The sequence below is a fragment of the Paroedura picta genome, chromosome 4 (genome assembly GCF_049243985.1).
Source record: "Paroedura picta isolate Pp20150507F chromosome 4, Ppicta_v3.0, whole genome shotgun sequence".
NCBI classification, from domain to species: Eukaryota; Metazoa; Chordata; class Lepidosauria; order Squamata; family Gekkonidae; genus Paroedura; species Paroedura picta.
In genome coordinates this window covers 70481991-70554079 of record NC_135372.1, presented here as the reverse complement: position 1 = coordinate 70554079, position 72089 = coordinate 70481991, and the positions used below count along the sequence as shown (strand labels likewise).

General features: G+C 40.4%; 1 long non-coding RNA gene across 1 annotated transcript; it reads left to right on the top strand.

The window, feature by feature from the left end:
- Positions 1-16345: 16345 nt before the first annotated feature.
- Positions 16346-54022, top strand: LOC143836810 (uncharacterized). Its single transcript, XR_013230757.1, has 3 exons — positions 16346-16403; positions 51133-51195; positions 53367-54022. It is a non-coding gene; the product is annotated as an uncharacterized LOC143836810 (long non-coding RNA).
- The last annotated feature ends 18067 nt before the right edge of the window (positions 54023-72089 follow it).

Below are 72089 nucleotides of genomic sequence, written 5' to 3'. Positions count from 1 at the left end.
GGGAGAAAGATTTCTTTTTACTTCTCCCAGATGATTCAGTCCTGTCAGATTAATAGAAAATATTCACAAAAAGCCAACAGTAAGTATATGTGTGGTGTCCTGAGGCCAGAGCTAAACATCTGGCAAAGGCAACAGGTAATGGGAAGGTAAAACAGAAAGTAATATGAGAGGATAGGTTGTCAATTTAGAATGCAAAAGTAGATGGAAACTCAATGAGGTACCTTTTACATTCATAGAAGCATATCCCAAGTCTTCCTGTTTTATTAATCTTGTGAAAATGAGAATCCAGATTTGATACGTTGTTATTGTTGTTGTTAGTTGCGAAGTCGTGTCCCACCCATCGTGACCCCATGGACAATGATCCTCCAGGCCTTCCTGTCCTCTACCATTCCCTGGAGTCCATTTAAGTTTGCACCTACTGCTTCAGTGACTCCATCCAGCCACCTCATTCTCTGTCATCCCCTTCTTCTTTTGCCCTCGATCGCTCCCAGCATTAGGCTCTTCTCCAGGGAGTCCTTCCTTCTCATGAGGTGGCCAAAGTATTTGAGTTTCATCTTCAGGATCTGGCCTTCTAAGGAGCAGTGAGGGCCGATCTCCTCTAGGACTGACCAGTTTGTTCACCTTGCAGTCCAAGGGGCTCTCAAGAGTCTTCTCCAGCCCCAGAGTTCAAAAGCCTCAATTCTTTGACGCTCGGCCTTCCGCATGGTGCAACTTTCGCAGCCATACATTGCAACTGGGAATACCATAGCCTTGACTAAACGCAATTTTGTTGGCAGGGTGATGTCTCTGCTTTTTAGGATGCTATCTAGATTTGCCATAGCTTTCCTCCCCAGGAGCAAGCATCTTCTAATTTCTTTGCTGCAATCCCCATCTGCAGTGATCTTGGAGCCCAGGAAAATAAAATCTGTCACTATCTCCATTTCTTCCCCATCTATTTGCCAGAAATTGAGAGGGCCGGATGCCATGATCTTCGTTTTCTTGACGTTGAGTTTCAAGCCAACTATTGCACTCTCCTCCTTCACCCGCATCAACAGGCTCTTTAGTTCCTCTTCACTTTCTGCTATTAGAGTGGTATCATCTGCATATCTGAGGTTGTTGATATTTCTCCCTGCAATCTTGATCCCAATTTGTGACTCCTCTAATCCCGTCTTTCTCATGATGTGCTCCGCATACAAGTTAGATAGGCAAGGCGACAGTATACAGCTTTGCCAAACTCCTTTCTCAATTTTGAACCAATCAGTGATTCCATGTTCAATTCTCACTGTTGCTTCTTGACCTGCATATAGGTTTCTCAAGAGACAAATAAGATGCTTTGGTATTCCCATCTCTTTAAGAACTTGCCACAATTTGTTGTGCTCCACACAATCAATAGCATAGTCAATGAAGCAGAAGTAGATGTTCTTCTGGAACTCCCTAGCTTTCTCCATGATCCAGCGTATGTTGGCAATTTGATCTCTAGTTCTTCTGCCTCTTCGAAATCCTGCCTGTACTTCTAGAAGTTCTTGGTCCACATATTGCTGGAGCCTAGCTTGTAAAATTTTGAGCATAACTTTGCTAGCATGAGAAATGAGTGCAATGGGGCGGTAGTTTGAACATTCTTTGGCATTGCCCGTCTTTGGGATAGGAATGTAAACTGAACTTTTCCAATCCTGTGGCCATTGTTGAATTTTCCAAATTTGCTGGCATATTGAGTGTAGCACTTTTACTGCATTGTCTTTTAAGATTTTGAATGGTTCAAATGGAATGCTGTCACCACCACTGGCTTTATTGTTGTTCAGACTTCCAAAGGTCCATTTGACTTCACATTCCAGGACGTCTGGCTCCAGGTCAGTAACTACCTCATTGTGGTTATCAGCTATGTTAAGCTCACTCTTGTATAGTTCTTCTGTATCATTTTGCCACCTTTTTTAAATCTCTTCTGCTTCTGTGAGGTCCCTACCATTTTGGTCCCTTATCATACCCATCTTTGCATGAAACGTTCTCTTCATATCTCCAGTTTTCTTGAAAAGATCACTGGTCCTCCCCATTCTATTGTTTTCTTCTATTTGTTTGCACTGTTCATTTAAGTAGGCATTCTTATCTCTTCTAGCTTTTCTCTGGAATTCTGCATTCAATTGGGTGTATCTTTTTCTTTCTCCCTTGCCTTTCACTTCCCTTCTCTCCTTAGCTATTTGTAAAGCTTCCTCAGACAGCCATTTTGATTTCTTGCATTTCTTTTTCTTTGGGATGGCTTTAGTTGCTACCTCTTGTACAATGTTGCGAACCTCCATCCATAGTTCTTCAGGCACTCTGTCTATCAGATCTAATTCCTTAAATCTATTTGTCACCTCTACTGTATATTTGTAGGGGATGTGATTTAGTTCATACCTGAGTAGCCTAATGCTTTTCCCTACTTTCTTCAATTTAAGCCTAAATTTTGCAACAAGAAGCTGATGATTTGAACCGCAATCAGCTCCTGGTCTTGTTTTTACTGACTGTATAGAACTTCTCCATCTTTGGCTGCAGAGCACATAGTCAATCTGATTTCTGTGTTGACCGTCTGGTGATGTCCATGTGTAGAGTCATCTCTTGGGTTGTTGGAAAAGAGTGTTTGCTATGACCATTGTATTCTCTTGACAAAATTCTACCAGCCTGTGCCCTGCTTCATTTTGTACTCCAAGGCCAAACTTGCCTGTTATCCTGGTTATCTTTTAGCTTCCTACTTTAGCATTCCAATCCCCCATGATGATAAGCACATCATTTCTTAGCGTTGCTTCTAGAAGGTGTTGTAGGGCTTCATAGAACTGGTCAACTTCATCCTCTTCAGCAGCAATGGTTGGGGCATAGACCTGGATTACTGTGATGTTGAATGGTTTGCCTTGGATTCAAACTGAGATTATTCTGTCTTTTTGGGGATTGTATCCCAAGACTGCTTTTCCTACTCTCGTATGAAGGCTACTCCATTTCTTCTGTGAGATTCTTGTCCACAGTAGTATACCTGATGGTCATTAAATTCACCCATTCCTGTCCATTTTAGTTCACTGATTCCCAAAATGTCTATGTTCAGTCTTGTCATCTCTTGTTTAACCACGTCCAGCTTGCCTTGATTCATGGATCTGACTTTCCAGGTTCCTAATGAATAAAAATCTTTACAGCATCGGACTGTCTTTTCGCCACCAGTTAGTTCCACAACTGAGCGTCCTTTTGGCTTTGGCCCAGTCGCTTCATTCATTCTGGCATTACTCGTACTAGCCATCTGATCATCCCCAGTAGCATATTGGACACCTTCCGACCTGAGGGGCTCATTTTCTGGCGTCATATCATTTTGCCTTTTGAACTTGTCCATTGGGTTTTCATGGCAAAGATACTGGAGTAGTTTGCCATTTCCTTCTCCAGTGGATCACCTTTTGTCAGAGCTCTCAGCTATGACCTGTCCGTCTTGGGTGGCCCTGCACGGCATAGCTCACAGCTTCACTGAGCTACGCAAGCCTCCTTGCCACAGCAAGGCAGTGATCCTTGAAGAGGGTGATGCACTGTAGTGACATATCAATACAGTGGCAAAGTAGCTGTGATCATTAAGGAATTAAGACTTTACTTATTACTGATCTAGGTTACATAATGATGTCTTATTTTGATCACTGGGATTTTAACTGTGTCACTGACTTTTTTTAAGAATTCAATTGCCACATTAAAATCCAGAATATTATTTAAGCAGTCCAGTTCTCACAAGCTGGATTTTATTTATCCACAGCAAATATTATACAGCACACTATTCCCACCAGTAAAATTGCTCAAAGCATATATTAAGGAAGCAGTTCTCTTAACCTTCTGTATAAAGCTATGTAACAGCTTTGTTTTTCTGGATACCTCTTGCTCTCAGTTCCCTCCCTTACTAAGGAATACATTGAACCCATGATGCAAATTAGTGTGAGGAGGTGATGTGATTTGCCTCAGCATGTGAAGGGGAGAGACCAATAGGATGGCACTGCTTTGTGATGGAATTGGAGGAGGGGACAAAGGCCATTTAAGGCCCAGCATTGACCCCACAACCCTTTTTTGACCATCTGGTGAGGGGGAGAGAAGATGTCAAGGAGCAGCAGAGCAAGCACACGTATGAATAAATATGGGGAGGGGAATCAACAACAGGTAAAATAATTTTATCTCATTCAGTAGGAGTCTCCACTCCCTCGGGTCACTTTCTTGTGGCTGCATTGCAGTCTGCATATCAACCACTAATCTCTGCTGGCCTTTGCTCTGGAACCCATGCTTCACTCCCAGCCTAAAGGCTGTGAGGAACCAGGTTCCAACTTAGTGGTAGTTGTGTGTCTTTCCTTTCTGCAGTAGTATGTAACTTCTTAACAGTAAAAAGACTTTCCATTCTTCATTTGGATTTGATTGCTAAGGCAATGATTCCACTTTCTTCTATGCACAATACAGCTCTAAGGCAACAGGTTAGTGGGTTCCTGAGTACCCAACATGTAGAAGCTGCAAACCTGAGCTTTTAAAGTGAGCATTAGGAGTAGTTTGAGAAAGTTATACATTTTGGCTAGTTCTTGGGTACCAAAAAAAAAGGTCATTATATGAGGGCACTATTATGATGCATGGTTATATTTTGCTGAACTCTTGATTTTGCTAAAACTGTTTTTTAATTTTCATAGTTACTTGCCTCAAATTCAACTTTAATATTACAGAAAGGCTGCCTGTATGTTTCCTTAAAATCTTACAAAGCATCAACAGTGAAGATGTGTGCATACAGAAGCAGGACTGAGACAGCTGGCATGTATATGATACAATACTGGCTGCTGAGCATTGTGGTGTTTAGAAATAACATTGAATGGAGTGGGTGTGTGGAAGCAACTCATCCAACAGCTACTGACTTTGCTGCCTTTGTTCTGGATTGTCCTCTTCACTCCTGATCCTGGCTGGTGCCGTCATATTTGTGTTGTTGGATTGCCCTTCAGATTGTTATCTACCTTTTCCGTGAACCTTGGAAATGTATTTTGTCACTTGATCCTAGAACTGCTCTACAAACTCTGACACCTTGAACTGCATCTGTGTGCCTGCCCAGAGGATGCTAACCATCAGGATGAAGGGATTCAAGATGGCTTGCATCAATTATTGGATTTCAAGATCTCAAAAGTGGAAATTCACCTACTGCATGTCTTACCTGCACCCTCAGTTCTGGCTTCTTTGATACATACTCTTGTGAAGCAAAGATACATTACAAATATTTCTGACTCCATAATTTGTTTATTCTCCACTATTATGGAAATTATATTAGACATATTTGTGACTGTCCAGATTACTCACATAAATGCATAAAAGAGAAGAAAATTGTTTACGTGGGCAAGAAATGTGCTCTGTTACAGTAGCCTTCATTTCTCCTTCAAGACGAAAGGAAATCTTATAGATGTAGGAGGAAAGAACAGGTTTCGAAGATTTTATATACAGAAAAAGAGAAAGCACATAGGTACAAATCAGAACAGCAAAGACAACCAATGATTTCTGACTAGTGGGGATTTGAATGAATTCTAAACACTCACCTATGTAGTACATCCATATGTTGACATCAGTCCCCTGATTCCCATAACTGCAGAATATTGTTTGAATAAAACAAAATTGAAATTAACTTAAAGACAAATATAGAAGGACTTGAAACCACTCACTTCTGCTCCCTGGAAATATCAGATCCATTACACAGTGCAAATATGCACAGCACAGATACTTTTCAAAATAATTACCTTTGTCATTCCAGCAAGGGGTTTTCCATACAAATCAACAACAGATTCTAGAAGATGCTGCAGAATCTGATTGTTTAAAGTATGGCTTTTTGAAAGGGATCTTTCTTTCCACAGGTTCTCCACTGAGAAAATGACTGCTGAAACTAGCATTGCTTTAGGTTAGAACTTACTTAAGTACCATTTACTTGTTTATTCCTAGACACAGATTTTTTTACAAAAGAACACGTAAGTACTAAAGGGACATTAATGTGAGAGTGGAGGCCTCTTGGAGGCCTCAGAAGGCCTGAGCCTAGAGAGATGAGTTAACAGCACCTTAGGTCTTCATCCTTTCTTTATACTGCTGTCCCCTGTGATCAGCTAGTTAGCAGGAGGGCTGGCTAATCTATCCTCCTAGTCTCTGGCCTTTAAAAATGAAACTTTCTGGGGTATGTTTCACCCTTCCTGCATCCCTGAAGATTGCCCCACCCCAGGTATGGATTAACCAAAGTTATTTCCAATTAGGATGACTAAGCCAAGCTGGCCTCCAGCCTCACCCTCCACGTCCTTTAAATTGTTGCATTACCTCCCTCCTGCCAGATGGTGCTGGTACCTCCCTCCAGCTTGCAGGTCCACTCCATGTGGTATCTGCTCTCCCTTCATAGGATCATAGAATCATAGAGTTGGAAGGGGCCATACAGGCCATCTAGTCCAACCCCCTGCTCAATGTAGGATCAGCCCAAAGTACCCTAAAGCATCCAAGAAAAGTGTGTATCCAACCTTTGCATGAAGACTGCCAGTGAGGGGGAGCTCACCACCTCCTTAGGCAGCCTTACCTGACTGGCTTGGGCATGTCACTGGCTTCTTGGGAAGGCCTGACTTCAATTGGCCTATAATATGCAGGGCAGACTGCCATACTTTGTTGACAAACAAGAGACTGAGGTCTGTTGTATGCAGGCAATGCCAGCCAGGAAGTTCCAGCTGGAGTGCTCTTCTTCAACTCTGGCAAATATGGGGATGCTTAAGTTACCCTAGGGCAATCACACTTGGTTCCCAAATATTCTCCAGCACCTTTTCAGAGGGCACAGCTATACAGGAATGTAGCAAAAGTATGTTCTGTAAACTCGACCTATTAATGGAAAGGGTAGACCTCACCTTTTGCTCCTTGGCTACAACTTCAAGGAGTCAATGAAATCAAATCCAACACAACATAACAGACAGGGCCACAGTTCTGGAAATATTTTTACAAGCACAATAAAAACATTTAAAATGAAATGAGGAAGTAGAGTATCTGATGGAGCTCTTACTCTAAAAGTTTATGCCCCCCAAACCCTGTTGGTTTCCAAGGTGCTACTGGACCAGATTCTAGCTTTTCTATTACAGATCAACATATACCCTCCTGAAAAGATTGAAATAGAAATTTATCCGACTACAATTCCTGCATTCAAATTTTAAAAATGAACATTTGTTTCTCTCTGACATTTACCACAAAGGAGGCACTGTGTTGCACTGCCATCTGATTTTTGGCTCAAGGTAAGTTGCCCTGTCTCTTCCTGTTCCCACGTGGGGGGGGGCATTTGGCTCACTACACCTTGTCTGCCATGGATTTGTGCCCCCACCACCATACAGGACAGCTTATTTGTATGGCTTATTTATAAGAACATGATATTGCATTATCAGGCAATATCATGTTCTTAAATTTGTTTTTTTTAAGTTACAGGCAGCTCTACCATGTTGCATAGTATGGCAGAACTGCCTGGGGCATTTTAATTTTTTTTCACAAGTCATGGTATTTTGGTGAGGGTGGGGAGAAGCCAGGACAGGACAGCCTGATTTTCCCCTACCTGATGGCCTGACACATTCTGATGAGGGCCACAGCAATAAAGGAAGCACAACTTTATCTGTGTTCCCTGTATTAAGTCTGTGAGTTTGGCAATACACAGACTCCAAGTTCTTTGAAAACAATAGCTCTTCATTAAAAATTCCTACTCCAAATACTGAACAGGGAAATAACAGGTACACAGTTAACTTCTATACATTTCAGGCAACCCACGATTGCAGCAGAGGCTGGGCCTGGTCTCTCTGGGGTGGTGTCCAGCTTGTCAGGTGCCCTAGTGCTGCAGTTTCTCGGGGTGGCACTCAGCAGAATTGTTCACGGGTTGTGGCAATTTCCAGGCTTTCTTTCCCCACGGCTTCAAACCAACTTGAATCTATTTTCTGGCCGTTATTATGATTCATTTTATGTCACCTCTGGACTAGACTTCTGTAACTCACTCTACACTGGCCTGCCCTTATCCTTGACCTGTAAATTGCAGCTTACAGGTGAGGGTCCTCACTGGAACATCATGGAGGTTCAATATTCAACTGTGCTGCAGCAGTTACATTAGTTGCCAGTGGTGTTCTGGATCAAGTTCAAGGCATTGGTTTTGATCTTCAAGGTGATTTGCAGTCTGGATCCAGCATACCCAAGGGACCACTTTGCATATCTAAACAGGCTAGTGGTCCATGGCCCAATAGAGATCAGCCTGACCAAAACCAGGACCTTAGTTGCTGGAAGAACTGAGGTCCCTGTCAGAGCTCTCATCATTCTGCAGAGCCTGCAAGATGAAGCTCGTGCACCTGGCATTTGGTTGAGGCTGGGTGTTGGAACATGGATTGGGCTCCCCCCCTCATACTGCCCCACATTTGGTGGTAGCTGGTGTTTCCAGCCATTGCATGGTAAAGGGGAGAGGTTGGTTGGGGTTATTTATTTTTTTCTAGTTTGGTTTTAATTGTATTTTTATTGTTGTGAATCGCCCCAAGTCAGCTGGCTGAGAAGGAAGGCATATAAGTCCAATAATAACAACAATAATAAAAGATTCTTAATGAAAATAATTTTGTTGTATAAAGGAGGAGCCCTGATATGAATAGCCCCAGCCTACCCTGATCTCATCAGATATCAGAAGCTAAGCAAGGCTGGCATGAAGGCAGGCCACCTCCAAATACCTTTTGCCTTGAAAACCCTTATGGGGTTGCCATGTCATCTGGGACTTGATGGGGTAGAAATAGAAGGTGGTGTTTTAAAATTATCTGTCCAAGATTTCAAATAGGCTAGGTATGGCACTGGAACAAATTAGCAGTTTGATTGTTTGAGATATGCAACTTGAAAAGAACTGGCACACTGAGCAAGGTAAGTTTGATTTGAACATCTTATTTGTGAAAATTGAATCATCATTAATTAAAGGTAACACTTGGCTAAAGACTATATTCAGCACTTTTGAAAGAGAAATCTGTGAGTGGTCTCAAAAAGAATCTGGATTTGTGGTAAATTAGAATGAAATTCTATTATAAAGGCCAGATTGCAGTTTATGGGAAATTCAATTAAGAATAACAATATCCATTTTCATGGCTTCTCTAATAGAGTGGATGGTAATGACCCTTCCTCAATAACTTGAAAAACTCTCTTCAGGATATACTTCAGGGAACAAATCTGACTGTCATTAACATAGCATTTCATATTTTAGTAAACCACCATAGTTGGTTCTATATGCTAGAATAAAGTAGAATGGATAATAATTTCTACAGTTGCTTTTATATAGGAGGCAAAATGGCAAGAAAAAGCAAATTAAAATATTTTCATTGCACATGAGGAAGGGGTGCTACAATGTCAGTGAAATTTAGAGGTAGGATTTTATTTTCAGATATGACTTCTTGTCCTGACAGGAGAATACCAGAAATAATCCTTCTGAATTTCAACCAGTGATTTTTTCCTCCTGTTAATTCAACATTCTTAAATGCTTACATTAATGTAAGGACCTATAAATATTTATACATTGTTGTTACACCCATGGTCACACTCTGCTTTTAGTTTTGTGGCATTTGTCTGCTTAAATATGTTATCGTTGTATCTGCTTGTTTTGTTTGTAATAATTAAGAGAGATTATTTTGAATGTAGAAGGTTTGGTCCAAAAAGATTACACAAAACAAGGGCAGATAGATTGGCAAGGGCTAAAAATAGAAGTATCATAATGTATAACCAAAACACTCATCAAAGACATGTCTGATTTTGGAAAGGAAACTTAATTTCTCAAAAGTAATGGAAGTGCAATATTGAACCTAGATCCAAAGGAACTGTGTTTAATTGGTGGGTGGTCTACTTTTTTGTGTTCATAAGGGTTTGTTTCATCATGCTGGTATATAGGTGATATTTTGATTTTTAAAGAGGCAGTGGCTTGAATCCTGAGTGCATGTTTCCACTGATGGAAGGCACTAATTTTAGTGAAGTGGGGAGTGAATTGTGCCTAACCTCCCATTTCCCCATAAAACAGCAAATTTCTGAGCTTTGCACAACCCAGAGGCAAGTATTCTACATAGCTGACATACAGATGAGGGTAGGACATTTTGTATTCTAATAGCAAAGTTGGGATATCTTCAGATCCTTAAATCTGATGACTGGAGCTGTGAATGGGGATGACAGATCTTTTTATAAACTTGAATAGGACTCAAGGTTTGCAGACATTTGGGAGATTTCCAGGGATTTCCCAACCTCAATCTGGCAACTAGAAAGGAGTACTGATCTCTGTAGTTGGGAGATCTGCTGTGATTCCAAGAGATTTCCATCTCACCCAGAGGCTAGCAACTCTAGAAGAAGAGAAGGAAGCGGGGAAAGGAGAGAAACCATGGGGGCTTTCAGGAAAAGGAAAGATGAAATAATGTATGGAGGGAGAGTGAGAAAATGTCCACAAGTCCTCAGTTTTGTTTCACTGATTTCACATACATATTGTATTTTTAATAGCGAAGGAGTTAGGAGAAGTTAATACTTTCTTCACCTCAAACGTACAAAAACACAATTGGGCAAAATGTGAGTACTAGGTAAGAAGAGAAGATCAAATAATCTCTTTGTGTCCTGATTCAGAACTTGACCTTTCTCAGTGTCTGCAGTTTTATGTGAAATCACTAAACACATGGACCATTTCCCCAGGACAAATTGTATTCCCCACCTTCTATTAGCTCCAGTGGGGGTAAAAGACAAGCAACCCCTTCTCTTCATGTATAATTTCCAGGGAGGTGGCAATCCTAATAAAAGCATCGCATTTCTGTAGAAGTTAATAGAAATCCATTTAGAGAATGGGCTGAAGGCCAATGCAGTTTGAATGTAGTAATAGCTGTAATGATCTTGAGAGGTCAAGTACCCAAGTCTAGTGAATAATCCATTTCAGCACTTACCAATGTAAGAAAAAATCTTGAGTATCATTCAAGATTATGAAGCTTCACAACCTGCTATTCTGTCCAGAATATTGCTAAGTATACAGAAAAGCTTACATATAAGCATCATTTTTTCTGTAAATGGGGCTGTTACTATGTGGGCTCAGGTGAACATCTATATACATATCTAGTAATCTCTAGACATGTAGCTCTTTGCCTTGGGATTTGTCTGGCGATCACCCTAACATCTTTATCATAAAGATAAAGATGCTAGAGTGAAGGAATCTGTTTGGAAGACAATAATGGATACTCAAGACCCAATCATGTACAAGGAGTGTGCCATATTTGTTTTCTTCCCTGAAGTGCCAACAATTTGTTTGTTTTCCTCCCTGAAGACAAGATGGACTATACTTGCTATAAGTGTAAATGGATAGGGCTTTTAGAGGAGAAATTAGGGAACTGGAGGAGAGGATTAAAACCCTGCATGAAATCGAAGGAGAGAATTTCATTGATAAGAACTGTGCAAATCTGCATAAGATTGAAGAGACCAATCCAAAGGGAGGGTTGACTTCCTTTTGGAGCCTCCCTTTACTGCTACTTCCTGAGTCCAAAGGCATTGAGCAAGACAGCACTCAAACCCATTGTTGCTCAGGTATAGATTTCAGGCCCTTGTGGAGGAGATAAAAGCAGCAAGAAAGGCAGAGGAGTAATGAAAATGAAATCAAAGACAGAGTGGAGAGGATATGGAGACAAAAGTAAAGGAAACTGTTGGTGATCAGTGACTCTCTACTGAGGGGCATGGGATGACACAGGGCTAGGTCTGACCCCCTAGTCCAAGAGATGTGTTGCTTGCCAGGAGGAAAAATTAAGATATTTCAGATTGGATGCCAAAATTGATCAAACCTATGGATCATTACTTATTTGTGATGGTATACCTGGGAACAAACAACATGTTTATGAACACGATTGCATGTATTACGACTGATTATGAAGTTCTTGGGAGGCAGTTGGAACAAATGGAGACACAAGTGGTTTTCACTTCAATTCTGCCTATAAGGGGAAGCGGAATGGGTCAGGAGCTGAAGATAATGGAGGTGAACTGCTAGATTTATTGGTGCTGGCAGGTGAGATTTGGATTCTGGGACTGCATGATAGTTTTTCTAGAAGGCAGCCTACTAGCATATGATGGACTTCACTTATCACATTTAATAATCAATTGATTCTGAATTTGGTTTTAGAAATCTGTCCTAAATCTTCTAAGAGTGGCTGGTAGCATGGGATTTTTACTGCTTTTTTTAGTTGGTTGTGTTTAATAAACTGATCTGTTGTACAATCGCCACCATTGGTGTTAGTCCCTTTGCTTGTTTTTACTTTCCCCCCACAATAGTTGGGAAGTTAGGAGCTAATCCATGAGAGGAACATCCTGAGCATTAAAGATCCCCTTTCAGTGCTATATAATGTGTTAAATCACATTCAGATTCTTTTCCATGCTATCTTTTCCCTCTTAATAAAACAGTAAGGGGTGTTGGGGTGGGCTCAGTCCATGATGGGGAGGGGCAACAATTGGTCCCATGGCCCTGGACTGACAAGCAGAGGGGCCAATCGGAAGGTGCGAAGTGCCTTGCGATTGGCCCCTTACCAGGGCAGACCAAAATTCCATCCAGCTAGGGGCATTCTGGAGAAATAGCTGCCAGTCTGCTCCTGACCACCAAAGGGAGAGGAGGTCAGTAGGTCTGCCAAGTGGGGGGGGGGAGAACAGAGGCTTGGACAGGCTGTGCCAGCCCTTTTCGCCCCAAGGCTGTCCTAACTGTCATGTCCAACTGCAAATTGCCTCAGAATCCTGACAGAGCTGGCAGGAGGCTGCAGAGTGCACTCCCTCCCCCTCCCACCCTTCATGCCTGCTGTGAAGGAGCCTCTGACACGCCCTGACTGAGGGGAGGGAGGCCTTTCCAAGAGCAATGAAGGGGAGCCTGAGGGCCTTTCTTTTTTGGGGGGGGGACTGTCCCCTTTTGCCAAACAGTTGGCTGACAGGGAAGCCTTCTCACTTAAAATACTGCTTTGCATGGATGTTAGACACAGCCAAGCCACGTGTCTTTCTTCTTTGCAACTCTCTGCAGATTTGAGGTCACTGCACAGCATTATTCTGCAGAAGAAACTGGCTCTTTTGTCTCCTATTTCATCTGCACCACAACCCTGTGCAGTAGACCTCAAAGTCTTTCAATTCAACAACAACCTGTGTGGGAGGCCTTAAATGTTTCTTCTCTACCACAACCCTGTCCAAAGTAGCCCTTTCTGCCTGGGGAGCTGATCTTTATACTCTGCTGGTGAGCTGTAATTCCAGGAGCTCTCCAGGCCCCTCCTGGAGGTTGGCTATCCCTGGGATGGAAATATTCCTGGAGGTTTGGAGGTGGGACTTCAAAATCGTACAACGCCTCAGAGTCCAGCCTTCAAAGGAGCCATTTTTGCCTGCAGTTGGGAAGGAGTGGTGCAGGTGTGTCCCTCCTGGGCTATGGCCAGCCCTTACCAGCAACAGGCAGACCGGCATCAGTCCTGTGAGTCTGGAAAGTGCACGAAGATCTAAATAAATACTTACAGCCTGAAACTGTAAATAGTGAGAGGGAGAGGAAGGGAAGATGATTGAAAAATGCTTTAAGACACCTTAGGCCTGCTGGGTCACTGCGGCCCATTCCCATTTCTCTCAAACCTCTCACAGCCCCGCATACCTCACAGGTTGACTATTGTGGGGAGATGAATGGAAAAGGTGTTTGTAAACTGCTTTGAAGCTCCTTTGGGTAGTAAACAACAGGGTACAAAAATCTGTTCTTCTAAGGAGCAACCATGAAAGAAGCATGTGGGCACAGTGAAAAAATGGAGACAGAAGGAGCAGGGTGGACACCTGTGTACTGTGACTACCCCATGTGTATTAGGGCAGAGGGGCATTTCGGTGTCTGTGGCCTAATTCACACAAGAAGGGAAATGACGCAGAACTGGGGGGAATTGGTTGCCATGTAATTTTCCCCTAAGAAGAGTCTCCAGTCTGATTTTCCCTTCACATATCTGAAGACATGGCTCTGGAAAGCTCATCTGTAACCACTATGCCACAATTCTCAAAGGTCGGCCTTCTCCCACACTCAACGAACATTCCACACCACAGGTTCTTGACTCCCATATCTCTACACCCATGCCCTCATTTGTCACTACGCCACCACAACCTCCCACACAACACACACATTCAACCCCATGCCCTTACAGAATAGGCAACTCCTCCCCTTCCTCTTCCCACTGCCAAGCTCTAGTGCCCGTTGTATTCTTGGATTCAACGGGCTTTGCCCCTAGTTGTTCTATAATTTGAAATGAAATTACCCTTGTCTCTAGTTTTAACTGGGTTGTATTCCAGCATTAGCTTTATGGGAGGAAGCACAAAGCAAAATGACAGAAAACTGTGGCCTTGGTCTAGTACCTGCATACTCAACCAAAATGCTGAATATCATTTTAGACAGTACACAGATGCTATTCTTTGTCTACAATGCCTACAAGCAGCTGATTTAACCTTTCCTTTTCCCTTGAAAAGAAGGAGCAAAAGAACTGTTTTTCAGCCACAAAAGTCAGATTTCAAGAATGACTCAGAAGACCTTCCTTTTAGGAATAGCAACCAACCTTATCCTTGAGTTTGGCTTCAGTGGCTGAACTTCATTTGTCTCTTCATATCTAGACACTTCACAGCAATTGTTGTGCTCCCAGGGGCATTACTCTCAGTGGAGTCTCACTGTGCTTCTTTCTCCTTAAGCTTCAGCTTTCAAGTCATGATGGTGGTAAACCAGACTCTAGTTTCCAACTGTGCATCTCTGGCAGCTGAAATTAATTCTCAGAAGGATGCTCTTTGGATAAAAACAGATGGTACACATACATGTGTTTTACTTTGGATTGTATTGGTTCTGAATAATTTAAAGTTCCAAATCTCTATAAAACTACTCTATTCCCATTTCCAATACAATTCCTCCCCTCCTTTGCTGCAAAAAAAAAATTCCTTCCCTCCGCTCTCTTTTGACATTTGGCTAAACTTCCCTGCTTTTTTTGCTCTGGCTTCATTGTCACATGCCTGCTGCTGTTCTTTGTTACAATTTTAGATAAGTGTGGCTTTAGAAAACTAAGATGCTTTTAGGAACTGTTCTGCTAGTGATTTTGCTCCCACCATTTGCAAAAGCATTTCTGTATACATAAACAGTACATTAGCCAAATGATGTTGTTATCACAGTTTCAGTTGGTCTGCTCTTGGCACTATGCTATAGAATTATCCAAAGAGATTTTGCATTCCACAGGATTTTTCTTCCTGGGGGAAAGAAACCAAAAAACAGCAACAACTGGCTATAGAAGGTGCTTGATTATATGCATGAACTAAGCTATATTTTGTGCCAGTTTGTTTAAGAATCAGTACAGATTTGGGGTTTTAACTACTTTTTTTTTTTACTGGGAACCTCAATCACTACCATAGGTGTTATGCATGCAAATTATGAGACAAGATATTGCCCTCTATTAGGAGTGATTGTGAGCTGTAATTGCCTAGAATATAACATAAGAAAGAAAGCTTAACATGATCTCCAAGAAAAGCTTGATCTGTCATTGCCTGACAGTACAATTTCATTAGATTGTAACTGCACAACAGCCATGAGGAGAGCCTGCTTTAATTCATTTAGAGAGCAGGAGTTTTCTTTTGAGGGTATAATGGGAGTGTGCTTTTAATACTGAATTGGTTTTGACAAGGGCATCAATCCCCCATGTTTCAGTCAAGAAAAACCTCTGCTTTCCCATATAATCTATTTTGTGCAAGCCCCATTTTAAAAACCCAATAGACTCTCCATAATCTGAATGCTGATTCTTCACAACTCCTGGATACTCAAAATGACAGTCTTGTCAGACAAGGATCATTTGGGCAATTTCCCCTCTTATTGCTATCTCATAACCTGGGATGTATAAGCATGGATATGTTTTGCTGCTCATTTTTGTCCATGGTACTGGAGATTATTTGAATCTCACCTTTTGCATATTCCTCGTTACTTCTTTGCTTCTTTATTTTATTTATTTTGATCTTACTATTATGTGATGCACCATTATATTATCCTTATTATGTCAAAAGATAATAAATTTAGTATGGCTTAATAATAATTTAGTATGACTAAATATAGCATGTTTATCATCAAGACAAGTGCCAAAGAACAAGTTGGAACTTAAATAATATATAAAAAATGAAGCTGTTGTCTCAAAAACTTCTAAATATATTGCAATGGCACTCAGTGCCTAGTGAGGTTTATAATGCTTTACTTCCTCGGTACAGGAGGCCTTTTGTCAGAGTCCCATAGAGTCTACATGCCAAGAGATGAGAGATGAAATTTCTTGTCTGCTGCCAAACCTGCTTATATGTGAAATCGGAATGCAATCAGGAAACGACTGGGAATCTAAAGAGCACACTGCACTGAAGGAAGTGGGACACAAGATGTATGTCAGAGGCTGCTACTCATGCAGTTGGTAAGCTCAGTAGAATGTGTATAGAATTTCTTTCTTTTTTCTAGGCCATTCAAATTCAGCCCATGTGTTCTCTGAAAACACTTCTCTAGAATGCAGGAGTCCGAGGAACAGCACAGTCAGGATTTTTTAGTTAAAGGGAAGAATTTTTTTTGGGGGGGGAAGAACCCATTACGGGTGGAGAGCAAGCATTGGATGCCATTTATAATTAAAAACTGCCTGAAATATCTGAATTTTAAAATTACCAGTTACCTTGTTTTATTTGCCAGATCAAGTTCAAAGTCTTGGTGCTGACCTTTAAAGCCATCTGTGGTCAGGGCTTCACATATCTTTCTCCTTATGCTCTTTGCTTTGTTGGTTTGAATCTGCTAGTGGTCCTCTGCCCATGGGACGTGCACCAAGCCTAGACCAGGGCCAGGGCCTCTTTGGTCCTGGCCCTGACCTGGTGAGCTCCCAGAAAAGCTGAGCTATCACTGTTCCTCAAGGCCTGCAAGACAGAGCATTTCCTCCAGGCATTTAGTTGAGGCCAGGCTGTGGAAGATTTTGGGTCCCACCTCAGAATGCCCAGAACATCAAAGGCCAGATGTATGATCCCTTCCCATGTTCTGTAGGCAGCGTGTGTGGAGAGGAAATTTGGGATTGGTAAGATAGGAGGGGAGGGGTAAATTGGGCTTTAGCTGCCAAAGGGTTGTACTGTTGCATTATACATTGTTTTATTGGGGGGGGATTATTTCAAATCACCATGAGCTGGCTGGAGCCAGGACTTAAGGTCAAGAAATCAATCAATAAAGGCACTTGTTGGAAATGTAATGACAAAACTGGTACCTTTTTTCATATGTGGTGGAGTTGCAGTAAAATTGCTAAAATTTGGGCAAAATTTAATGCTTAAATTTCCTTTGAAACCTGAGTATGTGTTGTTAAGCGTCTGTCCAGAGAAGCTACCACATCAAGTAGATATCGTCTTCCATGCTACGACTGCAGCCAGAATGATTCTGGCAAGGAATTGGAAAACGTCAACTTTACCTCCTTCATCAGCTTGGACTGATAAACTTGCAGATCTAACAAAAATGGTCCAGTTGACAAGTCAGGTTAATGGGAGACCAATCCAAGAATTTCAAGAACAATGGCATTACTATCTAGATTTTCTTGGGAAATAAAACTCATGGTGTGATTGGAAAAAATCTAAAGTTTCAAAATCCCGAAGGGGAGGTTCACTGTAACGGTTACTGTATTTGTTATATATTATTTTTCCTTTACTATATTAATAAATAAAAGAATATTAAAAATAAAAAAAAATAAAACAAACAAACAATTACATGTTGAGTTTAATGGTATTTCAGTGGCTTGTTCTCTCCTTGAAAAGGCTTTCATGTTCTCTCCAATTCCTGACAAACAATACGGGGGGTAGATTCAAATGGGTAGCCATGTTGGTCTGAAGTAGTATAATAAAATCAGAGTCCAGTAGCACCTTTAAGGCCAACAAAGATTTATACAGGGTGTGAGCTTTTGTGAACAAGCACTCTTCGTCAGACTATGATCTTCTTACAAGTCAGGGAATATATAGCAAAAATCAATTCTGTTACATCAGTAGACTGTTTCACAACCAAATTCAGCCAATGATAATCCTTTGTCAAAACAGCCAATCAATCCCCTATAATTCAGTGTACTTCACAAAAACACAGGGAGAAACCAAACTGCCTTTTATCAGTGATCAAAAGGTTCTCACCTCCCCATATGTTGCTTTCTTCATCTGTCTCCATACAACTGTGAAAGATCCCTTCCAGGGAATTGCTGGTAACTATCCCAATGCCAGGGAGTCAAACTCAATATTCCATTACACTGCCATATCTTACAGTCACATTATCACAAATAAAATAAATAGTAAGGAATATGGATACACAAGTTGAACAAGGTTAGCATGAATAGTGAGATAAAAAAAACCTTTGTCCTTGTTGAGTCCTGGATATGTCATAGTATTGAGTTTTGTAATAACTTGCATTTCTGCAATCTCCCTTTCTAGCCTGTTCTTGAAGTTCCTTTGCAATAAAAGCGTTACTCTCAGATCTGTTATTGAATGTCCTGGAAGGTTGAAGTGCTCCTCCACAGGTTTTTCAATTTTGTGGTTTTTGATGTCAGACTTGTGCCCATTAATTCTTTGGTGTAGGGTTTGACCTGTTTGCCCTATGTAGAGAACAGGGGGGCATTGTTGGCACTTGATGGCATATACTAAGTTGGAAGATGAGCAGGTGTATAGCTCTTTGATGGTATAGGTGATGTTGTTAGGTCCAATAATTGTGGAACTGGAATGCATATGGCTGCACAGTTGGCATCTGGGTATGTTGCAAGCTCTAGTACCATGTTCACATGAGATGCTGCATTGTTGTGGGTGAGGAGTTGTTTGAGATTGAGGGGCTGTTTGTGTGAAAGAAACGGTTTACCCCCCAGTGCCTGGGAAAGAGAACTGTCAATATCCAGAAGGGGTTGTAAGTCACTGATGATGTGTTGTACTGTCTTGAGCTGAGAGCTATATGTAACCACTAGTGGTGTTCTGTTGTTTTCTCTTTTGGGTCTGTCTTCTAACAGGTTTTCTCTTGGTATCCTTCTGGCTTTGTCAATCTGTTCCTTGACCTCACTGGTTGGGTATTTTAGTTCCAAAAAGGGTTGTTGTAGATCATTTAGATGGGAATCTCCATCCGTGGCATTGGAACAGATGCGATTGCAATTTAGGGTCTGGCTGTATACAATGGATCGTTTTAATATGGGGGGTATATAACATTATTTAATGTGGATTTAAAATAGTTAAATAGATGGTAATATTTGTGAAGAAACCTAACTGACAATGTTACAGATAAACTATACTGAAATACTGAAATTTATAGTTTATAGTGAATAAGAGAAACAACATAGGATAACAGTAAATAAATCAGACCTTGCTTGATTAAAACATAATCAGATTATTATAAATTTGATACAAATAGTTTTCAAGGCACTACCCTGGTCATAAAAATATAATTTGCAATTAAAATTTTCTTTTTGTTTTGCCCATACTATACGTGACTGAAGGAATTATGTACAAATACCATTCTACTTGGTTCTGCTCACACAGGAATGGAATTGCTTCAGTTAGGTTTCTCAGGAAGATCGTGTTAAGAGTCAGTGACTACTTCAAGATCACCCAGATTTCTTCATTCGAATGCCAATATTCTATAATTATTTACACTAACCTTTTTTTGAAATTAGCAAAATACACTTAAGATCCTGGACTGAAGAATGAGCTGTTGCTGACATGCATTTTCCCTGAAAATGAATGGCTTGGTTCCTTTATCCTGAAGGAATATTCCAAAACCAGTACAGATTTAACTTTTCTCAGATGTAATTCAAACAGTGATACTGCAGCCTTAATATATTAGCATAAATTGATTCATTCGCCACCATACTCCAATCCTTCCTTGGAAATGGATTTGTGTTGTGACATTTTCTCTCCTTGCTAGAATCTTTGTCACCAAAATGAGGTACCCAGAATTGCATTGTCTCATTTCCACATTGCTGTGCTGTACTTTGTTGACCTTTTTAATATTCAGTATTTTGAATCGCTGACCATTCCACTCCTCCTCTTAACATTAAAAAAGGAAAGCTTAGCTAACCTGTTGCAAAGGATTGGGCTGACCAGCTAGTTGAAATGAAACATTTTGAAAAGGTCAAAGTTGTGCAGTGGCAAAACATCATATATTTCACAAAATACATTCAACATTCAGATGCATCTCCCCTTTGTCACCTGGACTATATAGGCAGCAAAATTACAACTGGACCAAGGTACAGGATAATACAGAATGCTAGCAAAACTGTTTGAACAAGTAGGCATTAGCATGATTGGTTATCTGTGAGTATTCTTTTTATATCTATAAACAGAGATGCCTAATTTATTCTAATTTGATTGAAGATATAGTCATGGGTGATTATCTGTTATTACTATGTGTTCCTGAATCTCTGTGACTGCACATGCTTTCTATAGCTCAGCGAGGATAAGAAACCAAAACAAGCAAACAAAAATAGACCCTTCCGTTATAAAAAAGAGAGCCCCCCCAGTTCTTCTGTAACCCTGGAAACACATTCAACAGATAATCTCTTTGAAAGTATCATCATTATCAGTGGACATCAGGCTTACAGTGCCACACATATATGTACATGTAGCAGATATAAAATCTGGTTTTAGTATAATGAGAGCATCTGATAGGCTACATTGCAGTGGAAACATAAATGGAGACATCATGCTCACTTGTATCAAATGAGTTTTTTGAAAGCATTGCAGCTTTATTGCAGAGGAAACTCCTGAGGTATAAAGACATTGGTGTGTCTTTTATTCTTGGAAACTGCATCAAGTGCACCCACCTATAGTGATGGGTCAACTCCCCTGACTCAATGTGGTTGTTATTCATCAGCTTTCTCAACAAGTTTTTTAAAAGAGCTTATCAGATTTTCCCCACCATTTCCACATGAAAAATTTGCCCCTGCCCAGCCTCTCATTGTTTATGGATTTAATGCTACTTCCTCATGACATTGGCAGCAACCTGTGGCTCTCCAGGGGTTGGTGCAAGTTTTTGTCCCCGTAGCCCTGCAATAACAGAAAGCAATCTTGGTAGCATTTTGCCCACCCTTGCACCTGCCCTCCCCTCTCCATTTCTGGATCACATTTTTTTAAAAATGGCACAGTCTGCATCACAATGGGAACTCAAATCAACATACTCCTGCATTAGTGGAAATAAAATGTACTGTCATGTTCTCTTCAAAGTGCACCGTAATATATTGGCAATAGCCAGAAATTCTATCTCAAATACATTCATATTTTTGTTTTCTGGTGGTAGGGCATGATTGGGGGGGGGGCATGTTATGAAGCAAACCTCTTCTGATTAGTATGGCATCTGTGTTCTGTATTTTTATTCTGTACTTTTTTATTCTGTGAACATACAATCCTTGGGGTACAATCACCATGGCCAGCATAAGTCTCAGTCCATCAGAAATCTACCAGAACATAAATCGAGACCACCAAGGAGAATGTTCTATTGTTGTGGCAGCTCTCTACAGCAATGCAGAAATTTCCTTTGAAAAAAAAAGTAATTTCAAGACTCACGGGGACATTTGAGTCCCCAAAATGACTGCTGAGAGGGGATAGGTGGCTTACATTGATTCAAAACCTGAGAAGCGGTGGGAAACCTGCAGATTGTGCTTGCTTCTGTTTTTTCCTTTGCCTAATCAGGAAGGGAAAAGCCACAATGAGATGGCGGGATGATGTGGGAGGGGTCTCCTGTCAGGAAGGGGCCAAACACACGGTTTGCAATCATGCTTTTACAAGCAGGAGGTGGCACATGTTGTCCACATTCATGCAGAAATGGTCCCAAAGTTCTTTTTGTTATAAAGTTTGTGCATATTTATTTATATATTAAAACATCACAGAAACTTGGTGGAATGATTCTCATGACTGGAATGTAATGGTGGATGGATATGAACTGTTCAGAAAAAAACAGAATAGATCGAAGAGGTGGAGGAGTGGCACTGTATGTGAGGAAAGGGCTTACCTGTCAGGAAATTCTAGTGAAGGAGAGTATATCTACAGTGGGAAGCATCTGGGTGAAAATAAGTGAGGGGAAAACAAACAGTGTGGTGGTTGGTGTCTGCTACCGACCACCTGACCAACGAGAGGATGTGGATGCTGCACTTTGTGAGCAGCTTGAGAAAATATCCAAGCGGCAGGACCTTGTCATCATGGGTGACTTCAGTTTCCCAGATGTGTGCTGGGAAACAAACTCTGCAAAGCGTCCTCAGTCATGCAACTTTCTGACCTGGCTGGCTGACAATTTCATTTATCAAATGGTAGATGAACCCACAAGAGGTTCAGCCATACTGGACTTAATACTGACCAACAGGCAAGAGTTGGTGGATGAGGTGAAGGAGGTGGGGACCCTAGGGGGAAGTGACCATGTCCTCATAGAATTCCTTTTGAGATGGGGAGCCAAGGAAGCTTGTAGCCAGACGCGGATGTTGGATTTTCGTAGGGCAAACTTTAATAAACTCAGAGACATGATGAGTGTCATACCATGGACGAGAATGCTGGAAGGGAAGGGAGCATGTGAAGGGTGGGCGCTACTCAAACAAGAGCTATTGCATGCTCAAACAATGACTATCCCAGAAAGACGAAAACACTGCAGGAGATCTAAGAAGCATATTTGGATGAACAGAGGAACTAAGAAAGAAAAGGAAAAGGTTCAGGAAATGGAGGGAAGGACAGAGCTCTATAGAAGAGTACCTACAGGTTACTAGGCACTGTAGATCAATCATCAGAAAGGCCAAAGCTGAGAGTGAGCTAAGATTGGCCAGGGAAGCCCACTGTAACAAGAAAAGATTTTTCAGTTATGTGAGGAGCAAACATAAAGTAAAGGAGGCAATGGGCCCACTGATGGGTGCAGATTGACAAACTCTAACGGAGGATGCCGAGAAAGCAGAAAGTCTCAGCGTATATTTTACATCTGTTTTTTCCCACAGGTCAAAGGGTTTAGGCACATCTAGAGATGGCAAAGAGATAGTGTCTGGGTGGCAGGTTGACATGGACAGAGAAGTTGTTGAGAGGCATTTAGCTGCACTGGATGAGTTCAAATCCCCTGGGTCAGATGAAATGCACCCGAGAGTGGTCAAAGAACTTGCACAACCCTTCTCCATCATCTTCAGGACCTCTTTAAGGACTGGAGATGTCCCGGAGGACTGGAAGAGAGCAAACGTTATTCCGATCTTCAAAAAAGGGAGGAAGGATGATCCGGGAAACTACAGATCAGTGAGTCTGACCTCTGTTGTGGGTAAGATAATGGAGCAGATATTAAAGGGAGAAATCTGCAAACATCTGGAGGACAATTTGGTGATCCAAGGAAGTCAGCATGGATTTGTCTCCAACAGGTCCTGTCAGACCAACCCGGTTTCCTTTTTTGACCAAGTGACAGGCTTGCTGGATCGTGGAAATTCGGTTGATGTCGTTTACTTGGATTTTAGTAAATCTTTTGATAAGGTTCCCCATGATGTTCTGATGGATAAGTTGAAGGACTGCAATCTGGATTTTCAGATAGTTGGGTGGATAGGGAATTGGTTAGAGGACCACACTCAAAGAGTTGTTGTCAATGGTGTTTCATCAGACTGGAGAGAGGTGAGTAGCAGGGTAACTCAGGGCTTGGAGCTCGGTCCAGTACTTTTTAACATATTTATTAATGATCTAATTTGCAGATGACACCAAATTGGGAGGACTGGCAAATACTCCAGAAGATAGAGACAGAGTTCAACGAGATCTGAACACAATAGAAAAATGGGCAAATGAGAACAAGATGCAATTTAATAAAGATAAGTGTAAGGTTCTGCATCTGGGTCAGAAAAATGAAAAACATACCTACTGGATGGGGGATACGCTTCTGGGTAACACTGTGTGTGAACAAGACCTTGGGGTACTTCTGGATTGTAAACTAAACATGAGCAGGCAGTGTGATGCAGCGGTAAAAAAGGCAAATGCCATTTTGGGCTGTATCAACAGGGGCATCACATCAAAATCATAAGATGTCATAGTCCCATTGTATACGGCACTGGTCAGATCACACCTGGAGTACTGTGTGCAGTTCTGGAGGCTTCACTTCAAGAAGGACATAGATAAAATTGAAAGGGTACAGAGGAGAGCGACGAGGATGATCTGGGGCCAAGGGACCAAGCCCTATGAAGATAGGTTGAGGGATTTGGGAATATGCAGCCTGGAGAAAAGGAGGTTGAGAGGGGACATGATAGCCCTCTTTAAGTAGTTGAAAGGTTGGAGGAGGGCAGGATGCTGTTCCCATTGGCTGCAGAGGAAAAGACACGCAGTAATAGGTTTAAACTTCAATTACAATGATATAGGCTAGATATCAGGAAAAAGTTTTTCACAGTCAGAGTAGTTCAGCAGTGGAATAGGCTGCCTAAGGAGGTGGTGAGCTCCCCCTCACTGGCAGTCTTCAAACAAAGGTTGGATACACACTTTTCTTGGATGATTTAAGATGCTTTGGGCTGATCCTGTGTTGAGCACGGGGTTGGACTAGATGGCCTGTATGGCCCCTTCCAACTCTATGATTCTATGATTCTATGATTTGCACCCTGTCTTTCATCTTTTCTTATATCTGAGTTTACAGGTATTATACAGTGTATACACAATGAAAGAACAGCACATGTTTGTCTTTCTCACTGAGACTCAACGTGGTTTGCACAGTGCAAATCAATGAAATGAAAAGGATGTGAAATCTAATAATCATTTTAATTGTCACTAAAACATTGATTCCTCATGCTATATACAAATTAACAGGAAAGATCCCTTAGATTAATTGAGCCATTTTCCAATACAGTCCAATTTGATGCTGATATATCGGGGGAGTGGAACAATTGAGGTTTTTATTTAAAGGTAGAACCAGTTTCACATTTTAAATGGTTTGTTGTCTTCCCTTTCTACAGATGTGGCATATTTCAAAAATCTGTTATGATACTGTTATTCTCAGTACAATGACATTTAATACATTTCATTTTGAAAGTTCCTGAAATCAGATTTCTGTATTTTCCACATACCTATCATCTACATACTGAATTGAAAATGTTCATTTTACTAGCCCAGTCATGTTGACACATAGACAACCACCTCACCGTTTTCAGAATGAGAAAAATCTGTTCTCATTAATCCAAGAGCAAAAGCTTAATAAAAATCAAATGTGAGAATATGCATCTCACCAAGTTATTAACCATTTGACTCCCAGTTAATGCTGCTCCTTCAACAGTCTGTGTTTTGAACAGATGAAGCTATCTTGCATCAAGTCAGGAATTGGTTTACCAATTGGTTGACTGGCTCAGGTTCTCCAGTTTCTGACAGAGGTCTTTCCAGGCATCAGACAACAGGTGGTAGTGGTGGCAATGTTGGGACTGCGAGTAATGAGCCAAACCCTACCTTTTAGTTACCATCACATCACAGTTTATTATGAAGTAACAGCACTTGTTTATAAAAACAAGTGACATTTTCTGTTTTGACAGGGTCAAACTAGATAGCACCTATAGCCTGAGTCAGGTTGAGATCCCCTGATTGTTGATATACATGAAATCAGGGAACTCACATTCCCAAATGCACCAAGGGCCAATTCAGCTTGGCGCCGCAGCCTTTCCTCCTCCACAATTTTCCTGAAATAAGATGGCAGCGGGGGTGGGGGGAGGCTGTTTATTGTGGTACTGAATGTGTATCCATTACAGTCCAACAGACTACACTGTGGAGCTCCCAACAGTTATTCTGGCTTGGGAAAACAGCACAGAAAGAAAAGCTGAAGTCTTTCTTTACCAGCATTGTGCTCTCAAGGCAAATCAGACGAATCATGAGGATAGAAGAAGAAAAGTTGGTTTTTATATTCCACTTTTCTCTACCAGAAGTCTCAAAGTGGCTTACAATCACCTTTCCTTTCCTCTCCCCATGACAGTCACCCTGTGAGGTGCGTGAGGCTGAGAGCGTCCTGATATCACTGCTCAGTCAGCCAACTTTTTCAGTGCTGTGGCGAGTCCAAGGTCACCCAGCTGGCTGCATGTAGAGGAGGAGTGAAGAATCAAACCCAGCTCACCAGATTAGAAGCTGCCACTCCTAACCATTACACCACACTGTCATTTATTTTCCAGCATTTTATATGTCTGCAATTGGGTGGTATTGGTATAGACTTGTTTATTTTTAAGGAAGAGTATATGGGTAAGAACAGTTGAAACCTGAACCAACTTGACTCATATCACACATATAGTTTCACCCAAAGCTAAATTCTTAATAGATGATGTCCAGATAACAGATAAAAAAGATTAGCCCTCCCTGCTCATGTTCTCGAAATCATTTCAAATTACATTTTGTAAAATATATGTTGTATGTATTATATTTTGTAATTTTGTGAATTTGTATCACTTACTATTATGCCTCCCCATCATCACTTTTTTTAATAAGATTTTTATTTTTATTTTCCAGGATTAAAGATAATGAAATACAGGCAATCTACATTGTTAGTACAGAAGAAAAAAGGTTATGCTCTTCATTTGATACATTTAGTTCCCCGTTTCAGTCCCCTTTTAAAATATTTAAAGATAATACAATGCAAGTAATCTACCCTATTGATACAGAAAGAAAAGGATTATGCTCTTCGTTTGATACACTTAATACCCCGTTTCAATCCCCTTTTAGGTAAATCAGATAAGGGCCCCATTGTTCTTGAAAACCCTCTTCTCTTCATTTAAGATTATAAGACTCCACATGGCTACAATATTATGGACTTATACCCAAAGCTTATAAACTTTTTCACATTTCCACCACATTTAAAAAGAGAAGTCTAATTTGTTACCATCGTTTCAACATTTGTTTACATAGTTTTTAACAATTTTAACAATCATAAACAATTTATACTTAGCGTGGTCTTAGAGCCATCCACATTTCCACTAGGGAAAAGAAAAAAGGAAAAAATAAAAGCCTACTTATATATATAGGTTGTTAAGGTTGTTAAGTTATATAAGTGTACATTATTGATACCAAAAATGATAAAATAGAGTCTTCATTAGTTCGTAAAATAAAGTCTTCGTTAGTTACATTTACACCTCCTCAGTTAGGTGCCTCCTTTTAGTTATACTTTAAGTTTGAACTGAGAGTCACTACAGAGATATGTTAAATAATTCAAATTCAGCTAACATAGGAAATCTAAGACTCCACACTTACATGGTAGTAGAGCCCATTCCATTAAGTGTCTCCTTTTAATTAAGCTTTAATTTTGGGCTGGTAGACACTACGAAGTTAGATTTGATAATACAAATTCAGCTTACTTAGAAGATCTTAGACCCCAGATTAACTTCTTAACTAGTTATATTGCCTGTATGGCTACGGAAAAAAGGAAGAAGGAGGAAAAGAATTTCAACCACTGTGTCTTATTTCCATTCCCCAAGCTTCTTAAGGGGGTCTCATATCGAGGCTTGTTGCATCTTGTTGTTCCCATTGACTTATGTTCTGTTCAGTTGGCCTTTGACTTAGAAAGTGCAGTTGTAGTCTTTCCCTCGGAGTATACATCGGTGAATCTTGAAGCAGTTGTACCTCCTGGGCTCCAATATCAGTACAGTTTTTTTTCCAAGAAGCTCCTTTCAATCGATTACTTTCACTGCAGATCCATATATCTTTTGATTGGTTCTTGTGTACTGTTGCTTTAGAGTGGCTGTATGTCTTCTTAGGTAGGGTGTCCTTATCTAGGCTGCAAAGCTCTGACATCCCCTTTTCCATCTCCATAGTTTCAAGTTTCTCTTCTGCTGGTAGTTTTCCACCTTGTTTAGAGCTATCATCAGCCACTGTTGTTGATTCATCATTCTTGTTAGAGACTTCTTCCTTGCCACCTTTGAACTCCTTGAGCATGTTTTTAAGCAAGCCATCTGTAAATGCTTTCAGATCTTGGGTTTGTCTCTCTAATAAGTAAGCAATTTTTTTTAGCATAGACATGTTCTAGGCTTGAAATTTTCTTAGTCTTAGGCAATTTAGCAAATAACCAGTAGAGGTCCTACGGAGTCCTAACGAAAAGCAACAGTCTGTTATGATATTGAACTCAGTAAAGCAGCATAGTAAAGCAATGTCTCATACTGGAACAGAATTCTCACGAGATCTTCCCACCCACGGCTCTTATCTCTTATCTCCGAAAACCAAAACAAATGCAGTAAGAGCTATTACTAATTAGTTTGAGTTGATTTAAGTCCTTCTTCTTCTTAGAAAAGAGAATTGGCCTGCCTCATATCGAGGTGGCTTCAAGCAGAGCCAGAAATGGGAGAAACGGAGGAACGAAAAAATACTTGCGTCTCTGTGCATTCTTAATATCTTGGAATTTAGCAGATGTCCTCCCCCCAGTTCACAGCATTCATTTGCAGTAAATCATATTAGAGGAACAAAGTATCTTCACTTACACTCTATCTTGCTTAAATTAAATAAAGTAGCTTTCCATGCCGAGAGTTTGTTCCAGGGGAGAAGGTGTCGGGGGAAACCCCCAATCACTGTTTATAGGCTCGATCTGATGTCTGCCAGTTGTTTTCACTCCGGAGTTATGATGAGTTGAAAATCTTGCAGGGAAGTATTCAATTAGCTTTGCAGATTAAAATAAGAGCTTTGTAGATTGCAGAGTTGAAAGAAAAGAAAAAAGTTTTAAAATGGCGGACGGCACTTACTGGACCCTGTGCACACTGAGCTTGCGTTCCATGGAAAATTAATTTCCCTGCGGAACAGAGAGGCCCCAGAGATTCACAAGGAATTCCTGAGTAGATGGTGGGTGGGTTAGCGTACCCAAAACCCGGTTCTGTCAATCACAGCAGCAATTGACCCTCAGTGGAACAGGAGCTCGAAGTATTCGAGCTATCCAAGTGCCATGTCTCCGCCCCCTCCTGCCCATCATCACCTTTGATAGATCCCAGCTATTGTGACAGTGTGACATAGTCACAAAGCTGGCTACAACTTTGTCCAGAAGTTAGCTTCAGGAGGACTATCTGGAGGATTATCATGTTATGCTAATGACAGTAAAGGGATCAGGAAAAACTTTCATTTTCTAGCATTTTCATGGCAGACTCAATACAGGGTGGTTTGCCAGTGACTTCCCCAGTCATTACCGTTTTACCCCCCAGCAAGCTGGGTACTCATTTTACCGACCTCAGAAGGATGGAAGGTTGAGTCAACCTTGAGCCGGCTGCTGGAATCGAACTCCCAGCCTCATGGGCAGAACTTCAGACTGCATGTCTGCTGCCTTACCACTCTGCGCCACAAGAGGCTCGTACGTGAATTCATAAAGCTTTCTAAATAACTATACACAAGTAGTTGCAAAAAAAGGCCACAATATTATTGAGTACAGTTATTGATTTTTGACTTGACCTCTGGTAGTGGAACTGATATCAGAAAAAACTGCTACCCACCAATGAAAACCTTGTCCCTCAGTGAGCTTGAGGATGGCAGATAGTTGGGATGCATAGGGACATATTCCACTACATGGTCCCCCTGCCATCTGGTATCATGGTGAGTTTAGCAACCCCTAATATGTGCATGTCTACTACAACAGATACCAGATTCCTTCTGGTAGAGAAAAGTGGCATATAAAAACCAATTCTTCTTCTTCAAAGAAACCTTTTCCACTGTTGTTTTCCCACTCAAACTTGCAGCATCTCAAATTCATTTTTGCCTTATTTCAGAATGCCCCCAAAATAAAACAATATACAACTCAATGTCTGAACTATGTAGGACTTAGAAGGGAACAATAATTTGGGAATTATCCATCCATCAGTGGTTCAAGTTTTCAGACAGATTCTAGTCCTCTGTACATATTGATTGGTAATTGTTTTTTATAGTGTTATCACATCAAATGGCTGATTCATAGCATCCTTATCCTTAAAGTCCCAAGGAAAAAGGGTTTGTTCTTTCTTAATGCAACTGACTGTCAAATAATTAACTTCATTGGATATAGGAACAAAAATGGATGGAACTCCCAGGAAATTGGCCTATAAAATAAAAACACCAGGAGAATGTTGGTACTAGATGACATCCAGAAATGTGCATTGGGAGTTTTTATGTTTCAGCAATGTGTTTTTCATCTAGCAAATAGTTATTACACCTAAAAGGCAAATACCCTAAAATAACTCATCTACTTCAAATACAAAAATGCATTTACAAAGGTTAAAAATAACTGACTTGTACCTTAGATAGAGAAATAAACCTAGCATGAGCCCAAGGAATTGGTGCTGTTTTATATAATTCCTGAAGTCAAAATACTCATTTTGATTTGTGGAGGAGATTTATAAACTGCCTGCGTAAGGCAGTGAAAATGCATACCATCCATTTCAGTGCAGTTTTGCATATTATTGTCAGCAGGCACTTGGAGCAATACTGAAAGAAAAGAATAAGAAACTTGATTTAACGCCTAATTGTGAAATGTGACTGAACAATGGTAAAGATTCTCTTTTTCTTAAAGTCACTTTTTCAGGCTGCTACTCACCTCTGTTCAGAGGAAGCGATCTTGACATGTGTAACATAATATTCAGAAATAAAAGCTGGAATTATTGCTTTTGTTAAAGTGCTTTTATATTCTTTGTTGGAAAGGGTAAAGCATAATGGAATTACTTAGGGAGCTCTAGTTAAAGCTCTCTATGTTTTAAGTGCTGTTTTACAAATATTCTTAATCTTGTATATTTTAATTTGCTTTTCTCTGTATCAAAGGATATTATTAAGAAATAGGACTGAAGTTTAAAATGACTCATTTTTCTAGATTTTGGATTTCACCAAGATTCATTGTAAGCTTCTGAAATGTTTTTGTCTTTATTTCTATTTTAACCCTTGGTTTATTTACCTGTCTTTGATACTATTTTATTGTCTTTGTAATTATTGCATTTTTATTGTATTTTGGAAATACAATAAACTGGTTTGTTTATTTTACTGTGGTGATTCTTCAAAACATTTTCTCAGGTCATGATGACACCTATGGAGTCTGTTCCTCTTAAAGAACTTTGACAGAGAAATTTCAGGATTTATGGATTAAATATTGATCCCCCCTTGTTAATTGGCAGTGGATAATCTCTTGATAACATACTTTCCATACTAAAACCAGGAAGGGCTGATTAAATTTACATATCAGGAGACACCACACTTGGTTTGTTTGGTTGTTTGTTTATCCCATAGCCTGGGCTGAAACCAGACTCAAAATAATCTTATTTAGATAAGTTATCAAAGAAAACCTGGAATTGATCTGCTATAACTCAGGGTAGTGGTTAAGAATTGTGGCCTCTATTCTGGAAAACCATGTTTGATTTCCTACTCCTCCCCATGTAACCAGCTGGGTGACCTTGCACCAATCACAGCTCTCTGAGCTCTCTCAATCTCACCTATCTCACATGATGTATATTGTGGGGAGAGGAAGGGTAGGTGATTATAAGCCACTTTGGCCTTTTATGCATGGTGGCAGCTACTGTGTGCTGCCGCCATGCTGCTGCAGTGGGGCAGGATGCCCCACCATTCCCCGTGTATGCACGGGGGTGGGGCATGCGGGGCATGCTGAGCCAAGAGGTAAGCCGGAGCGGCAGGGGGGAGGTTTGGATGGCCCGGGGGGGTGGGGAATCCCAGGTCCTTCTGCATGCCCAGGTGGGGGCAGGGGGTTGCCCCTGCCAGCTCTGGGGCTCCATGGAGCCCGCAGGGGCATGTGGTGTCCTTATTAGCGACTCCATAGGGTCGGGGTTGGGTGAGCCGACAGGCATGGTGCTGGCGATTATGCACAGCACTGGCCTGCCGGAGCCCCAGCTTACCCAGGAAGCTATGGGAGATCCCGTGTTTGCTTAACACAGGCCTTCCGTAGCCCTGGGCTGGGAGGCGCCCATGCTGGCGGCAGCAGTGAGCATTATCGGGGATTTTCCCCAAAGCGCTGCTGCCGCTAATGCAGGGATTATGGCCCGTGCATGAAGGGCCTTTGTGACTCCTCTGGGTAGTAAAAAGTGGGGTACAAAAACCAGCTCTTCTTCTCCTCAGTCACTTGGCCTAGAAATGGCAGATTATGCAGGCACCCAGGCAAATTTTAGTTTTCTTCCCCATAAAATGGAACAATAAACTTGAGTTAAACTATGGTTTGAAATGCCAATTTCTGGACAAATAGACAACAATTTGCCCCTGTGTTTGCATTTGGATGATATAGCTTGTTGATGTTTGAAGATTTCTCAAACCCAAAAGCTTTTAGCAATGTTCCACATGCAAAGGGAAGAGGGAGCACAGGAAACAAGTCATACTCATGCCACTAATTTAAATAGATTTGTCATGACTTTTGAACATTGTCTTAGTAGAAGAATTTAGTCTTTTTTATTTTATTCTGCTAGCCACTTTAACTCTTAATCAAACACTCACATCAGTCTAACTGTCGTGGACAATGCCATTCTGTTATGCTGAGTTGTTGTGACTCTGCTCAGAGAGACTGAAAACATTTCACATCATATAATTGGCACAACATATCTTAACAAAAGATGTTCAAGGCAAATGTAATAACATGTAAACACAATGGAATACATTGTAATGATAAATTTAAGCAGTGGCTACTTTCCTCCTGAATTTTGCCAGGCAAAAGTGGACACCTGCCCATCACCTGACTAGCTCATTATTACAGGCTTATAGTTTCTACATCCTGTCAAGAAATTCTAAATTGATTTCATGATAACTAAAATAGATCTGTTCTTGTAAAACTGTCTAGGGTATAACCACAAAGCAAAAGTCAAATATCAAGGGTCTTCTTCAGTTGTTATTTCATCCACCATTTAAATAAGACTTCTCCACTCCAGCCTCTTCAGTATCTGTAAGCCTAGGAAGCAATCTGCAGACTTGTTTCCTTATTAACAGGAAATTAGATGAGTAGTCCTGTCCCAAAGTCTTAATAAATATTCATTTTTAACTATTATTCTTACTTTATGAAGAAAAACAAATCTATTAATCCCTTTGAGAGTTGTGGTAACATTTTCCATACATTTTCCATAACCACTCAAGGAGTAAAAAGTTTATTAATCCAAGGTATATAGCTACTTTTCTATATATTTCTAAGTGTAGCAAATCTCACAGAAATGTCAGTCTTACTTCCAAGCAAAGGGAAACAAAAGTGTTGCTAACATCAATGTGACCTCCAAACCATATTACCAGTGGCTGGGGTCAAGGGGGCTTGATCTAAAACCTGAAATTAAGACATAGTCAATGCATATTTTAGCTTCAGAGCCTTCCTTGATGGAAAATATAGCCTGCTCCTTCTCACCAGAATACCTCTTAATGACAATAGAATATCTGCAAAAATCTTGTATATGTGTTTTGCAATTACCATTCAAAATTCAGGGACAGTTGCCAGTCTTTGATGTTGCAGCATTTAAGCATTACAATTATTTTTATTTCTGTTTTCCTGCCTTATAAAAATCTCTGACAGGATGTGTGGTGGAACAGTAAGCCAAAGTGGACTCCTTTCAAACATCATAAACTCTGTTAGTGCCATCTTGGTGTAGTGGTAAGATTGGTGGCTTCTAATCTTGAGAGCTAAGTTTATTCCCTACTCCTCCACATGCAGCCAGCTGGATGACCTTGGTCTAGTCACATCCTGCTAGAGTTGTTCTCACTGTACATTTTTGTTGAAGCTCTCTCAGCCCTGCCTACCTCACAGGGTGTCTGATGGCTGGGTGCTTGTAAGTCACTTTGAGACTTCTTGCGGTAGTGACAGTGAGATTATAAGAGCCAATTCTTTTTGCCTCTGGTAGAGTAATATTGGCTTTGTGCAACATGGGGCTCAAGTGCTGGAATTGGAGGCAAACTACATGGGATTGCAGATGGTTTGTAACAAAGGCCACAAGGGCTTGCTGACTGGGGCTGATACATACATATCAGGGAGGTTACAACCCCCCTTTTTTGCTTTCCCCTAGAGTTGTGAAGTAGATGTCAAAATGCCCGTACACTGGCCCATTCCGCACCAATGTTGCCAATTGGTTCCTGAAAGCGGAAATGCTATCTCTGAGTTACGCATGCCTGCCTTTGTAGTGGAATCCAGTAGCGTTTCAATAGTTTTCCACAGGTTTCCGGTCTCGCCAAAAATCGCTAGAAAGGAAGTGATTTTTTCTGTGCTTTGTCCCTGGCCGTCAATCAAACGAACAGCCAATGGGCAGCCGTTATCATGCTCCCGAAAAGCCCCTTTCCCTTTAAGAACAGGTTTAAAAAAAAAAAAGAAAAACACAAGTTGCAACCAATATGCCTTGATTCCTTGATTCCTCCTAATGTAGAGACCCATCTAGCTGGCAGCTGGCATGTGAGCTGGTGAATCATTGTTACCACGCTCCTCCCCCCCCCCATGCACGGGCACGATTTTTGGCCGAAAATGAAGAGAACTTGCAAACGGGGCTGTGTTGTGCTTGGTGACTTAGGGGAGCTTTAAAGCAGCTCTGTGTAGCCAGAGAAGCCTTGCTGGGTGAATGAAGGCTCGCCGGTTCGTTACTTTCTGCTTGCTCTGAGGGAAAAAAATGGTGATTGCTTCACCAGAAGTTCGGAGGAGAGAGCCAGGGGGAGGGACTTGGCTGGAACGGCAACAATGGGAACGCACAGGTCTTTTTCACTACTGTTGCAGATCGTTTGCAAGAGGGTAGTGCTTTTTGGAGGGTGAATCCACTTTTCTGGATTTCCCTTTAAGTGCTACAATGAATTGCTTTTTGCAGGACTGTTTCAGGAGTGTGGCAGATTGTGTGCGACGTCGTGCGTAACTGCAAATTAGTGGCGTTTACAATTTGGAAGCCTTTTGCAACATTGAAATCGTGCGGAATGGACTACTGTCTTTCCTTCTAGTTTTCTGTCTTGTAGCTGCTTTTATTTATTTATTTGTTTCTTTGTTTCTTTGGATTTTTATATCACCCATTTACAGCTTTTTTTTCAAAAGAGATTTGGACAAGTGATGTTCAGCTGGATTATAACATGCTTATGCTCATCCAGACTCGATTACAATTTCTCTGGATTTAGTTTCTCTAAAATAGTATTGGCTCAGAGGCTCAAAAATCTGTGTGGCCAATACAGTTGTTATGGTAAGGCATCACATGCCTGGGTATTCATTCCTGGTGACAGCTGTTGTAGAAACTGTGGTGACCATACATCTCTGAATACAAGTTGGGAGGCAGAGCCATCATAGATGGGAGGATGCAGCTTCTAACTGTTGCAAGATGGGACAGTGTTCCAAGAGAGGTTCAGATTATGGGGTTCTTCACCACTAGAATAACTCTGTGCATCTATTTAGTTTAAGTGCATCACTGGGCTCAGAACTAGAAGTGCAGACCATTAGGCCCTTTACTGCGAGAATATCGTTGGACATCTACTGCAGTTTATAAGTGGCACAGAAGTATTGGATAAGTGGGTGGTGGTGGCACACCTTTGGTGTCTAGCCTTCAAACTCTGTGGGGTTCTTATTGGTAGGTTTTGACGGGTAGGCATTCCCCCCACCCACCAGGAAAAGGCCCCAAATTGAATGCCTGTGCCTTCTGAGCTTCTATTGCTGACTGGGTACACATTTTGACCTGTTTTTCACAGAAATTAGAAGGAATTGGCTTAAATGTGAAAAGCTTTGCGTTACCTGCTGCTCAGCTGTTTGGTTTAAATGGCTCTGAGATATTTAAATCACTGCTTTCTGCTCCCTGTTGCTTTTCATGGGGAGCAGAAAGTAAGGAGTTAAATATTTAAATGCCTCATTAACCATGGTTTGGTTTGTGAACTGGCCTATTGGTCTGTGTTTCAGCCACAAACCATAAAAAAACTGAATTGCCAAAATGAGGTTCATGCCCATCCCGGATACCTTCTCAGACAATGTTCATTCTTACTTTTTTCTTTATTCATATGAATAGACTCCCCTCCCCCTACTTCTACTATGATTTGGTCTTCCTATATAAAAGCACATTATTTTCCTTTTTTTGGTGCTTAGTTTAATTCTCAACCTTTAATAATATTCACCATATTATTACATCCTTCAGGTCCCTGCCCCTAACGCTGATGCTAGTCCTACATTTTACCTACTATACTATACTGAGTTTCTACTTCACTGAGAGGGAAGGGTTAACATGAATGCCTCCCAAATTCTTAATATTAGCATTCACGTGTTAATGATGAATTTATTACCATTGCAGACAAATTTTATTAATACTACAAACATTTTTCTCTACTTTTCTGACATGTACTATTAATCTGACACTGTTAAACTCTGAAGAAACTCTGTGTTGTTGCATTATCCTGAAGAAGCCACATTTAGCCCTCTGACACAATCAGGTATGATTTTTTTTTTAACTATAGGTCTATCTGACCAAATGACCTTGGATGACTCAGAATTGTCTGTGCTGCTATATCAGATCCAAGGAAGACCCAAAAGTGACATATAAAGTGCTAGGAATTATGTGTTTTTGTCAATAGATATACATGTTTTTCTGTATGTGTTTTATTCATCATGATTTCATCTAATAAGTCATGTGGAAAAGAGACTTGTCTTTTGCTTATGTATATATGTAAAGCACCATCTAACTAACATTGATGTTAGCAACACCATCTAACTCTTGATTATATATAAAGAAGGAAAAACAGAAATAATGCACAGTAACAAATATGTAATATGTACTCATAGGTCTCTCTGTTAACTACAATTATTCTTGGATATGTTTTCCCCCTGTTGTGCTATATTAGCTTCACTTGTAGTTTCCTTTGCATCTAGTATGGTAGAAAGCTCTTGTTTTCAGCAAGGACACCCATCACCCTCGCCCCCCCCCCATACACACACCCTCCTTGTTTCTTCATCTTTCCCCTCAGTATGTAACTGGAAATTCAGATAATTATAGGAAAAGTTTTTCAAACATACACATTTTCTAGCTGACACATACTCGGCTCTTGATGTGTTCTATGCCTGTTCTCATTAAATTTTATACACAGCAAACCTGAACAAAAACCTGTGCACTGTTAGGGAACAATGATTCCTTTTTGCTAGTAAAGAGGAGATTTATAGAGAAAATCACTTGAATTTGACAGGCACTGACATCATTTCTTAGTTCATGAAAAGTGAGTGGGACCTGATGAATCCTCCTCCTTTCTCTGGAAAGCTACTGTTTTTCTTGTCTCAAGAAAGGTAGCAAGTGAATTGATGGCTGTGACAATTAAACAATTTTATCTTTTACCCGAGACACTTTTACATTTGTCAGATTTATATATATATATATATATATATATATATATATATATATATATATATATATATATATATATATATATATATATAAAGGTAAAGGTAAAGGTAAAGGTATCCCCTGTGCAAGCACCGAGTCATGTCTGACCCTTGGGGTGACGCCCTCCAGCGTTTTCATGGCAGACTCAATACGGGGTAGTTTGCCAGTGCCTTCCCCAGACATTTCCGTTTACCCCCCAGCAAGCTGGGTACTCATTTTACCGACCTCGGAAGGATGGAAGGCTGAGTCAACCTTGAGCCGGCTGCTGGGATCGAACTCCCAGCCTCATGGGCAAAGCTTTCAGGCGGCTGCCTTACCACTCTGCGCCACAAGAGGCTCTTATATATATATATATATATATATATATATATATATATATATATATTTAAATGTTTAGATTCTGCTTTAATGCAAGATAATCACCTTTGGGAGCCCAAGATACTGTATATTGTTTTTAAAAAAAGGAAACTTAGATATTGCCTTTATTTTTAGGAACATAGAAAACTGGCATACCAAGTCAGACAGTTAGTCTATTAGTATTGTCTCATTTGATTAGCAAAAACTCCTCAGGATCTCTCAAGTTCTCCCCTAGCACCTGTTCTCCCACCCACAGAAGGTGCCAGGAGATCACAGGGTCCTTCTGTGTGCTAAATGTGTGCTTTACCATAAAACTGCAAATCACATGTTGATATAAAAAATGCTGATAAAACAATCCCATATTGGTGTGTTGCATTAAGCCAAGTGAGCCCAAAGTTAAAGCAATACATTTCACAAATTCAAGGTATTTCTATTTTTCAATTGATTAAAAGTATGATTTTCATAGATTTCATATTTTAAAATGTATATTTGGTGACAAAAGTATAATGCAAGAAGTTATTGGATATTATAGTTTTCTCATCTGATGCCTATGACCAATATTTTACCCTACATTTGACAAATCTTTGCAATTCAAAACTGGTTTATTTGCAAACCAATTTGCATATAAGAACCAACCTTCTTCATTATAAACAAGATGTCAGGGAGAAGGAGGGTGTGAGGAGTGGCAGGTTATTTGTCAGAGTCAATACATCATCACTTAAGGGGGGGGGGATGGAGGAGGAAGCCGACTCTAATCCCAAGCTTCCTCATTGGATAACTATGAATTCCCTCCCAAGGAAGGTGGAGAAATAACGTTTTCCAAGGATTCTCAAATCACATGGAAAACAAAGAAAACATTCAAATCTTCTCCTTAAGAGCCTGATTTTTGTGTGAAAGGTTTGTTATTACTCGGTACATTAGGGAAGCCATTACCGCATTTTTCATTGCTGTGGGAAAAGTATGTGACTTGACAGTGTCTTTGACTGAAAGCAGTCTTGACCCTGAATCCTTCTGAAAGCTGCATTGATTACGCTCTTGCAACTAATGGCCTAAGAAAATCATACAGCTCCATATTTGTTCCTGCCCTATCAGTACGTTACTTTCACCATACACTCTTCTTTTTGGACATACTTGTAACCAGCTATTTTCATGTGTTCCTTCAAGGACTGCTCCTGTATATTTTGCAGCTCCATCAAAACCTGCCCACTTTGGAGGGCTGATGTCATGGATTTAATATTTTTCCTCACTTGCTAGACTTGTAAGAATATGTAAGTTTAAACCTTGTGTAGCACTTTTGTATGATCCCCCAATTAAAAAAAGAATTAATAATTTGATAATTACAAGAGTTACATTTACAATTTCTATAAGACCCAACTCCCTTATATTTTGCTCCTGAGTTTATGCATTTAAAGACTCCACCAAGTAGCTGATCCTGAGGAACAGGTGTTTGGTGGAGTCTTTCTCCCCTACATACCCTTCTGAGGCTGCTGAAAGAGAGCTCTCCACAGCTGCAGAAGGTCTTCAGGGAAGCAATTAAAGACCCTGCCAAGCAGCTGGTCCTCAGAATCAGCTGTTTGACAGGCTCTTTTCACATACAGACCCTTCTGTGCAGAATTTGTTCTCTGCAGCTTCAGAGGGGTCTGCATAGATGACATTTAAAGTCCCTGCCAAACAGCTGATTTGGGCTTCTCTGAATCAGTTGATTTAGACTTACATGTGTGATTTTGCTTGGATAAGCCCAAAGTACTCAGATCCGCACTGGAGGCCTTGTATTTGTTCCATCCACTGGCAACTGTATTCCAGTTGAATTCTAGATCAAGTTTAAGTTGTAGGTTCTTACCTTCAAGGTCATTCATAGTTAGGACCCGGCATACCTAAGGGGCCACCTCTCTACCTATGTCCCCAAAGAGCATTACACTCGGTGATTTCTTACAAGCTAGTAGCCTCTGGCCCCAAGGAAGTATGTCTGACCTGAACCCAGGCCAGGACCTTTTCAATCCTGGCCTCTACTTGGCAGCATGAGTTCCCAGAGAAGATCTGGGCCCTGTTGGATGATGATGATGATGATGATATTTTCAATCTTATCCTAGCTGAATTGCTCATCCCTAGTGACTAGCCCAAGGTCATCCAGCTGGCTGCATATGGAGGAATAGAGGATAAAACCCAGTTCTCCAGGTTAGAGGCTGCTGCTCTTTAACCACTATACCACAATGGCTCTAAAATGATGTGCTTTATAGAATAAGACTTTGTACTTCTCTTTTACTAAACAAATAAACAAACACCATTTCCAGATCTATTAGTTTCACTCACTTTGGAGGACAGGGATTTATTTCCAGATCAATCAAGGAGAGCTCAGAACCTGAGTTGACAAGGTTCTGACTGGCAGAATGGCCAGACTGTGGCCTTTTTGTCTTGTACAATTAAAGGAAAACTGGTGGCAGCTGCTATTAAACTGCCCAATATTCCTGGACTTTGAAAGTGTGGTTGATCTTGGACAGAGTATATATGACCTGTGAGAATATACCTCATACAATATAATTGTTGTGCCAGTAATTTTCAGGATCAGGTTCTTTATTCCCTCAGTGACCGTTAGTTTATGAGATTTCTGGAATGCCACAAGGGAAATCTTTTGCCCTTGACATTGACAGAAACCATGATCTCTAAGTAGTTAAAAATGGAAGCCTATTGAGAGTATCATTTTGGGCTCATATCTATGGCTTTGATTGGCAGGCCCATTGTTGCTTTAGGCCAGTTGGCCTCAAACAGTCAGTGAAATGCCACAAGGGAAAATGATGGGGATATGAAGTATATTTGGCAAGTTATATGTGCTGTATTTTTATGCACTCTAAATAGCTATATTTATGCAGTCCATATAGTATACGGTATATATATATTGCTAAACTCTATAAAGCTCAAATATTGTTGTAGTATGAGACTACCTTACATTTAGATAAAATACTTCTATTAATGTTAGGTGGATGAAATGTTTTTATTTTACCATTGAGCTTTTTTAACATCAGCTTTTTAAAACTAATTAAGAAATTATCTACTCAGTGCACATTATTGCTAAGTAATCTGCATCCCTTTTTAAAGCACAAACGTTCCTTATTTGGGGGAAAAAGAAGTCCTGTTTGTTTCTCAGAAGTACTGTGTAGAAATACAATGAACATGAGGGAAGATAAATGGTGAGAGATGAAGATTGCTAGGTATTTGTAGGTATAGAAGGGGCATAGCCTAAGAGTGTGTACATTATTGTCAAACCAACGAATGGGGGCCAAACAGTTCAAATTGCACTTTGTTAATGATGGCAAATCAGCTCAAACCGCATAAAGACAACTCACTCCCTACCTGATTGGACCCCTTGGGGGGATGGGCGGCTCTGCCAATGAGGGCCAATCAGTCCAAACTGCACTCTTCCAATGAGGGCCAATCATGGGGTTTATCTGTCATCTTCTTCCTCTTCCTAATGCTTGCTGGATGGAAGACATGCTGGCTTCTCTGAAAGGCACTGCTGCTGGTAAATTGCTCCAACTGCAACCTCTTCTCACCCTCCATGTCCTTCAGGCAAGGGAGGGAAGCTGACTGCTTCCTTTGCTTCCTTTGCTTCCTGTGTTCCTTCTCAGGTTTTAGCTCTCTACTGGAAGGAAGCACAGATGAGCTTTCATGGAGGCAGAGAACAGTCTTAATAACATGGTGTGATGCCTTTTAGACTGGAGGTCTCTTTCAGCACATTGCTTAATTGGCTCAGGTGAACTAGGTGCGCTGACAAGACAGAGAGCTGAAGCTGGAGGCAGGGCAGAGGAATGAGGAGCTCCTGCAACAACATTTGAATTTAAGCTCTGGTTTTTCTGAAGCTCCATCTCTGCCTGTTGAACATCTGGCTGGGCAAAGCTATCATCCAGATGAGGCTCAGGTGAAGTTGGGAGCTCCTGGCAAGGCTTTTCGTCCAAGGAGTCCTCCCTTACAGAACATAAAACCTCCCAGTGGCCCTGCAGCTTGCCATGGGGACACAAAAACAGTGGAGCATGCTGCTCTAGAGCTACTGGTATGGAATCAGCCTAAGAGAATTAGGGGTATAGGGGAGGAAGCAAAGGTGGGAGGAATGGAATAGCCATGGCCATAAGTTTCTTGTGGGTCCCCATATTTGATAATCTATTTAAAAAAACTGTGACATCTTTTCTCATCTATACCTAGGGTAAGAAAAGGTTAAGTCATGTTTCATTTGGCTGATGGTTTTCCAATATTTGTAAAATATTTTTAGTTGAAGCATTTCTTAACATGATAGAATTAGTACTTATTAGCTTACCTCAGCACTATAAATGTAAAGGCAATATCTCTGTTAAGTGCCCCTTTTCTCTGAGATTAGCAAATTTAATTTCAGATTCTCTGTTCAGAAGCAGTGCACTGGCTGAAGGCAAGCTGTTGAACCAACGACAAAGGTTATTACGTTTTTGAAATTATATTTTAAGAATGTTTAATAACTGTGAAGGAAAAATTTTATGACCATGGAAGCTGGCAGAGATTAAACAATGAGAGACGTTATATTAAAAAACACACACACATAGCTGAAGCTACTTTTCTCATCATCTCTAGTTGGTCCAACATAGAATTCTTAAAGCTGACTGAAGCATCGGTTCTCAAAGCGTGAGGCAGGCTTCTGTAAGGAAGTGATGTCAGTTACTATGGAAAAGAACTCATTTGTGACCCGTCATCTCACTGACAGAATGCAATTTGCAAAAAGAATTTTGGGATACAAATTGTCTGTAAATAAGGCCCCGAGAGTCAAATGGAGCCACATTTGTAGGCCTGTGAGGACAGAGAAGAGAGTGATATGGATGATCAGTCATTTATGCTCAGTCATGCAGGATTACTCAAGCCCTGGCAGCAGCAGAGGTGCTGCAAATGCTGCAACATTTTCACCCAGCCTGGTATGTGCATGGGTGGGGTTTGGATGGGTGGGCTGTGGGGACTAAGTCTTCCCTCTAGTCTGCTGGCTGGACTAAAAAGTGCCTTACTGCACCACTGGGCTCAATCAGACTTGTCGCTTTCTCTACCCATCCTTACCTTATTTGAGGTTGTTGTGTTTCTGTTTGGTGTTGTTTGCTAGGCAATGTTCCATTATTCCTTCTTTTCTGCTGCAATGGCTTTCTGGTGGTATCAGCATGAGGGAACTGCCCGTGTGCCTGTTTCCCTTATCCTTGGGGATTCCCTTAAGGAATTTTGATGTGAGACAGGGGTCATGGCCAGCTCAGGGGGTTATCAGGGCATCTTTCTTCTCAAGTGAAGGGCAAATCATACAGTGGTTTATCATACGTGGAATCCAAATCCTGACATCAATATCAATAAAAGTTGTGGCCATTTTATTTCATGGATGTTTACTCACCTGTGTCCACTGGAAATTTCCACAGATGTAAGGAATATCTGTCTAAGAAACATCATGTTCCTTCTTCCCCATAAGTTGAAATCCTTCTTCTAAGGGGCAGGAAATTCCCAGGAATAGAATGAAGGGAGAGTTAAATTTCTGCCACATGAGGGAGATATCAGTTAAAATCCCTGTTCTCCTTCTATCCATGGAAATTCTACTTTGGATCCAATTCACTTATTGGTTGTTTAGGTGCTGGTTGGACTGAAGGGGAAAGACTATGCAACTGATGGTCATGAGGGTAATAGGTTTTATATTTTCCCTATACTATAAATAAGAATCCTCTTGAAAATTGTTTGGAAACGTAATTGGTTTCAATATCAGTAGCACAAGTACTAACTGATAGCATTTTGTAGTTCAGTGGTCCCCAACCTTTTTAACACTGGGGACCGGTCAACGCTTGACAATTTTACTGAGGCCTGGGGGGGGGGAATAGTCTTTTTGCCAAGGGATGTTGCCACCACCACCTGAGCCCCTGCTCCACTTGCTTTCCCGCTGGCACCCCTAACTTCCCACCATCTGCTGAGGGGTGCTGCTACGAGCAGCTTTGCAGTGCCACAACGAGGCGGAGCCCCAGCCATGGCAGCCACTGGAAAGCACCAAAGTTGAGCTGGCGGCAGAGTAGCAGGGCAGCCCCCAAGGCTGTGGAGGAGGATGAGGCGGAGCCGCGGCCCGGTACGACTGATCCACAGACTGATACTGGTCCACAGACCGGGGGTTGGGGACCACTGGTATAGTGAATATATAAAATCAATGTTATAATTGGCTGCCATTTTGTCTCTGAACTTATTTCATGGTTAATTGCCCTTTAAAGCCCTAATCTTGTGCCCAGGGTACCATCTCACAATTCCAGGCCTTAGGGACAGGGATATAAGCAAATGGAAAGATTGTTACCATTATGCAGCAACTGACTTCATCTGTGGTGCCTTTTTATCTGCTGCCCTATACTCTGACAAGTGTTATTTCTATAGGGCTCTGAAAACATTTGGGTGGATCATTTTAATTTATTGCCATTTTGTTAACTCTCAAGTTTGTACAATAATAAGCATGACAAAATCATGATCCCTGACCTTACAAACAGGGTTTATGCAGTTCTGTCTACCATTTATGTCTTAATTCCCAATCCAGTAGAAATCCTCCTTAAAGTTTATTTCATAAAATATACAGAAGCATGCATTTTAAGAAAACTGTACAGGAAGCTATCTTAACTAGCCATGTCCTTACAAAAGGCAAACAATGGCAATTTTTTGAAGCATTTGTATTTGTATTGGCATGGGATTTCCTTTTCTTTCAAATATGAAGCAGATTGACACTGCTGTCAGCTGCTTGCATCCTACTAGCCAGCTAGCAGACAATGAAGCACACCTAGACAATAGAATGTCATACGGATTTCTGAAATATGAAATAAACTAGCTCTCACTGACTTTCCAAATAATTTACCTAATTGTAAATTTTGTATAGTTTATGATATCGGAGAGGAGTAACTGAACAAGGAGATGGCATCAACTCTGCAGCAGCTGCAACTGGGATAACCCAAGAGGCTAATTCATGTGCTGAAACAAGAGCAGATGTCAATGAAGACAGCTTGTCTGCTTGTTCACTAGAATGTGTCAATGGGACAAGCTTGTCAGACAGCCTGTGTTGTGAAGTCCTGTTATCTGTCTTAATCATTTGTAAGGGGGAGGTGACACTTTGCTTCAGGCAATGTGAAAAATGGGAAAACAGAGTAAGGTCTATATAGAACAGAGCAATTTGTCATATTTCATTCTTTTAGTACTTTTCTTGAATGGCCAGCATTAGCCCCTGACTGACTCCAATATTACCACATTGTATAGTTCATAGTTCAATTTATGCCATAACCATTCACTTAGAGTGAAGTGAGAATAAGTAATAATTACAAATGTGGTAGTAAGTAATAAAAATCAAACCAAATTCCACCAGTTCACCAAATGACACCTTATAACAATTGGGACTAGTTCCAAGAGTGATTTGGACAATGTTAATGTACCTTTTGTTATTGGGGTGAAATGTTTTATGATGAATTATGGCAGCTGCACTTATTTCACTGGACTTCCTTCCAAGGTTAATGAACATCTTCTGTGGATTAAAGGGCAATAGCTGGGTGAGAACAGAGTGTACTAACACAGTCCACTTAGGAGTTAAGGAATGCCCAATGTAATTAGATTCAGAGAATATCCTAAGAGAAAAATACTATAGCAGTTCAAGCGCCAAAGAACATTCAGATTTTTGACTACCATTTTGTGCTATATTTGATCTACTTTTTTCATGAAGTAGTTTAGAGCTTGGAGTTTTGAACCAATAACCTGCACTTACCCAGTTGAAATAAGAGCTGCTTTAATTTAAGAGATCCTTTCTAAATCCCAGAGAAGAAGAAGAATGGGTCACTTATGATCCATTTCCATATGGTTCTGTATCTTATTTGCTTTATATTGAAGAGATGCACATTGTGTGCCTAAATTTGGAGAATGGAACAACAAACTGATGACAACTTAATGTAGAACTGCATGTTTGTAAGGTTAACATCATATTTTGGGACACAAAATGGTATGGAGTACAAAGACAGAGTGAATGCTTATCAACTCTTCCTAATGTTAATTCACTTCAATTTGTCAGTGATTTTAAACACTTAGAAATAAACCTAATCAACATTCAAACTTGGATGGTGCATAGTCACTCCATCTACTTGGACAAACGCTGGCATGTTCTTTGCCATATTAATCTTTGCTAGGAATTCTGTTTCCTGGGATCAACAGGGTAATTCTGAGACATCATGACTGTTGACACTTACATGAGAATGCCATCTTATTGAAACATAAAATGCCATCTTATTGACAATTATTCAACTTTATACAAACTGTGGAACTGCTCTTAAAAACTGTGAATATGCATGCCATAGTTTGTGGATCTATTTCATTCTAATTAAGGTTGTTAGTTCAAAGGCATTTCATGTCAACAGGCTATTGATTACAATCCAAATTTGGCAGTTCATGAAAAAAAATTCCATAGTGTACATGATAATTATGTTCATAATATGAGCTGTTGACTCATACCAAGAACATTTGAACTGTGCATTAGATTTTTGATGAAACCTCAAAAGATGTAGTATTCAATTACTGTGTATTTTTTTCCTATCACACAGTTCAAATAAAGATAAAAATATCTGGGTATATCCACTTGGTAACATCACCATGCCCTGCTTTGCTTATAGGCACAGCAATTCTGTTCATCAATTCTATTCAGTTGACCCGCAGGATGCCATTTAGGCTGGAATAAGATGTGACACCACAATGTTGGGTATAAACATGACTACAACTTTATTACCTCCCCATGAGAGGGCTGGCGCAACATGGGAGAGGGAGCCTAACCTAGCAGTCAGCTTTGGGATGGTAGGTGAATTTCTTCCAGGCCAAGCTAGATTCTGGAGATTTTTGGTATGTGTGTGGGGGGGGGGGGGGGCACTCACTTGAGCATTAAATTGAGGTTACTGTGGGTAGTCAGGTAGTTGTGAGTTCCTGCATTGTGCAGGGGGTTGGACTAGATGAACCCTGAGGTATCTTCCAACTCTATGATTCTATGAGGAGCAAATCATCTGGGAGTTGACTGTCACCATTTATAGCCTATGATAGGGCAGGGAATTATTTTCAGTTATCATCACAAGCTTTTCTTTTTTTTACACATTGATCAATTCCAGATTAGATATGTATCTTCTGAATCACTATCCTGCTTAGGTCCAGGTTTTCCAGTTGCAAAGCTCTTCCTTGTCTATATGTGGCTATAGCTACACCAACAGTCCCAGAGTTGGTAAAGACTGGTCCCATGATATAAATGAATGAACAGTTATCATTCCTGGGTGTAAACTGCACAGAGCTTTCATTCCAATCCCAGGTCGATTTAGTCCCTGCCGTCTACACAGAATGCGATTCCCGTTTTGATTTTCGGCAATTTAAATTTTCCTTCTGCAGCAAGAAGGATTGATCTAGAGTGACCTTACCTTTATTGTGTGATATCTTAGAGTGCTTTTAAATCTCAATATTTTAAGATTTGGATTGAGAAAGCAGGCTGTTTTGAATCTGGGCTCTCTTCCGTGGTAGAGACGCCCTGATTTGCCAAAGGTGCCCATGTGACAAGCTTGCCTTAAAGGAGAAGCCCCTAATTTCTCTCAACTTCTGTCGGTCTTGGATTTTTTTCTCCCTATTCTGCCTTCTTCGATCCTCTCCCCCCCTTCAAGAAAACAAAGAAAGAGGCTCCGTTTGACTCCCCCCTTCTTCTGAGCCTCCCTAACCACATGCAGAAGACTTTTCTGTTTCAATGGGGAGGGGGGGGGAAGAGGAAGACCAGCGTTCAAATCGATCCGAATTCAACAGGATTGATAATGGAATAAACAAAGTAAGTGCAGACTCTGCCCTTGTCTGGGATTCTGCTTATCTTGGGAGGAGGGAGTTAGTTTACTTCAGATCCCTCATGATGGCTAAACATGATAACTTCCTATATCCTGCTTGCACAGTGGCTTACACTGTAGTAGTAGAAAGTGACATCAAGTCACAGCTGACCTATGGTGACTCTGTAGGGTTTTCATGGCAAGAAACATTTAGAGGTGGCTTGCTATTGTCTATTTCTGAGTCACAACCCTAGTAATATTTGAAGGGCTCCTGTCTGATTGCTAGCCAGGGATGATCATGCTTAGCTTCCATGATCTGATGAGATCAGGCTAGCATGGGCTACCCACGTGTCAGCAAAAGCAACCCCCCTATTTCTCCTCCTAAGGGTTAATATGTGCTATAACAAATTGGTTCCATCAAGCAGGTGTTCATAATTGGAGACTGGCTCCTTCAGATTCACTAATAATCTTCAAGGACACAGCCTTGCTTGAAATAATTGCTTATATGAGAAACATGATGTCTCCAGATGGGAGGAGGTGAGTTGGAAGGATGAAGCAAATTTCTGGAGGAATTCAGCAAAGACGGGTTCTAATTGATTCAGTGTAATCATCTCACCCAGCTGGACCTAAAATTACATCTGGTGATTTAGAGGATTTAGTTTGCTCGGATTTCTAATGGATCACAGCTATGGATCTGCTACATCAACATTGTGTTGGTTGTTGTACCACACTGTCCTATATAAATTCTATTTGACTTGAGAGAGAGAAAAAAAAAATCTGGTTATTTGCCTTTGGTACCCATGAGGTTCATTTATGAATTTCTTGATGCAAAATCAGGGCTATACACACAGATACATGTAGACTTCAACAATATGATATGCAGTTTTAAAAGTATGGGTCATAAATCTGTGCATTGAGAAGAGTGAGGAAAGGTGTAATCTTGATTCTTTCTTCCCCGATGAGTGCCCCATCCCATTTAGAACATTCTGAACAAATTAGACCTATGATAGAATTTTGATGAGTGGGGCTTCTCAGGCATCAGAGCCTTTTTTCCTTGCTTGATGATTTGTTGATCTTCACAGGTCAAAGGGTTTAGGCACATCTAGCCACAGGTCAAAGGGTTTAGGCACATCTAGAGATGGCAGTAGCCAAAGGATAGTGTCTGGGTGGCAGGTTAACATGGATAGAGAGGTTGTCGAGAGGCATTTAGCTGCACTGGATGAGTTCTAATCCCCTGGGCCAGATGAAATGCACCTGAGAGTGCTCAAAGAACTTTCCAGAGAACTTGCACAGCCCTTGTCCATCATCTTCGGGACCTCTTTAAGGACTGGAGATGTCCCGGAGGACTGGAAGAGAGCAAACGTTATTCCGATCAAAAAAGGGAGGAAAGATGACCCGGGAAACTACAGACCAGTGAGTCTGACCTCTGTTGTGGGTAAGATAATGGAGCAGATATTAAATGGAGTGATCTGCAAACATCTGGAGGACAGTTTGGTGATCCAAGGAAGTCAGCATGGATTTGTCTCCAACAGGTCCTGTCAGACCAACCTGGTTTCCTTTTTTTGACCAAGTAACAGGTTTGCTGGATCGTGGAAATTTGGTTGATGTTGTTTACTTGGATTTTAGTAAAGCTTTTGATAAGGTTCCCCGTGATGTTCTGATGGATAAGTTGAAGGACTGAAATCTGGATTTTTAGATAGTTAGGTGGATAGGGAATTGGTTAGAGAACCGTACTCAAAGAGTTGTTGTCAATGGTGTTTCATCAGACTGGAGAGAGGTGAGTAGCGGGGCACCTCAGGGCTCGGTGCTCGGCCCGGTACTTTTTAACATATTTATTAATGATCTAGATGTGGGGGTGGAGGGACTACTCATCAAGTTTGCAGATGACACCAAATTGGGAGGACTGGCAAATACTCCGGAAGATAGAGACAGATTTCAATGAGATCTGAACACAATGGAAAAATGGGCAAATGAGAACAAGATGCAATTTAATAAAGATAAGTGTAAAGTTCTGCATCTGGGTCAGAAAAATGAAAAACATACCTACTGGATGGGGGATACGCTTCTGGGTAACACTGTGTGTGAACAAGACCTTGGGGTCCTTGTGGATTGTAAACTAAACATGAGCAGGCAGTGTGATGCAGCGGTAAAAAAGGTGAATGCCATTTTGGTCTGTATCAACAGGGGGCATCACATCAGAATCACAAGATGTCATAGTCCCATTGTATACAGCACTGGTCAGACCACACCTGGAGTACTGTGTGAAGTTCTGGAGGCCTCACGTCAAGAAGGACGTAGATAAAATTAAAAGGGTACAGAGGAGAGCGACGAAGATGATCTGGGGCCAAGGGACCAAGCCCTATGAAGGTAGGTTGAGGGACTTGGGAATGTTCAGCCTGGAGAAAAGGAGGTTGAGAGGGGACATGAAAGCCCTTTTTAAGTATTTGAAAGGTTGTCACTTGGAGGGGGGCAGGATGCTGTTTCTGTTAGCTGCATAGGAGAGGACATGCAGCAATGGGTTTAAACTACAAGCACAACGCTATAGGCTAGATATCAGGAAAAAGTTTTTCACAGTCAGAGTAGTTCAGCAGTGGAATAGGCTGCCTAAGGAGGTGGTAAGCTCCCCCTCACTGGCAGTCTTCAAGCAAAGGTTGGATACACACTTTTCTTGGATGCTTTAGGATGCTTAGGGCTGATCCTGCCTTAAGCAGAGGGTTGGACTAGATGGCCTGCATGGCCCCTTCCAACTGTATGATTCTATGATTCTAGTATTCATACCGATTGCTTCTAGGACAGCTTCATGAATTAAAATGACTGTAGGAAAAGTTTTGAAGAAAATACAACTGAAACTAAACTAACTTTCAAGGAGAGATTAAGCATGAAAAAATACTGTTCCAAAGAGGGCATGTTCTAAAATGTTAAGAGTGTGTGAAAACAAGTTTCTGTGTAACAGCAGCGGCAGCAGCCTTCTATAATTATTCATGCTTTGTGCCCTGATAGCTCTGAGCTGTCCCAGATCCGTTTTTTCCTTCCTCATGAGGGACCTATTGCTACATTTAAGGAAACCTCTAGAGCTTCTCCCTGCAGGGCTTGGTATATAGAGCAGTGATTTACAAGGCCAGTATTACAGCTCTGCTTGCAACCTGAGCGCTTGCTGGCACTACATTAGCAACTTGAATTTCACCATGTCTTTTTCCTCCCTTGCCAGATGATAGTTGTCACTTGGTTCTTACAACTGACTTGCATTTTGAATCAGTCAACTACCCATGATACATCTACTTTTATTGGAAAGTGTTAGATTAGGCTACAGGCAATTTCAGTCTGGATACAGTCCATGTCTAAAACATTTACATCTCAATTTAGAATATTATGATGAAGGGTGTTGGCTCTCAGCCATTGTAAAAATGAGAGGTATTGGGAACATTATGATCCAGACCAAAATGCTAAATTTCTTCAACAAGCCGAAGTGGCCACATCTTGACAGGTTGACAAAGGCTGCCATTCTAGCCTCTTTTATCCAGGCTTCTTTAAGCTGTATTAAAAAAAAAAATGGGCTTCCAGCCCCTAAGATTATGATAGAAATCCTGACCTTATTGTCCCATTTTTAATTCAGATTGTTAATATAAATTGTGGCCATTAAGGGATCCTGTTGTTGCAGCCCTTACATATAGCTCAAATAAAGCATGTGATATTATTATCAGGGCTGTCAATGTGGATGGTTTGCAGAAGCTTTATATGCAAGTTTTGCCTCTCATACACAGGGGAAAGGAGAGCTGCTGTGCTTGCTTGGACAGACAAGAGATCGGTCAAGAGTTTTGCCTAAGGTAAGTACCAGATTGGCAGCTGACAGAATGTTTGTATATGTATATGTGGTGGTTTTCTGTTGTCACCTGATAGGGAACTGAAGGGAGGGGGATTGAACCTAGGGATTGTGCCTAGCACGGATGTTGGGGTACTTGGGCAATGGGTAATCCATACTATGACCAATAGTAGAAGAACTATGCGCGGAACCATCTAGCTGGCTTTCTTTGTAGCAGTATGATTTGTCATGCTACAGTAACTGAACAATGAGGTGGTGGCTGGTTCAGCCCATTTTGTTGGTTACGAACTAGGATTATAATTTCAGGTCAGTAGTCATGCTGGTCTGAAGCTGCTGTACAAATTTTTGAGTTCAGTGGCACCTTTATGATCCACTAAGTTTTATTCTGGGTATTAGCTTTCATATGTAATACACATTTTTTACCCTAACTGAAGACTGACAGGGCTGTATTTTGATTTTTATAGTAGTGAAGGGGTCTAGATAGTGTGTTTCAATCCCAAAATGCTTGTTGGTCTTTGGATAATGATGGAGCCAATGGTCAGGCTAGTCATTTTGGACCATTCAGTTGTCTTTTGGGAACAGAGGAAAGCCAGTTTTATCAGGAGCAGGATCCAGATAGGCTTTAATTCCCACACCAGCAGAAACATGGGATCCAGTGGAACAAGCTGTTACTTTCTCATCACCAGGTTTTGAGAAAGGCTATTTCTCCAGAGGATCTGGTTATATAATTGGTTGAGAAATATCTTTTTAGATATAAGGTGTGGTTCAAAAATTCAAAAAGAAGTTGCACCCACAGGCAACTCTCATAGACCGTTTATGCACTGGGAACTTCATTGCCCCAGCTCTCTTGCAGGAGCACAAATCGGGGGTGGATGAGGTGCACCGGGCCAAATGCTCCCCTGTTTGGGTGCAACAAGAGGCAGAGTAACCTGTCACGACTAAAACTCCAACCTGCAGCCCAGCATGAAAAATCCAGTGCATAAACGGTCATATAGAGCAAACTCCTGCAGTATTGTCGCCAGTCCCATTTCCCAGAGCAGAGATGTAGAAAATAAAGGTAGAAAAAGCTGTCATGCCTATGGTATGTTGTCACTTACAGGGAAAACCTGTCACACCTCTTTAGGAATTTCCCAACATTCTATGATTTTCACCAGAAGTGATGTCATGGCTATAGGCCCAGTGTCCTTTCTAAGATGGAAATGCCTGTTGCAATTGTACTTCATGAAGGGGATGGGGTGCATAAGGTGTCCTGTGTTGCTTCCTCTCATTGCCAGAAGAATTGGAGTAAACTAGGGAACATTTGCAAAATAAATTATGCAAATACAAGAAATTCCATTTTTATGATGACTGGGAGCTAAATATCTTAATAATCTGAATCAGGATATACATTTTTAAGCTTGGACTATATGCAAAACAGAAGGGAAAGAAAAGGAAAGGAACTATGAATTTGAGCCTGTGAACTAGGAAGAAAAGCATTTGCAGAACAGATCTCTCAGAAACAGCTGGAGTATGTCAGTAGGAGACTGCAAGTGAAAGGAGAGTGAAGATCCATTCTATGAACAGCTTTAATCGACAATTCATAGGAATCAATCTATGTAAATTTGTTCCATTTGTCTAATTTTCAGAATAAAAAAAATAATGTTCCCCCCTCTTGTCTTGAGCCAGAATAATTATTTTAATAGAGAATTACCACAGCCTTGACTACCAAATTTCTATTCTTCATTTCTGATGGTTACTAGGAAAAAAAATACAAAAAGGTGATTAAGATTCTGATTTCATTACACTTTCAAGGAAAAAAATGAAATAAAGGTCAGATGCTATGCAATCACTCTATACCATTTTACTTTCCTCTGAGTTTCCCAGCTCTGCCTTAAACAGTAGTTAAATTGGGGTTCTGATTCTGATTGCTGTATTGTAGTATAACATTTCTCTGTTGTGCACAGATACACACACTGTCAGTGGCAGATCAAATATTCTGGTGTAGTCCTGCAGAAGTGAATGTGATTACAACTTCCTTGGAAACAGAGCAAGTTAGTCAAATTCCTCTGTAGTATAATTTCACTGAAGTCTGTAGGGCACAACTGATAAAGTGAGAGAGACAGAAATGGAGTCACCTTAATCAGACTAAAGATTTATGAGTCTCTCAAAATTATCTTCTGTTTGAATTTCCTTCAGGTTTACCCCTTTCTTATATTCTGAAGATAACCGAGGTGCCTGGAAGGCTACAAGAAGAAATACAGCCTATCTGGTTGAGTGTCTGCAATGAATATGGAACCTCACATGCGAACTCCTACTCAGACATTATGCTCACTGGGTGGCCTTGAAGAAGGCATTAGCTCTGCAGCTGTTGTTAGTGTTAGGCCAAATACAATTCACAAACAGCCTTCAGTAAGAAAGAAATTTTTATGTTTGCACAAACAGGAGCAAAGTTTAGCCTTCTTTGGTGAAAGCCAAGACCTTGCTCAGAACTTGCTGGTCCAAGGTAGCCTTTTATACAGTTTACCAGGAAATTTCCATCTAAACTGTCCTTCCCAGGGGTGAGCTCTAAAATGAGCTCTAAGTCTACCCAGGGGTGGTGATTCTGCTATGCTAGTAATCCTATCCCAAGTGTCAACATTTATATCTTTCACCTTTACTCCAAAAAACTGGTTTTTACAACAGGGGTCTTATCTATCAAGCTGGGTGCCAGGATTCTTAGATTTTATTTAACCTGTTGTTTCTCTAACCCATTTTGTTATCAGGGTGAAATGCTTACACTTACTAAACAAGAAATTAAGGTCTGATCCTTCATTAAGATATATGGAGGGAAAATGGGGAGCCTTTTAAGCAATGGGGAGTCCTATTGATATAAGCTTCAGATGTATTTTTCATTTCACTGTCTCCTTCATTTACTTAGGAAATGTATATGGTTCAACTTCAGACATAAGCTTGAGGTAGCAAACAATAAACCTTAAAAACAAATAACTGTTAGATTTGTTTATCCCATGTATCCTTGGCATTTTTCTGTATACTTATACAAATACCTTTGCCCACATTATTGACTGAAGAATCTATAGCCTGCTTTTCAATTATAAAAATTATCAAAGACAATAATAGAAAACTTTAAAATTCAATTGAAAACAATAATTAAGACACAATGCTAAGTGTAAGAATCCAGAGTAACCACCAAAAGAATAACTTAGCTAGTACAACACTGGCTACAAAGCTGAAGCATTAAAAATGGGGAATTCCAGAGAGCTCTTTGCATAAAGAAGTTCAACTCACACAAGTAAGTCTTATGTTTTTTTCCCCTAATTTGCACCCTGGATAACATTCCATGTATATGCAGAATTGTTTCTCAGAAGTAAAAAAACACTGTGTGTGAACGAGACCTTGGGGTACTTGTGGATTGTAAACTAAACATGAGCAGGCAGTGTGATGCAGCGGTAAAAAAGGCAAATGCCATTTTGGGCTGTATCAACAAAATCACAAGATGTCATAGTCCCATTGTATACAGCACTGGTCAGACCACACCTGGAGTACTGTGTGCAGTTCTGGAGGCCTCACTTCAAGAAGGACGTAGATAAAATTGAAAGGGTACAGAGGAGAGCGACGAAGATGATCTGGGACCAAGGGACCAAGCCCTATAAAGATAGGTTGAGGGACTTGGGAATGTTCAGCCTGGAGAAAAGGAGGTTGAGAGGGGACATGATAGCCCTCTTTAAGTATTTGAAAGGTTGACATTTGGAGGAGGGCAGGATGCTGTTCCCATTGGCTGCAGAGGAAAGGACACACAGTAATGGGTTTAAACTACAAGTACAACTATATAGGCTAGATATCAGGAAAAAATGTTTCACAGTCAGAGTAGTTAAGCAGTGGAATAGGCTGCCTAAGGAGGTGGTGAGCTCCCCCTCACTGGCAGTCTTCAAGCAAAGGTTGGATACACACTTTTCTTGGATGCTTTAGGATGCTTAGGGCTGATCCTGCGTTGAGCAGGGGGTTGGACTAAATGGCCTGGATGGCCCCTTCCAACTCTATGATTCTATGATTCTATGATTTTAAGAAGACATAGAAAAGCCACATATAATCCCTTGGATCCTGCCTTCTACTATTTAAGGTTTTTTTCCTCACTGATATCCCACTTTTCTCCTGGTAGAAACCCAAACCAACTTACATAATTCTTATTTCCTCCAGTTTATCATCACAACAACCCTGAGAGGAATGTTAGGATGAGAGGGGGCATGCGAGGGGGCAATTTGGGACTGCATCTGAAGAAACAAATTTTAGTGGAAATGGGCAAGAAAGTTGACCCTTTAAAAATGCAAATCTGAACAATATCACTAGTACTGAAATGGTCACGGTCGTGTTAGAGCTGTTCTCACAGATCCGTTATGTCAGAGCTCTCTCAACTCCACGTACTTCACAGAGTATTTAGTTTACTTGTTTAGTAACGAGGAAGGTCTTGGTTTGCTATGTAGTGCCATCTGATTGAAGAAAACCAGCCCATGCAGTCCTCCATAGAAAATAATGGACCTGACATCCTGAATCAGGGAGGAAAAAAAAAAGAAATATAATCCCAAATTGTATTGATACTCCCCCAAAATTGGGGGAAATGAAGCTCTTGTCCTCCCCAAAATATGGATCTGAATTTAAAATAGATTTTAAAAGAACAAACTCCTTCACCATTTACTTATGAACTACATGTTCAAATAGCCAAGAAAGGATATTTTATTTATTTATTTGTTTGTTTGTTTGTTTATTTGTTTATTTGTTTATTTGTTTATTTGTTTATTTGTTTATTTGTTTATTTGTTTATTTATATTTATATGAATTATTGAATAGGGCTGCAGTTTCATCTAGTACAGAGGATCCCCAAACCTGTTGAGCTTATAAGCACCTTCAGAATTTTGAGAAAAGGTAGGGGATACATCACAGAAATGGATGGCACTGGGGATTATAATCATAACCATCTCCTATATACTAATCCACAGAGATACACAGTTAAGTCTTACTAAAATTCAGAGAGAAAAAGCTTTCAGGTTTTGAAGGAAACATACACAGACCTTTCATGTAATAATGCCCAAGGAACACAGATAAGAAGACAGAGTTTCTCTGTGGTGTGAAATGAGCAGAAGGGGGGGGGGGTGCTTAAAAGAAGCCACAGATGAGCCAGTTCAACTCCAGAATGGGAGACAACAGACAAGCTGGCATGAGCTGTGGGTGGCACATGACACCAAGCAACTATATGCACCCTCAAGGAAGACAAAAGAAACCAAGCTACAGATTCAGGTTCTCATTGCTCTTTAACCTGCAACTACTTAAGTTTGTCTTTTCTATTCCCCCCTTTCAGCCCATTGCCCACCACTGCAACCTCCTCATCTCCCCATTGTTTTTAGCATACTTTGAAATCAACAAGAGAAGCAGCATGGGTAGGAATTAAAAATGGAGAAACCTAGGAAATAAAGAGGAACAGAGAAAGGGGAAGGAAATTATAGCTATGAGATGAATACAGTTGAAAATGGATACAGATGGACTGTAGAAGTGTTCAAGAAATGAAAAAACAGAGAAATGAACAGCTACCAGGAAATACATTGACAGGCACCATCTTGGGAATTGGTTATCTTAGAAATCCAGTATTCCAAAAATCATTGGTCTTGGGATGTTGGATAATCAGTCATCATTTGTATTGGACCAGTGAGACCAGGATTTAGATCCTCGTTCTGCCATGAACCATACGGCTTGATTTTCAGCAAACTGAAATCCCTGAAAAGATTTTAAAAAATATATAATCCCTATGTATGGTTCCTACTTTGAGAAAGAACAGGATGCAGATGTGATCAATAAATATTCTTTACCCACAATCACTTCAAAGTTCAGATAAAGCTGTGTGGATTGTTTGTAAAGGAAAGTGAAATCGATGCAATATCTTATTGTAGCCATTTGCAATCCAAGAGGCTTGATGGTGCTAAATTTTCCACACTGTGGAAGTCAGAGAAACTGGATACTAATTGTTGTGGTGGGAAAGAAGGATATAGTATGACAACATTTTTATTGAGATCTGTCTAGGACTAATTTAGAATCAATCACTTTAAAATCCAGAATGATTAATATTACATGAAGTCCTTTTCAGTTATAATTTCCCCCCTACATTTATTTAATCTCTCTGGTAGGTAGAAGCTTCTGACTAAACAGAAGGAGTAACAAGAACTGAAAAGTTAAATCATTTCATGTTGAAAACTCAGTAACTGCAAAGGCCAATTAAAACACTTCTAGGTTTTGGCAGCCAAATGAGGCAATACCCTCTTGGGCTGTACATGTTGATGAATTATATTAGTGAGCCAGGAAATAAGTTCATTTATTATTTATTTATATATTTTATATGCTGTCTGTACAGAGTCCTGTTTGAGGTGGCTTATATTGTTTTCTATGTTTTATGTAAACCGCCCTGAGCCTCCAGGGAGGGTGGTATATAAATATAATTTAAATAAATAAATATATAAATAAATAAATAAACAAACAAACAGCAACATGTACCAGTATTAAAACAATCAATCAAACAATCAAAAAATAAGTCACAGGTATTAAAATATGACCCAATCAGCCTAAAAAATATCCATGAAACAGGCTATAAGCATGCATAAAATAACTGAAAAAGTTAAAATCTCCTAGGTAAAAAGCTGGGTGAAAAGAAACGTTTTGACTTGGTGCCTGAAAAACAGGATGGTAGCCTCAAGGAAGAGTGTATTCCAGAAGTAAGGTGTCATCACTGAAAAAACCCAAATGGAATACAGAGAAATTGAGACAGGATGATTCATTTAAAAATGTAGAATTCATTGTGCTGTCATAGATGCTGACTGCCGTTGATTCACATCTCCCAACCCAGGTGTTCATATTGTGTTTGCATTCTTCTCAAGTACTCCTTACTATACTTTTTTAGTACATTACCTACACTAATGTTTGACCTTATGCAATGTCACCTTTTAGAAAGGGTATTTCATTGGGCTGGTTCTGGGTTATTGCTTTTTTATTGACATTCCTTTCCTGTTGTAGAGTACTCATAAAGACTCAGATATTATTTCATATTGCATGGCAGAGCTCCCAATGAGTATGGCAAATAAATATGCATATTTGACTTTCACAGTGAGTTTCAAAACATGCAAGTTCCTATATACACTATTGGTTCCTTTCATTTTTATTGAATATCATTGCCACTTTCTACTTGAATTTGTTTCTTTGTCTGAAACATAATTTACAGTGAGTGCAACTCAATATCAGTACAATAGCCATGGTTTTATGCAACCTAATCTTTTCTTACATCAACATAATGTTCCTATAGGGATCTTGTAATATTATATTACAATGGTCTAATATAATTGAAGAATACATATTGCTATGAAAACGCTAGAGGGCATCACCCCAAGGGTCAGACATGACCCAGTGCTTGCACAGGGGATACCTTTACCTTTACCTTTATATATACACAAGCTACTGAAAGGAATTAGGTAACAACTGGAAACACTTCTGTCACTGTAATTGCAACCTGGAAGTGGTCTGAATGACCACAGTATGATAATGAGCTGTGTGTCTAGAGCTGAATTATATAGTTCCTCCCTTCCCCAGTGGGTTTGGTACCAAATAAATGAAATATTAGATAATGGAAATATACAGACACTATGTACTGTCTAAGTGAAGTTATTCACACAGGACAATGAAGTGATGGGAGCAATGAAAAATCTGGAGAGCAAATTTAATTATTTGTGTGGGGGGAAACCCAATTTCACAATGAAGTTCATCGATGGAATATGAAGAAGTTTCTTTTGTATGATTCAAGATTACAAGTACATAAGACTGTACATACACAATATCACATCTTGAGATTACGGAAGCTGCCTCAAGTTGACTTGTTGGGAGGGTTGGGATATACGTTAAATTAAATAATTAATTAATTAATTAAACTAAATAAATAAATAAATAATCTCTTCCTCCTTAGATATTATTGGTATGTTATGTTGTTCTTTTGTTCTGCCCTCAGATCTTCAGCATCAAAAAGTCAAATACTTCATGATGAAAAATGCCAGTCCCTTATCAACAGACTATAACTGAGTTCCAGGTATTACTAAATCATATAGAAAAAGAAGAGCTGGCTTTGGTTTTACACTGCATTCCCATTGTTTTTTCTTCTTTTGAATTTCACCCTCTGAACAAGCAGATGTGTGTCAGGTTTTCATTACCATTTACAATGATTTTCAACCCTTCAACCGTTCACATTCTGCTTGCTGTTTCTCTGGGTTTCTTAAAAAACATATTGCTGTAATTCTCCCAGTTTCTTCACCCTTGAGCTGAAGTTAATCTAAAAGAATAAAGATTCCATTGAAGTGTTTGTCCCCACTCCTTTTCCTGCCAATGGGGAACTTAGAAAAGAAGAGCAATATTGGTAGGCAGGCACAAAAAGTACAATCAGTCTTACATAATCTAATGCTATGCTAAACATACCCAACTTAATCCTACCCCATCAGTTTATTCAATGGGATAATTTCATGTAGCCTTGAAGTGTGAAAAATAAATGCAGAAGAAATACAATTTTAACATATTAAAAAAGTCAAAATTTTTATATACCCCATCATCCTTCCTTACCAGGACTGTAACTCTTCCATATTCCTAATGCTCACTCTTGACCTAACAATTCCCCAACTTGAACTATACCTAAACTAACCCTAAACTGACCAAAACCTTAATCCCCATAATGAATACTTACATAATCTAAACCCATGCTTAACCTACCTAATGTAACCATATCTGAAACCCTAATCTTTCTCTAATACTTGATGTTTACCAGCCACATGATCTAGATGTGAATGGAAGCCAGTTTATTTAATGGGGAGTTGTCATGTAAGCTTCAAGTGTTCAAAATGAATGCAGAAAAATACACATTTTTTATTTGTAAAAAAATATTTATACATCCCCATGGTCTTTCCTAACCATGACTGTAAATCTTCACTAGCCCTAACCCTCTGTAAACCTAACCAATCCCTAGCCTGAACCATACCAAAGCTAAATCTAACCCGAACATTAACACCATTATGAATCCTTATATAATCTCATCCTATGCTAAGCCTAATCACCATAACTCTACCCCAAAGCATAATCTTTCCCTGATTCTAGGTGTCTACCATCTGCATGTTTTATCTGTGACTGGAATTCAGTTTATTTAATGGGATAATGCCACTTAAGATTTAACTTTGTTATAAGAATACAGAAAAATATACAAATGTTAATACTTAAAATATAATTAAAATATGTATCCATGCCCATGTTCTTTCCTACCCACTAATCGAAATCTTTCATAACTCTAACACTCACTCTAAATCTAATCAATCCCCAACCCAAACCATACCTAAACTAACCCTAACTTGAACATTAACCTCAATATGAATCATATAACCTAACGTTACCCTAAACCTACACAATCTAATTGTACCCCAAACCCAAATATTTCACTCTTCTTGGTGACTACCACCTGTACTTTTTATATGTAAATGGAAGTCACTTTATTTAATAGGAAGATATCATCTAAATGCAAATATTTTGTATACCAACTCACTATTATTTTGTATACCAAATCAACTTCTCCAATAATTGAAAGTAAGCTGTGAGTGCAAAAAGGGCCATAGTCTTGGATTTATCAATTACCAGTTATCAACATATTCTCAGCCTAACTTTACTCATGGGGTTGTTATCAGTATAAAATGAAAGAGAGGAGAATGATGTAAGCCTTTTTGAATCTTCAATGGGGAAAATATTGTGGTATAAATGAAGTTCATAAATAAATACAAATATCTTTGTTATGGGTTCCTATTTTCCAGAATGTTTGTCTTCCATCCTTATTAGACAGTTTGACTTATGCAAATATACAAACTGAAGCTTGATGTACTGTCACGTTTATCACCACAGTTACCATCTTGAATTGGCATAGAGAAAAATGCAATTTCTGTGCTATATGAGGAGAGGTATAATTTAAATCTTCTATGAAGATGTATCTCTTTCCGAATGTGGCCTTCTCATTAATTGACTGCTGCTGTCTATTGGTTACAGTTCTACCCCACATCCCCATTTTCACTCCAACTAAGCTTCTACAGAGATATAATTAGAGGAATTAGGTGCAGATATGAACATCTTTTACAAGAAAGCTACGTGAAGGTGATATTTCTGTCAGAACAGCAATCTACAGTCAAAGTATGCTCACATGGAACTGTGATAAAGGCCACATTGAAAGAATGTTTAGACAAGACAAAGAAAGATAGGATTATGCTTGGTCGGAATTCATCTCCTCGAGAGATCATAGCAGTTTATAGTGTTATTGAGCGGTTTTTTGATAATGGAAATAAATGGTTCCCACAAAAGCAACAAAATAAATATCAAATATCTAACAAGAGATAAAAATGTTTCCCTTACAAAATGCAACTGAAAAAGAAATTAGCAAATTCGTGAAACAAGCCGGGGCCCCAACACACCCACAGGTCCCATTGTGGCCCAGCAGGGGTGGGCAGAGTCAAGGGAGATGACAATGGGATGGCTGGGACAGGTCCAGCATGAAATGTCTATCCTCATGGTCAGTTGACGAACAGGTGGCTACAATGCTGTAAAATCTGGTCCCTCCCTCTCCTAGGGCTTGGGCTATGGCCAGTTTTCTTTTCCTAGCCATATCTCCCTTCATGTTACTGTCTCAGGTGGATTACATAAGGAATATGTGATCACTGTGGGAGGGAAGGGTAATGCTGTAGGGGTTGTGGGTGGTGTTCCAGTTAGGAATTTGTTTCAGCTTACTTGTCACAACCTGGGGGGGGGGGGGTAATAGCAGCATGTGACTGGATCCATTTTTCCTGCATCTGGGGATCTCAAGGAATCTTGGGGTGAGGGCTTTCAAGAGGCACACCCAGATCAGGGGCTGCCAAGTGTTTCTCTCTTGCTCAAATTGCAGGGGAGACCACTTAAGGGCAATCAGCCTTGTGTAATCCAGCATCTTGTCATCCCATGCTTCATTCTCAAGCAGGCAGATTGGAGTTGGAGTTCATTTCCTGACACTCACCAACTTAAAGAATTTGTTCACCCAGTAAATAGAATATATCTTAGTCATACAAGTTGATGCCATTAAACCTACAAGTACTTGATGATTATTCCCTTAAAAGGGCTTGCCTTCGTTTAAATATGTTTCCTTCAAATTTATCAAGAAGTTACTTCTTTCAAATTCCACGTGTGAGAGAATTTGTCTGTATGGATGCAATGTCCCAGATACACTGTCACACCTATTATTCAGCTGCCCCAAATTTCATCATCAACTATATGAAAAAAAATAAGTATATGCATGCTGAAGAAAAAACATCTGATGGACCGTTTATGCACTGGGAACCTCACTGGCCCATCCCCCTATCAGGAGAACAGATAGGGGATGGATAAGGTGCACCAGGCCAAATGCTTCCCCATGTGGGTGCAGGAAGACTTGGAGCAACTTGTCATGACTAAAACTCCAGCCTGCAGCCCAGCATGAAACCTCCAGTGCATAAATGATCATGAAGATGACGCTGAATGGGAAGGAGCCTTCATTGATTGTGGACACTACAAAACTTTTGCTGATTATTCGGCAGAAAGTACTTCTTCCCCCGGGCTCAGTGGCGGTATTAGGAATGGGAAGGACTGTTTTGGGGATGGCCAAAGGCTTGCGCACTGGCCTCCCCAAGGTGAGGGGGCCACCATATGGGGATGCGTGAATGTGGAGCCATGCAGCACTATCACTTGGTTGAGAGAGCTTACAGCTGGTTCACATTTCCAGACAAATTTGGAGCTTGACAGAGGCTGACACCTGCCAGGCTCCATTCAATGCCGCCTCCCATAGGATAGCAGGCTTGGTTGGATCTCAACTGCCTGGCAGGTTTGCCAGCAGAACTGGGACTGTGGCCTGGCTGTCTAACTGCCATGAGTGGCCAACTGGCTGCTAGTTGGTAGATGTCCTTCCCATGCAATGCCATGCTCCAGGTTTAATAAAGTGGTGGCCACGTTATGCCATTTTTTGGTGTCAGAGTCCTTATTGTGATGTGAATAATATCCCCCTTCCTAAGCAAATGAAGTTGTGACCAATTTTACAATCTGACATAAGGCTAGTCATCAGCCAATCAAGGTTTTGTGATACTAGAACATGCATCCCTGACCTATAGCCTTGCTAGCCTTCATACCAGAACCTTCATTTCCCAATAGTTAAGAAATGTGAAAATTATTTATCAAATGATCTATCAACTCTAAATATTCCAGGACATAGGAAAACCATTATGTTAGAATGTTGTAATGTTTCATTTGGAATTACAATCAACAAGTAATTTGATGAAGTCAGCCTTGAAGGGCTGTTGTTAAGCTGTTTAAGCAGCTAAGCTGTACCTGTCTCCTCACTAGTGATTTAGAGGGTCAGTGTTGAGATTGCAGCCATGAGCAGTGAAAAAATCTCAAGCCCGTGTCTGAGAGCTCTCTTTGTTTAAGTGAGGCTACCACCCACTTCCTCTTTCTTCAGGAAGAGCACTCAGTATGCTGTGAAGCAACCAGTTTCTAGCCCCAGTAATATATAGGGATGAAGGTGTTAGGCATTGAACTGCACTAAGTTCATTTATGTTTCCACTTGTGCATCGCTGAGTCTAAGCTGCCACTTCCTCAAACAGGCCATCAGTAATCCTAGGCAAAACCATTACCAACAGGATTTTAACATAATGGGTTTAGACTCTGGGTGTAACAATCCTGTATTAATCTGACTTTTAGAAAATGTACTTTAAAAATTAATGCAGCATAAGTAGGACAAAGCAGCTACACTCTTGAAGTTATGCAGTGAGTTAGTAAAAATGGATGTCACAGAAGTCAACTTTTCAGTTTGTGATAGGAAAAAATAGGCTTTGTTGAAACTTGACTCCTTTTATCTGTCTTTTTCATTCTCAGCATGACTGGGAGATGTAGCATCTTTCTTAGTACTAGCAAATCCTTTACAGGAAAAACATCTATGAAGTGCAGCTTATAAGCTGCATAGTACATTATACAATGATAGTTTTCCAGCAACAGGAACATTATTTTTCTGCTGCTCTCTTTCTCTTTTACTGAACTTTATCCATTACTGAATTCAGTCAAATATGGTTTGCTTTACAATATAATCCAGAATCCTTTTTACAGTAGTAGATAGCCAGGTGTTCGCAAGATGTGCACACATAGAGCATGAATACAGTAGCTCTGGATAAGATGACCCCCTGAGACAGACCTTTGTCTCTCTGAGTGGAGAGAGCATTCAGCAACAGGGAGTGGCTGACTCTCTTCCATATGGTGGATGTCCTTATACCTTTAAGTTCACCAAAATATTTGTATCAGATGGCCAGTCTAGGTCTCATCATTCCCTTGATCCAAATGCTTTAGGGGAAAACAACCATCTTTCTGGACCCAGGCAGAAAATATGCAAGCACTCTATGGCTGACAAACTCCAACCCCCCTGAAAATAGTTACCCATAAGAAATAATGGAACCCAAATAATTCTGGAATTCCCTCCCCCTTCAAAAGCCCCAAACTCAAATTCTGAAATGGCACCAGGGGACATAGACATTGCCCAATACTAGTATTGATACCCTTCCCAAAATCCCAAACTGAAAATACCAGGTGCACATCCCTAGATACATCTAATATCTGATTACTATCAGAGAATATCCAATACCAAATCAACATACCACAAACTTGACAAATCACTCTTTCATCATAACAAAAAACGTCATGGGTTAATTGTGTGACAAGATTGTGCCTTCTGTCTGCTCTGAATTTAGAGCCAGTCAGGTTCATTGGATGATAACAAGTTCTAGTATTATGGAAAATTGGAGGATTACTTTCACCTTCATGTGCATAATGTGATAAAACTCATGCTCCCTTCTTAGTCTTTTTTTCTATACTAAAAAGTACCAAACACTATCATATTTCCTTGTAGGGAAGGGATCTCTGACCCCTTGATGATTTTGCTGCATCTTTTCCAACTCTATTATATCTTGCCTTGTGTGATCAGATCAGTACAGAGTATTCCAACAGCAGCCATACTATAGGTTTCTATAAAAGCATTTTGATAGTAGCCATTTACTTCCCACCTCCTTCTTAATAATGCCTAAAATGGATCTGGCTTTTTCATTGTCACTTCACAGTAACTTGACATTTTTAGAGAGTCATCAAAATATCTTTCCTGGAAAGTCACAGCCCATTTCAGTTCCTAACAGTATGTGTGAAGTTGGAATGTGGAGGGAAAACCCCACAACAAAAAACAAGATGATAAGAAAACCAGTAGGTAGAAATGTGATTGGAATATGTTTTTGTTCAACCTCTGACAGGAGATGAATGTGTTAAGTTGTTATTCCATCCCTAAGCACCAAAGAGCTAACCTAAAACCATGATACAAGTTGAGACTCAACTTCTTTAATATACCTAGCCATAATTCTGATTCATTCAATTTATACCAGAGAGAGAGAAAAACACACACACACAGACAGGAAAAGAGAGGAGGGAGAGGGAGAGAGGGGAACAGATAGACAAACAGAACTATTGGCTTACCTTCATCTAGTTGAAAGCTTGAAATGCTTTCCATCAGCCCATAAAACAACTGAGTGCATATTGGTCAGATGAATCCCTCACCTTCTCTAATGGTCAATTTCTGCTCTAATGAGGCCAAAAAGAGCTTAATGGAGCTCTTTAAATCGCTTGCCTAGCCAAACATCAGAGCTCAGGAAAAAATAGAGAAGCTAACCTTTAGGACTGAAACTAGACAAGCAAAATCAAGATGAGTCTATGGACAATAATACAACAGTTCTTTATAACAAATCAAGAGTATATTCAATCATTCCCCTTTATGTGCATGTAAAGCATTTCTACACCTTTCTATTTTAGGTTTCCAGAGTGACTTTAAACACAAACCATCCTATTTGGAAGGACAAATGACCATAAGATGGTGACCTCATTAACTCCATACACCCTGCTTATTCCAGCTACTATTGCTTTTGCCATCTCCAAAGAAAATATTTTTCTTTCCAGACCACCAGACCACTATATACATAATATCCCCAATCTACTTTCTGGCATCTCTTGTTAGAGGTTGTGAGGTAGTCAGTGTATTAAAAAGTCTCTACCTGAGACTTCTCACAGCCCTAACAGATAAAATTCAGGTAGATTACTCTGACTTTGTATAAGTCTGCTTCATGCTGACATTAAATAATTCTCTGCTCCTAAAATAAGGTCATGCCATATCACCAGCCCCTGTATCAAAATAATGAGACTATAACTGGGCAAGAATGACCTGGCTGCTTCCTTGTTGTTTCCCGGAATTTTAGTATGTATATTTGTTGAAATATTGAAATACAAGTCTCACCATCATGCCATACCTTCCTAAATTCTTCTTCTATTGTGTAGATGTATGCTTATAGCTGCTTCCCTATCTTAACTGCAAGAAGAAAATACACAGAAAAACCAATGTGGAAGCATCTCAGATTCCTTTATTATTATTATTAGTTAGATTTATTTTCCGCCACTCCCCATGGTGGGTCACAGTAGTCTTGTCCCCATTAAAATACCCATTAAAAGACTTTAAAACAATCCCAACATGGCGGAAACTCTCATTATTCCCACCCCTGCTATCAGAGCGGAAGGGAGGATGGGGAGGAGATCTAACCTACTAGGCCGGGGGGGGGGGGGATACTGACTCTCATTCGCTGGCCCCGGCCTCAACCCAAAACCTGGCAAAAGAGCTCTGTCTTGCAGGCCCTGCGGAAAGCTGGTAAATCCCGCAGGGCCCGCAGCTCACCCGGGAGCTCATTCCACAAGGTAGGGGCCAGGACTGAAAAGGCCCTGACCCTGGTCGAGGCCAGGCACGCTTCTCTAGGGCCAGGAACAACCAGGAAATTCTCCCCCACGGAGCGTAGAGCCCTGCGGGGGGCATAGGGCAAAATACTACTAAACTGAGAATAGAATTCTGTCTTTCTGAAAACAACCAAAACATCAGAATCAAGTTGATAACCTAATCCTGGGAAAAGACACATTTAAATGGTGGTATCTGGGTGCTAAATGTTTAACATATACAAAGATGCAAAAAACAAACCACAACGAAAGCCCAGCGAACTAAGTATAAATGGGAAGCATCATAATTATTGGAATTTTTATCCACATCCCAAGAGATCCCCATGTCTGAAAAGTTACCCTAAGAACCAGGTTCCATTAGATAAACAACTGTGCCTGCATATAATAAAGGGTACTCCCCATCCTGCTGCCTGTCAATTTTAAGGCTAAAGAAGTAAAGCAAGATAAAATATCATAATCTCCATTTTACAAATGTCAGATGGATTAAACAATGGATTGGGAAATGTCTTTATGGGTCTTTTGCAAGACCTCTTGATACAGTTTCCTTAAAATACTTCAATTACTACTTTGCCAGAGTGCTTAAAAATGAATAAAACCTTTAAAAAATTCCAACTCTGCCCAAGGATGCTTAATGCCAAGTGATTATGAACACATTTTTATTTAATTACTGTGAAGCTAAGTTACACTTTACAGATATAAGAAGCTCATTCCCTGACTCAGTGGCATGAGGGACATTTTGTTACTTCATTCTTTATGAGTGGAGCATACATTTCAGGAGGGCTGGAATGTACCAAGTGCCAAATGTAGCAGGAAGTATAGAGAACCTATAAAAGCCAAGCCTTCCATCCTGCACCAGGCAAGCACTATCAGACATCAAAAGATGAAGGCCACTGAGGAATTGTCTGTCCAGATGGGAGGATAGAGAGTAGCTCTTTGGACTATTGATGACACTTCTCAGCACAGGACTGGTGAGTAAGCCAGGACCAAGAAAGTGATATCAGAGGGGTTTAGAGTAAAAGTGGCATCAGAAACTGCTCACAAATATGTAATCCACACTAATAAAGAAGGGGAGTTTTCAGTATTATGCAGAACAGCCATGAATAAAGCCTGGATCTACCCATCTGCCACTGCCTTATCATCATTTCTGGTTTGGAGGGCAAGTTGAAGTTCCTCTAACATGAACAAATTTCTTGTATCATAGTTTAGTCACTGTGAATAAATAAATAATCATGAATTGAGCAATGAAGAAAAATGATCTACCCAATGATAGAATTCACATGCTATTGTTACACATGGCAGGACTCCGCCTCACCGACTGGCATGCTGTCTTCTACAGCCAGGGGCACCCCTCTATAGTCTAGGCTTAAGCCAAAGCCATGACACTGTGAAAGTCTGCCAAGCCAGGGCATACTCCATCTTAAATAGCTTGCTTTTAGCCTCAGGTTCTAAATGACAACCTTTGCCTGACACAGGCACCCCCTGATTCAAGATGGTTCTCCTCCTAACCCCCACCCCATTGTATTGCTGATCTAGAGGACTGGCTAAAACCTGTTTGTCCAGGGGCTCTTTTGTCTTTCATATGACTCCTAATTGGCCCCTCTCTTCCCCAAACCCAGCAGCTAGACATATTGAGACATGATGGCTCCCTTTACTTAGACCCATTAACACCTTTGTCTAAGCCCATCAGTGGTCATCTCTGGAACTGGCCAGGTCATTACCCAATATCTGGACTCATGGACAATTCCATCATGTGCTCACCTAGGCCACATCACATAGCCTCTTCCCCAAAACCTATATATGTGACTGTACACAGCTACTCTGAATGCTTTCCACTCAGGATTCATTGGAACCTTCCATCATGCTGGCTCATGTTGCTGACTCTATACTCTTCAGGAACGGTAATTATACTGAACCTTCTTTTCCCATCGTGATTCTTCTCTATACAACTGCTTGATAGGTGAGTTAGATATATTTATTCCTTTATTATTTTCTTTCTATAAAGACTTTTATTATTTTTACAATTTACCAGTGTTGTCTGCCTTGAGTTCTCCAGGGTTCAGTTATCTGGTGTTCGATCCTTTAATGCTAAGTTACCGACCTCTCACTCTGCTAGTTCCCCATGTTTTAATCCACATGTCATAGGACATGTGTAAGCCTGATTCCCTTTTGTTTCAGCCTGAAATTCCTTATTTTGATTTTTTACTTCTTCCTTGTACAAACCAAATATTTACATCTATTGTGTACAAAGCTCATGAAACAGCCATGTCATACATCTACAACATAAGAGAATCCAGGCACAAGTAAGCCTGCTGGGTCAGATCAGGGGTCTATTTAGTCCAGCATAATATTTTGCAGTGTTTGCATTGTTGCATAGTAACTGTCAAATATTAATCAGACACAAGGTCTGCAATAAGCAACATCAAAATGTAGCATAAAAACTAGAAGTGTGGCAGAATTATATTTATCTTTTTAGGGGTAAGGCACAAACCAAACACAACTTAGTAAAAGTATAGGGCCAAGCTGATGTCCACCACTGGCATCTGTCTAAGACGCAAGAGAAATAGGTATATTCACAGCTATCTATATCTCCATCATTGGCAGGCCCATAACATATCAGTTTTGATAATGAAAGACAGAAAAAATTAAGAAATGTCAGATAAAAGGGGGGAGACAAGTTTGGGAAATAGTGTGGAAAGTGGAAGATAATTGTAGAACACCAAGACTCAACTTTACCATGTACCAGAAAAAATTTTAATTGCCCGAGGTCAGTTTTCCAGATGACCTTGTGCATCTCTGTTCACCAGACAAAGGTGAATGTGCTCTGATAGATGCTTGAAACAATTACAGTGAGTTGGGCAAATTCTAGCAAAGCACAAGGGGAAGCAGTCCATGTCTTTAGGGCTTCATCTGCAATAGAGATAGGAAGGAGAAATAAACTTGAAAAGGTGGGATGAGGTGTGCAAAACAATGTGGAAGAGGTATGATTGCCAAACAATTCTATTGAAAATATTTTGTACAACCAAAAATATTTTTCTTAATAATTCCAATATATGATCTAAATTCCATATCCTCAATTTATCAACACAAACAAATTCTGTATCTAATTTATAGACATTCAACACAGGCAGCAGTGGTCAGTGGTAGATGAACAAATAAGGTGGAACCTTTCCAGCAACATAGGCCTTGAAGCACAGCTATTTTCTTAAAAGTCTTACACTTTGCATCATATACTAGAAGCACTATTTTGTTTTACTATATATAAAACTAGGGGCCAAGCCCATTGCTTTTATGAATACAACAGGCGCTAGATTGTGGCGTGTGTGGAAGAACTCTGCAGATGGCCTCTTCCTCCCCCAAGGACCTGGAAAGCTGTAGGCAGCTGTTAGGGTGGTGTATCCCTGGCCGAGGCTGTGTCCAAGTGGCTTAGTCATCTAGAGGTGAGTCACCCTCCCAGGGAACCCCAAAGCCCAAGGATTGGAGCCCCCCAGGAAGGAAAATCACCGGCAGGGGCAGCTCTCACATGGCAGGGATCTGCAGCCTCTGAGCCTTGAAGGGAACTGGAAGGTGGAAGGGGTGGTCAGGAGTGGGTGACAGAACGCAGTTGGCTGGCTGCTGGACAGACAGGCAAGCTGGTTGGAGGAGGAGGCACTTAGGGATGGGACAGCTACCCTGAATGGGTGTTAAGTGGCACTTATACCATGAGACCACACTCTTCCTCCTAGGTCATACCAGAAATATTAAGTGGAACAGATGGCTTCTTCTTCTGAAGGGTGGGCGCTACTCAAACAAGAGCTATTGCATGCTCAATCCATGACTATCCCAGAAAAACGAAAACACTGCAGGAGCTCTAAGAAGCCTATGTGAAAATGTCCTTTCCTTATCATAATAAAGAAACAAGAGAAACATGTACAGACATAATTGACCCTGATAGGTCTCCCAAATAGTTGTAGACTGGTAAGACTGCACTCTCAGCACTATCTCAATACCTGTCTCCAATGCCTTCTCACTAACTTTAACCACCATTTTGAAATCATTAAACTCGAGACTAGGTTCCAGTATATCCCAGGAGCAAAACTTTGCAAGGAAGTGAAAGTGCCTGTCAGTGCTATCCTCAGTAAAGTTTAACCATCCTAAATCCATGATCTTAATACGATAGAACTCTGTATAAGATTGCACTATGAATGACCCTTCTGCCATATTGATGGTGCTTTCCATGGGGATAAGCCTGTGGAATTATAACCTCTAGAAGACTATGGATCGATTCCAGATACTATGTTCTGCCATCAGAGGGAAGGGGCAATTTTCAGTGTTTATCTCTCTCCCACACACATACATTGTTCCTTCACCTTTTAGATTCAGCCCCTTGAAAATAGAAGCACATGTAAACTAGAAACTGCTGTGGAATTGGTAATGATGAGAAAAATTCCTGGGAAAGCAAGAGAGGTCAAAGTGACACCAAGAGTCAAGTGAAAGGGAGGGAACAAAGCTCTAAATTAAAAAGCAAAAAATAAAATGTGAAGGAAAAGATAATATTAGAATAATAAAAGGCAGTACATTCCAGGGGTTAAGAGACATAGAAAAGTATTAAAATAGAATGTATCTAGAAAGGAAAATGTGCAAGACAGAGACATAAAATCAATTTGGCCAGATGCAGCTCCTCTTGTCAGTCAAAGACAGGAAGTGCTGCTTCCAAAAAGCCAATTTGGACAGCAGGAAGAGATAGGGAAGCTGAACGTACCTAACCAAAGATAAGGAAACTTGAAAAACTGAAAATAAAAAGGCCACAAAAAAAGTAATGAAGGGAGTCCAGTTGCAAATGTTCAAGAGAGTTTGGCTGCATAACTTCCAAGTATGCAAGTCCAAAAGAGAAAATTTACATTTTGTTTTGTAGATCTAGTAGATGATTGTTCCAGTACAGTATGGCTAGTCTGTGCATCAATATTTGTTATATAGAACTGAGTTTACACATGTGAGAAAATTATAAAGCAAGAAGTAACAAACGATGCATAGGGCCTTTGG